Below are 60,948 nucleotides of genomic sequence, written 5' to 3'. Positions count from 1 at the left end.
AATCTTTAATTTTAATTTTATCTTAACCATAATTTTGTAAAATTTAATTGAATTATATATTTAAATTGTGTCACAACAAAAAATAGAATTCATTTTCAAAATAACTTCACATTTTAAATTCATTTATTCCAAACACATGTTGATATAAGTCAAGTAAAATCAAACAAAAATAATTAGTAACACAATGTGCTCTTTTAAAAGAGTTAATAACACTAGATAGATATGTTAAAAGTTCGATTCAAATTAAAAATTATAATTAAAATGGATCTAAAAACATGGTCCATTGTAAGATTAATTTAAATTTAGCTTTATTTTTGCACCAATGGCCAAATAATTACTACAAATACACAAAATTAAGAATGCTTGATTGATTTTACTTGATTAATCTAAAAAATTTATCTATATTGTGTATCTCTTATAAATTTTTCTATTAATACTTAAAAGTTCTATCTTGATTCAATTTTATTTAGATAAAAATAAATACCACTAAGGCAAAAAGCTCTTTGTGGCACAGAGGTCATTTACTAGCGCAGCGGCTTAAATAAAAAATCTAAAGATCCTTTGGTGCCATTAATTTTCTTTTTTAAAAGCTTATTTTGTCATTGGTAGTTTTTTTTTTTTATCTTAATTCACTCACATTTATATTATTAGCAAAACAAACACTTGGTAAGTTTTAGCAAGCAATATGTGTGTATAGTTTTAATCATCAAATAATGTGTTAATATTTGTGAAAATAAAACACAACCAAACTACGACAATGTTAAGATCTAAGAATATTCAAACAAAATAAAAAAAAAAAAAAATACACACAACGCAAACAAAAATAATGAATACAATGTTTACATGTTCAGATCAAAATGATCTTACTCACGATAGGACTTCACCCTAATTAATCCATTAATAATAGATAATGAATTTATAGAGATACACAATAATCTCACAAGAAATCTCACGACCACTCGCAAATCAAAAAACAAAACTAATGTAAAAGCAACAAAGTATAACTCAATAGCCAAGCAACCCAACACTCAATCTCACCAACCACTCTTACAAACAAACAAGTAATTCACACTTACAAAGAATAAAAATCGGATTTGCCTTGCGTTGATCTCCCGATTTGATCATCGAGTTCTTCTTCCATTCAAGAGTGTTTTGTTCTCTCTTATGTTCTTGTTTTTGGTCGTGTGCAAAATAATGTCAATTGAAATGTCGAAAAGGAGAGCTTATACACAAAGGGGGAAACGCAGACAGCCCTTGGATGGAGGGTTTTAGATGATGATCATCGACCCACATTTAACCAGCCACTTTACATATAAATAAACAGCCATTTTACGTATATATATAAATCCAAATGCCACATGAAATGCAAATGAAATGAAATCCAAATGAACAATTATCAAGTTATTTTGAATCACAAATCAACATAATGGATTGAAAGGGGGTTCTCATCATCCTACTTGCCGAAAACACTAATTTCCTAGGAAGATCAGGAGCCATCCTCTCTCACCTTACGCAATTAGAAATCATAGACTAAGTATCGACGCGAATAATCATACCTCCTAAAGCAACATACAGAGCTTAAACAAATTTCCAGTATAAAACACAGGCAAAAACCCAACAATGCTGACCAATTCTCAAGAAATCAGGAGCACCATTTGCACTGGAAGCAATAATATATCCTCACGGTTACTCATCCAGACTGGAATCCACAAGATTTGGCATTCTCCATGAGTCTCCATCATCTGCCAAATCCCTTTCTGAAACGATCTTCAAATTTTATAAACAATTAACCGTTGATTAGAACCAGTTTGAAACACTGAAATCTCTTAGCTTTCTCAGGTGCTTCTCCATGTCTTTTCTAGATTTCTCCCACTCTTCCCGTTCTATCACGGTGGTTGGATCATCTCTTTCACTCTATAAACCATAGGTCACAGAAAGGAATTAGCATATTTATAAGAGGCACAGATTAAAACAATTTTTTTTTGGGATTAGAAACAATTACTGTGGGGATTATTCTGAAGGAGGTGCCATTATCACGTATAACAAGCAAGTCTTTCTTTCTATCCCTATTCCGTCCTTCTGGTACTGTGACCTGTTTCAAGAATATATGACACAACAAGAATTAGAAAAAGCTCAGCAACTTGCATGAAGGCTGTGAAATATACAATAAATAGAAAAAAAAAAAAAAAAAAACTAGGGGGAAAAGGAGAACAAATAAAAAGCACCACTCTTTTGACACATCAAGCGGCTCACATGTCACAAAGTTATAAACATGTGCTCGCCATGGAATAAACAGGCCTCCAAGTTCCAATCTATCATGTACAATGATCTCCAATCATATTCTTCTGTCAGAATCTCTGCGTGTGTTCTTTTTGGGATTAAGATTGTATTAGCAAATCCACCGGATATGACCAAATAGCTCTGGTAACAGGCAAATCCCAAGGTTGCTTCCCTCTTGTCTACCAAGATGTCAATGATCTCTCCCGTCTACAAACATGGAATGGCAAATAGGATGCAGAAACTGACTAAAACCAGAGCTCATGTCCGTATAAGCACCTACTGCCAAAGGGTGGTAAATTGACTTGAATGCTTTTACCAACCTTTCAGCATACTTCAACACTGATTCATCTGGTTCGGTGGCCAAGAAGCTCCCCAAGCTAATAGAACATTAGCGGGAGGAACAGAAAGAACTTAGTTTTTTCTACTCAATAGCGTTAAGGCAACACTCCCTTAAAGGAAGGTAGCTTTGCTACTCTCAGAAGTCTGGGAGCAGTGTGAGGCTAAAAATGGGTAGGGAAAAAGTAGAAATCAGGGTGAAAGTAAGGTACATTGTACTACGACAATCAAACTTTAGTGTGATCCTAACACGATATTTGTGCTTGTTGAGGCATAAAAGCTTACATTCAGCTTCAAACTACTAAGATTAAAAGCCAAGAAGTTGGAAGCTTTAAGTGAACCTTTCTAGTTGACTGAAGGAAAGTGAGAGCATACAGCAATTGGTTTATCAGTTCCTTCACTGAGTCACTTTATGCTTGGATGTTTACTTTTTTTTTTTTTTTAAGGGTCCTAGGAATAGATGATTCTGTAAGCACAGTCCTTTCAACTGGTTGTTGAATGCTAGCCAATGCAACACCCCCACATCAGTTCACCACAGGTTGCACGAACTATTCCTCTAGAGAGAAATTTATGGATCAACCCTAACCCTGGTACATAAAAGATGCACCATTCATTTGATGAATAGTGGGCCATCTCTAGTCTAGGACCCTTTCGAGATTTGTAAAAGAAGCAGAGTTTTCCAAAAATGCAAGTGCATCCTTGGCATTATTTAAGGAGATGTATCTTTGGCATTCTTCAATGCGCTTGCATTAACCCTCTTATTCCAGGTCTCTCCCTACCTTTTCTTGCGTAGATCCTCCCTCGTAGTATCATATAAAGAAAAAAGAAAGTGTTTTATGTTTATTGTTCCAGTCTTTTCATGGAAGGGACTTTGCTTATGACAGCCTAATTTGCAAAGAAATTATGGCATCCACCAGAGAAGTTTGATGCCTCAGTGGATTATTAACCGCTCCGGTGAAACATGGAGCTGCCCTGGCAATAGAAGCAGCATTCCCTTACAGTACTTCCACAACCACAGGGACACTTCCTTGATTCCTTTAATTTGCTTAATTGACACTTGTTATAACAGGTATTTTAAGTGTGGAAACTGATATTGTTTAACACTTAATGATGAGCCTAGAATGCATATTATACGCCATCAGGAGCTCTAATCTCAAAACTTAGTCAAAAAAAATATGTACTTAATACAAATTCAGCCTTTCCTAAAAAATTAGATTAGAGCAAGGTGGCATTCCTCCCTAACAACAACAATAGCAATCAAACCTTAATCCCACTAGGTGAGATCAGCTACATGAATTCTAGATTGTAAAGCACGGACATAGTGAAGAGGTTGCATTGCCAATGTCACCAGCATGTCAGACACGACGACATGCTGGCGATGTGTCAAACACTCGTGGTGTGTCTGATACTGCTTTTGTCATCCTCAAAGGGCCACAAGGAGAAGGGGGGTGACGTGTGCCCCCTTATGGACATGGCAAAGACAAATGGACACTAAATATTTGACTGGTTTGACCCTGATTTATTGCTATTGCACGACCATTGGACTGGGTTCTTCATCTGAATCTTCAATCTCCTTATTGAAGCTTCCTTTAAGTTGTATTTAACATCATTCACCCACTTGTTGTCATGTTGGAACTGGAAGTCTGGAATGTGAACGAGAAAAACAAGCCCGTGCTTCATTTCTGTCGAGTATCTGGTAGACTGGTGTGATGTGATAATGCTTGCTAGATTAAAAATTTCATCACAAATCTATGAGATTGGAAATTTTTAATGAGTTTGTTCCTTTGAAGTTGTTATCTGTTGCAGATACATGGTTTACAATAACTATAGTCATGTTTAAAAGGCTCAAGCTTATCAAGCATGGTCTGCAATCAATGTTGATCAGAGACAAATGGCCATGCTATAGAGACAATGATATGATTAAGGCAAGGTTTGTGAGGGACAAGATTTTTGGATGAACTTTGGTGGGATGGTGTTGATTATATACTTGAGTTCACAATGCCTATATATGACATGCTTAGAGCTTGTGACACAAATAGAGATGTGGGATTCTATGATTGAAAATGTGAAGGCGGCAATATATAGGCATGAGGGGAAAAGGCTAACCAAATCATCTGTCTTTTATGAGGTGGTGTATGACATACTCATCGATTGTTGAATAACAAATAATACACCACTCCATTGTTTAGCTCATTCTTTGAATTCAAGGTAATTCTTTCTATTTGTTTTTTTTTTTTTATATTGTGTTTTTGTTTTTGTCATTTATATTCAAACAGAGTTTTATCTTTTTTCCTTTTTACTCTATGTTTTACTAAAGGTTTTACAGTGAAAAGTGGTTCCAAGAAGATCCAAATCAAAATGCTCAACATAAGGATTTGGAAGTAAACAAAGAATGGGGAAAGTGTATGAAAATAGATTTTTCTAATAATGAGGAACGTGTTAGAGGTGCTACTGAATTTACATATTTTTCATTGATTAGAGAAGAGTTTGCAAATAGTGACTCTCAAGCAGACAGATACTTTATGGATCCCATTACACGGGGGACAGCCTGCATGGTTCTTTAACTCCTTTACTTTAGGGGTTAGCATTTAGATTACTTATGCAACCATCATCCTCTTCATGTTATGAAAGAAATTGGAGTACTTACTCTTTTGTGCATTCCATGGAGAGGAACAAGATGAATCCAAAAGCGTGCCAAAGATATGGTTTTCATTCATAGTAACCTTTGTCTTTTGTCAAGAAAATCCCCATAATATATGCAAGGAGAGACTAAGATGTGGGATATAGCTGGGGAGTCGTTTGATTCATTTGGGGATATTGGGATGCTTGTAATTGCTAATCTTTCTCTAGATGAACCAGACTTGGAGGATGTGATTTTTGTGGATGAGATTGATGATGTAAATGAAGTTGAAGATGAAGCAGTTAAAGCTAGAAGTTTGAAGGAATGAAGGATTGATTTACATTTTGTGTTTATATATTTCCTAACTCTAGACTTTTTTTTTTTGAATCCTAGATACTTGTTTTAGGTATTTTGGTGTTTAAATTCAAAATGAGTAATGAGATTAGAGTTATTTACTTGGAACTTCATATTTTGAATTTCAAATGCATATTTATGAGTTTAGAATATAGTCTTGGTATGTTATTGTGTCACTAGAAATATAAAAATTTAGTTTATTAACTAACATATCTCAACCGTGTCGTGTCCTAATTTTTTGAAAACTGTTGTGTCCCCGTGTCTATGCTTCTTAGATTCTAGACCACTAGCTATCTCTATCTACAGGCATACTCTTCGTAATGCCATTATATCCTATGTCATGTCCAAGGGGTTTCCATCAAGTTTTCTTTGGCCTCCCCCCCCCAGCCCCACTCTCTCCCCCGGCTATAAATTTCTTCCATTTCATTCACTTGCCTCATATAATGTATGATATGGTTCATTAAGGTTGACCCTTTCACTTTTAGTGGTTTCCTAGAATAGCACCAGATGCAGGTATGAAAGAGAAGTAAAAACAATTTTTCCAGTCGCCACAATTCCTTACCAAAACTTTTGCTCTGGTAATCGACTTTGTTTTTGAATCAATAACATAAATCTCTTCAAAATCTAGCCCAAACTCGGGATCACCCAACCTCTGGTTCCTGTAGTGTTTTGTCAAAAAAACCTGCAACACCAAAGAATGTAGTTAGACTATTCTCAAAAGATGGCTGCATAATATATCTCCTAAATTTTCCATCTCATATTATTCCCAAAAGAATTTAAGCACCAATTGGCAAGCAAGCCAACCAGAGAGAGGAGGAGAATCTATGTTATACCAAGTTGGGTATAAGGATCAGATGTGGGCATGTGTACGTTTTTTTGGATCTTCTTAAATCCTTAAGACTTGGGATATTGAGATATATATACAAAAGTTGAACGTGGGTACAAAAACACAGTTAAAATTTAAATATACAACATATTGTATAATATTCTAGCATAAGATGATCCTTCAGAAATGTACTCCAAACAACAAAAAAAACAAAAAGAAACTGATGGTGCCCCCACCCCCACAAAAAAAAAAAAAAAAAAATCAGTAGTTGAGCTGCTAAACTAATTCTATTTTAATAACAGCTACGCTTTCATGCTGTATTCCTACATTCTAATGATCAAATGGCATGCCAAACCGTACAAGAGTGTACTTGTAAGCAAATCCTTTCCAGACACCACCCAAACCTTCTCCCTTAATCTCAGGGTGTAGGCTTGCCTTCTCTGATAGTGCAGTATTTCTGTCAACCATTGCCAGGGGAAGAATAAGAGCACTCTATGATTCAGAATGAGTGCTCTACAGAAGAAAACCACCAACTTGCTCTTCAGGGTTGCATCAAAATTTGACCATTTATTGCAAATAAAAATCAATTATTCTCCTTCCATCAGTGGAAATAGCAAGTGATCAACATATCCGTTATTAAATAGATCAGAAGTTATGGACAGAATTCTAAACAAGATATCCTAAAATAATTGTTAATCACTTTCAGCAGGCATAGTTTAATTAGCAAATAACGATGCCATCTTATTCATCCAACCAATTTCATACATGGAAAAAAAAAATAAAAAAAAGGTAGATATGGTTCAATTCAATGGTAATTTATTCCTACCTTCGATATCTCCCTCTCGGATTTGTATAATGGATCACGAGGTGCATCAATAGGTGGTTCCCTAATATTATAGCACCCATAGTCACTCTTCGCACATCGAATGTACTGTAATTTCAGAATTTCACCAAAAGTAATTCAATAGTAAATACAGTTCAGACAATATCTTCATAAGCATAAAGGCAGCACAGATGTTGTAACATATGTTTACAATCGGATGATGACAATTGGAAAATACCACAACCTAAATCCATCAATTTGAGCCAAATGAGGACTTACCTTCTGAGGCATTGGCGCAAGGACCTTAGGAATGGCATAAACATCAGTATCTGGAGGAGTAACATACATCTGAAAACCAATAAAGCCCAAATGATCAACATTTGCATAATAATTCTCCAGCAGCCCAGAATAAAGCCTAAAAGTATCAGCATTTGAATAATAATTCTTCAAAAGTCCAAGCAGTACTAATTTCTGTGAGTCTATATATCCAGGGATAAAGGGAAAGAATCTTAACAACAATCAATAACATATAAATCAACATAGAACTCCATCAGAATATTTGACAAGCCCAGAAATTTCATAAATAAAGTGCGTGTCAATCTTCACAGCTCGAGGTAGAAAATTCATAAATGACATGCATGCTAACTCTAAATGACAAGTCCTAGTAGATGTTTGAGTAATTACTTCTCCAAAAGGAGCAAAATTATAAAACAGTTCCATGAGTTTGCAAGCCTCAATCACAGTTAATCAGAGTCGATACAATCATTTTGTCATTTCTTCTGCTAAAGGGTCAAGAACTTGCATGTTTTACTTTACCATCTAACTCCAAGTTCATTGTTGGTTCATGTGTCCATGGGAGGAAATCTAAAGAACGCTCACTTAAATAGATGTGCATGTGTGTGAAAACACCAAATAGAGACATATTAGAAAATCTACATGCAGAGTGCATAAGTGAACATGGAGAGGGAAATTCTAAACCACAGGGCAAACCTTTCTAGCAGAAAACTAAAGCTATGTTACCATTTGATACGGTCACCAATCAAGACCCGGCCCAAAGCAGACCCGACCACGCTGGAACAATATTTTAATACTTCTTAAGTTTTAGAATTCTACTTGGTTTAGGATTCTACTTTATGTTATTTTAATACTTCTTAAGTTTTTAGAATTCTACTTGATTTAGGATTCAATTTCATGTTTCTACTTGATTTAGGATTCAATTTCATGTTTCTACTTGATTTAGGATTCTACTTCATGTTGGATTAGGATTTATTTCTATTAGGATTCTAGTTGGATTTTGTTTTCCAAATATTAGATGGATTTGGATTAGCCAAATACTATAAATATGCCTAGGATCTAGAGTTTGTAATTAAGTTTTTCTTAATCAAATTTCAGCAACCTATTTGGGTTTTCTTAGCAAAACAGTCTTGTTTTTGCGTCTTCTTGAAAGCCAAGCTTCGGCCATTGAAGTTTGCTCTTTCAAGGGTTTATTTTGGTGTGTTTTCTTCACACTCGCGCTACACGCTGCGTCACCATTCATCATGTTATTACATATTTATAAACCGATTCTTTTTGTTGATAAATATCAATTTATCTTCTTCTAATTTCTACCCGTAGGTAAAATAAATAATTACATCTAACTTCAACTATTTCATTTCCCCTCTTGTTTAGCTTTCTTTTCCATTCCTTCATTGGAACTAGTAGTGCCAAACATTGATCACATGTCAAACAGGACAATATAAACATAAAGTTCATTGTACAGTGAATGTTAACTTGGATATAGAAAGAGATCAAACGAGTTATTATTTGCATACTTTGTTCCCAAAAGGTCTAAAATTAACACTAGTCTCTGTGGATGCACTTGGGGGAGGAGGATGGAATGAAATTGGTTGGAAGAGGATTCCCCTAGTTTGAGAGACACATTTGTAATGGAATGGAATATAAATGGATGGTAAGTGTTTCCCTCTATTTCCATCCAAAGGCTAAAGGCCTACCTTTTGTTTCCCCCAAATTGGAGGAGAATGGATCGAAAATTTTCTTTTGTTTCTTGTCAACATTTACTTTACTAGTCTTTTAAAAGTTCAAATTTTACCTTGAATTTATCACATTATATCTTTTTAGTAAAAGGGTATAATAGTCATTTGATAATTAATATCCATCCACTCCCATGCCCCCTCGAACCACGGAAATGCTATTTGTACATGGAGTTCTTATACTTCATTGTTCACTGGGATGAAATTACTGACATTTCTTCACAAAATTATTAATTAATTTTTGAAAATTAGAAACACTTTTGGAAGAAATGTTACTGATGTCATTAGTGTACAATGGAGTGTTAAAACTCCATGTGCAAATAGCATTTCCACCCATGCAAGGCGAAATTATTTTACATTCTCTCCCAAACAAAGCCTAAAGTATTTGCCAATCTTTCAATAAACCACAATTTGGCACAGTTTCTTTCTAACAGGAAGTTCATTCCATTTTGCAAATTAACGCCAATCGAGATGAAAAGAAAAGGTCTCACCTCTTGAAAATCATAGACGTCGTTGTCAGGATCCGGAGGCTTCCTTATAAAGAAATCGCAATCAAACAAGCTAATCTTGTGAAACTCATCCTCGTTAATCCTATAATCCACGACGGTCTCCGAATGCCACCCCTGTGTCGACACTAAGCTCTTACTCTGCACAATCGCGATTTTGTCGTCGCCTTCCATCACCACCGCGCCGGCGCCGGTGAGGAGGGGCTTGTACTCGACGTCATAGTCCTTCTTGTTGTCGACCTCCTTGACCTTGTCCTCATCCATGTCATAGTCGTCGGGCCCCTCGCCGTCGGCATCTCCGTCCTCAGCACGGACCGAGAGGTCCGACCGACGAGCGGGGAGTCGCAAGGGCTTGCGCTTGAGCAACAGGAAGGTGATGGTTGGAATGAGGTTTATCGACGACGAGGCATAGAGAGTGGGGAGCTCCGAGTGGAACTGCGTAAGCTATGGAGAGAGAAGCCAGAAGGCTTTCATGGCTTCCCAGCTCCTGTTTGCAGCGAACAGAGGCGAATAAGAGGAATTTGGAAGTGGAAATAGAGTGGATTAGATTCTTGGGTTTGAATACCCTGGGCAACATAAAGCAGTAAATAGTACTATAATTTTAAAATGGCTTTAAAAAATATTATGCGTCTCTTGCTCTCAGAGAGAAATTGAAGTGGTTAACTAAAAAAATGATACAGTGATAAATTAAAATATTTAAATTCAAAATTCTTCATAAATATTAAGTTTTAAAAAAGCGATGGCTTACAATATTACTGAGAAAGATGATCCAATAACGATACTAAATAATTGATACAATTAGATTATTGATAAATCGCAGAATTCACTTTCATAATTTTCTATCAAAGAGCAATACTAAAAAAATTGATGTAATTAGATAAAAAAAAATTGACATTGATAAATCAAACAAAGTTTCAAAAATAAATCACTTACACACGAGAAAATTCAGAATCAGAATCCAACAAATATGTTATACGTATGCACCGCTTTATATATGAATATAATATAATATATATGTATAATGTGTTTTATATATGTGTGTGTATAATGTGTTTTATATATACACATGCGCTTTAATTTGTAGGTATCTAAATTACTTTAGGAGAGAGAGAGAAGAAGAAGAAGATGAATTTTGAGAGAGAAAGTATCGATGTGGTGTCAGCAAAACGATCGAGGTGATTGAATTACCGGCGAAAGAAATTGTCACTGATCGGCTGCGTCACGGCCTCGAATAGGTTTTAGGACAAGCCAGTGCCGGATTGATTTGTGGAAAAAGAGGGCTTTTTTGGGTAATTTGGGCTTGATTAATGGAGTGCAATTTTGTGCACCCCACTTAGCGGGGGGTGAAGTTACCCACCGTTAAATTAAACACACACACACACACACAGAGGCAAATGGGATTGCGCATGGCCCAAGATAAGTTGACCCATTTCTTCTCCTCTCACACGACATACACACACATTCTGTCTTCTCACTCTCCCTCCACTTCCAACGACCCTTCCTCCACCAGCAAATAGGGTGTGTAATGACGGGGATGGTGGCAGCTAACGGTGATTCAATATACGATAAGGGCTTGTTACAGCAATGACAAGCTCGAGGCGGAGGGGCTGAGGTTGATGGTGTCTTCCTCTTCAACAAGCTTCAGGGTTTCTAAGTCACAACTATTTATATGGAGATGTTTGGCTAAAGCTAAATTAAATTTTTCATTTTGTTATATATATTTACATTATATTATGTTAAATAATTAAATTAATATATATAATAATTTTATGTTAAATATTATATTTATCAAATTATAAATAAATTTATTAATGTGTTTATAAACGAGTATGTTTGCTAGTTATTTGTGAATTTTTAATCGACCATGTTCACAAGACTATAATCAAACATGTTCACAAACTTTAATAAGTTGAGTTTTACTAAGTTCAATCTTGACTCGTTAACAAATCAAGATTCAAAGTTAACTTCAAACTTACCTCGTTTATCAAAATGGGATTTATTCATTAATTATAGGTTTTATCGAGCCGAAGATCAAGCTATTTGTGAACAGTTCAGCTCATTTGCAATGAAGACAGAAGGGGGACAGATTTAAAACTTTCAGGGTCAATTATCAAAATGGGATTATTCATTAATTATAGGTTTTCTAATTAATTTCATGAGTTAATTTTTATTAGTTTTTACTCTATAATAAGAAATAAAAAAATAAAAACTTTAAAATCTGTTGCTTTCACTGATAAATTTAAAATTGTTAACTGAAACAAATCAAATCAAACCAAGTAGAGATCACATGCGAACAACAAATATATATATATATATATGCCAGAGGTGGAGGGCCGTTCTTTGACGATGGCAGGAGGCGGATGACACTCTAGAGGTGGAGAGACACCACTGGTGGAGGAAGGGTCGCCAGAGGTGGAGGGAGAGAGAGAGTGAGAAGACAGAATGTGTGTGTTGTGTGAGAGAGAGTGAGAGGAGAAGAAATGGGTCAACTTACATTGGGTCACGCGCAATTCCATTTGCCTCTCTCCCTCTCTCTGTGTTTAATTTAACGGTGGGTAAAGTTACCCACCGTTAAATGGGGTGCACAAAATTGCACTCTGATTAATGGGTGGGTTTGTTGATTTTGTATGATTGAGTCATGATTGTGGATTGTGCAAATCTCGAGACAGACCATTACTTGAAGACCAATCCATTATTAGCCAGTTAGAGAATTGGGTACGGCACCCATCTGTCATCACCCGAAGAATTAGGAGATAGCAGAAAGCAACAGTTGAAGTTCTATTTTATAGTTACAACTGTTAGCAAAATCTATTAACCAAATAATTGCTGTAAATACCAAAATTGTTATAAATAACTGCTGCAAATATCAAGTAACTGCTGTAAATAACTGTTGTGGATTGCTATATATAAAGCCATGCCACTTAGATCCAAGATTATCAAGAAATTAACTGAAGTTCTCTCATTTTCTCTCTATCTATTCTCTATTGGAAAATGCTATTGGTACATCTTTGTGTACTTTTTGGGCCACATAAAGGTGTACCAATGACAAAAAAGCCCCCCATGAGGCGCATGTGAGGCGCAGAGTATTTTAGTCATAATATCCCCTTATGTAGCCCAAGATGTACAAAATGGTTGTACATCTAGCATGATTCTTCTCTATTTCCCTCTGCTTTTCTCTCTGTTTTCTCTCTAAATTCTCTCTTTTCTCTCTGTTTCTTTCTTCTTTCTCGATTGTCAATTAGAAATCCTAGATTCAAAACCGAGGGTCATGACACCATCAAAGAGTGGAACTTTTATTGTGCGGGCCCTTTTATAATGTACTTAGTGATGGAAGGTTTAAAAGGTTTCTTCAGAAGGTTATCTGCTAGGTGAGAGCACCTGCCAAAATAGCTTTCTTTATTTGGATGATCTCCCACAGCTATATCCTTACCTTGTCATTGATAAATGTTGAAGGAATTAAGGCTTGTTGACGTCTTTGTTTGTGTTGTTGTTTCAATTTGTATTCTGTTAAGTGTTGGTTTCAGTTGTTCGGTCATAGCTTAGTTCATGTGTTGTAGCTATTGTGTTTTAAGTGTTATTAGGAGGTTAAGCATGTCATATAAATAGGCTAACCTCTCTGTTTTGTGTTTAATTTTGAACGAGGCATTATTCTGGAATTCACTTTCTCCTCTTATTGTTTCTTTCAAATCTTTAATCAACATTACATGGTATTCCGTGTTAAGTATAAATCTGATGGCTCCATTCTTAGACACAAGACTCGTTTGGTAGCTAAAGGTTTCTTACAAACACTGGGAATCGATTATGGAGAGACTTTTAGCCGGTTGTTAAGGCTCCCGCCATACGGGTTCTGTTTTCCTTTGGCTGTTAGTTTTGGATTGGATATACAGCAAGTCGACATAAATAATACCTTCTTAAATGGAGACTTGACCGAAGATGTGTACATGGCATAGCCAGAAGGTTTTACTGATTCACAGTTTCCTTCTTATGTTTGTAAACTTAGGAAGTCTCTTTATGGACTCAAGCAAGCTCTAAGAGTTTGGCATACTAAGCTGCGCTAGGCTTTACACGGTTGGGATTTTGTTCGATCTGTCTCAGATGCATCCTTGTTCATTAAGCGAACTGCTAAGGCTGTGTTATTTCTCTTGGTGTATGTAGATGATATCCTTGTCATTGGGTCCAATTCTTCAGCCCTCAAAGACTGCATATATGATTTGGATACCTATTTTGCTCTCAAAACTCTAGGGTCGGTTAACTATTTTCTTGGTTTTGAAGTCTTTCGGAATGAGACTGGACTTTATCTCACTTAGAGTGCAAGTATACATTGGACTTGTTGCATACAGCTAGCATGCAGGCTTGCAAGCCGTGTGAGACACCAGTGGTTTTGGGGGCGTCTTTTACTGATGAAGGTGATAGTCTCTTAGATCCATCTCTCTATAGAACCATCATTGGTTCTCTTCAATACTTGACCTATATCAAGCCAGATATCTCCTTTCTGGTAAAGAAGCTAAGTCAATTCTTGTTTGCTCCCAAAGAATAGCACTGGACAGCTTGTAAGCGATTGCTTCGATATTTGAAAGGTTCTATTGGTTTAGGGCTGCTATTTACACCTGCCACCTCTAATTTGGCCTCGACAATATTCACAGATGCAAACCATGCTGGCTGCAAGGTAACCAGAAAATCCACCAGTGTTTGTGTTTTTCTTGGTTCTAATTTACTAGTGTGGAGCTCAAGGAAACAATCAGTTGTTGCTTGCTCAGCTGGAGAAGCCGAGTATCGTGCCATGGCCCAAGGTGTGATAGAAGTTATGTGGTTGCAGTATTTGTTTACTGAGTTAGGATATTCCTTGTCTCAAGTTCCTGTTTTGTGGTGTGATAACCTACCAGCTAAGAGCATAGTCGAGAATCCAATGTTCCACTCTCGTACAAAGCATATTGAGATAGATGTTCATTTTGTTAGAGAGAAAGTTGAGAATGGTGAGATTGACATTAGGTATGTGCCTACTTTGTACCAGGTTGCAGATATTTTCACTAAAGGGTTGTCAAGGGACAGGTTTTCTTTTCTCTGCAACAAACTAGGGCTTCAGTGATCTCCTGTTCACTCTATCATACCTGATACGAATAAAGCTACTCAGTTGGGTTTTGCCACTACCAGAAGGTCTACATTGAGGGGGAATGTTGAAGGAATTAAGGCTTGTTGACGTCTTTGTTTGTGTTGTTGATTCAGTTTGTATTCTGTTAAGTGTTGGTTTCAGTTGTTCGGTTATAGCTTAGTTCATGTGTTGCAGCTATTGTGTTTTTAAGTGTTATTAGGAGGTTAAGCTTGTCATATAAATAGGCTAACCTCTTTGTTTTGTGTTTAATTTTGAACGAGGCATTATTTTGGAATTCACTTTCTTCTTGTATTGTTTCTTTCAAAACTTTAATCAACACTACAATAAATTCAGCACAAGGCAGCATGCCTTAGTCAAATGGTGCTACATACGCGATGAGGGAGAGTGTATGGCCCATCTTCTCCTGTGCCATTTGATGTCAAGATACTTGTGGTATTTTATTCTTGCTTTCTTCGGGGTCAGTAGGTTAATGACAATATGGTCTCAGAGTTAATTGCAATGCAAGCTAGGACCTATCCAAGAAGAGGATATAGAATATTATGATCCATTACTCCATCTTGTGTAATGTGGCGCACATGGAAAGAAATAAACAAAAGAGCCTATGAAAATATAGATCGTTCTTCAAAATCTTTGAAAGAAAATTTGCTTTCCTCCTTTTTATTGGTTAAAAGAGGATTCACCATTGTATAACCTCGTTCACTTCTTTTGTTGATCAGAGTCAATGCATGTGCTTTGTGGGTGTGTGGGCTATCATGTTAGGTGGTGAAAACATGACTGATGAAAGGAAAAATGTGAGCAATAGTTATATAATGCATTGAGAAGCAGAGAGAGAGAGAGAAAAAGAGAGAGAAGAAGAAGATAAAAAAATTTAAACAAAATAAAGCTGGATGTCCCCAATCAGTAATGCCCATAAAAGAGTGTGATAAATGAAGCAGGGTTCACTGAGCAAAAGAAGAGAAAGATATAAAAAAAGGCAAGAAAAAGAAAAATCACTCAAGAGGTTGTTGACTCAACTAAGATTTTATCTATTAAAAGTGACTTGGTTGTGCCTTGAGACCTCAAGCAAGCCCAGAAAAAGGGTTTATGGAGGAGATCAAGTATAAGAAGGTTTTGGATTTAACACTTCAGGTCACTTGTTTATCATTGCAGTTGGCTTCTTCTTTCTATATGTTGTCGTCCAGACAAGCAACACATGGTTAGGTCACGATGACTGCCACATGTCCCAAAATGTGATTCAAGATTGGGGCCTGGTAAAAATATAGGATCAGCATATTTCCAGACAATCCTGAGCAAGTAAGCATTCTCTATACAATAAACACAGCCAGATTTGTTTACCCTTTCATGCACTTTTTTTGTAACAGACAGATCCGTTCTTCATAAACCCGCTGGGAATCACATGATGTGCGGTCAAAAGTTGATTTGAATAATTTATAGGCACAAATGTGAAGGCATTTACCTCATCGATTGTTTGAGTTTTACAGCTGCAATGGAGAAACAAATTTGAGTTGATAAGCCTCCAAGAGGAATGTTGGTGAGCTGCAATCCATATCAAACTTAATTCAGACATCAAAACCAAGATGCCATATTTATAATCCAAAGTTCAAGGAAAACGAAGTCCATCTCAAAACTACATTAGCAGAATTCATATACCTGTTGAATGTTTTGCTTCCATTCTCTTGGAACACCAATGGTGATCGCTAGCATCTTCCTCACAAGAGGCATCTGATATTTCCAACTCAGCATTAATTTCAGAATTTGACTTCTCTTGAGGTCTTGAGCAGTCAGCAAAGCTTTTATCCATATTGTCCTTGCAGGTCCTTCAGTAATAAACCCATGTAACATAACATTAAAGACACTAGAAGACAACAACTTGCTTAACCAACCCAAAGTGAAATAATAATATCACAATTTAATATAATTTATCATAAAAATTATGATATGTGATTAATCTGTAAAAGCCTGAATTGTACTAAGTAATGCCTTTGAATCATTTTACCATCCAGGATATAACTACTAAACCAATAAATTCCTTAGTGCTGTGATATTTCTACAATTTGGTCTACAATTTAGACCTGGAAACTACAGAGAATTGAAGCCTACTAGCTATGATAGCATCAGCCTGGTCTGATAGCAGCCCAATCGATTCTCAATGATTGTCAGGGTTCACCAAGTTAAACAGATAGGCTGGAGATAAAGAACTAAATTTTATTTGATCTGTTACTAGATCAATCTGAATGCATTCATCACTACTCCATTTACTCCAAATCAGTATCTCATGAGAATATTAATAAATTCATTTTACCTGAAAAGAATAAACAGAAAGTCCAAGTTTCAAAATATGCGAAAAATGCAATTCAAATATATTACATTCAAGTACATATCTCTTCACCTCAACTTAGCAAAAGAAAAAAGAGTCTTTGTCAAACCTACTGCAATTTCAAGTTCCAAATGTTACATTATACAATCTATAACTTCATTATTTATTTACTCAGAGCTTGTGTCTGTTTCATAGTACATATTATTAATGAAGCCTCTTCTATTAAAAAGAGAGGAAAGAGGGGAGGGGTGTCAGACACAAATCAAACAGTTACCTGTGAACCTTTCACCAGTCAGAAGATGTATATGAAGGTATTCCAATCTAATTGATCTTAATTGGTTCTTTTCTTTTCTGAAGTTCATAGAACTCATCTCATGGGAGAACCTAAACAATTATCATCTTGAATATAATTAGGCTCTGCTTGTTTAGATTTTTAACTATTTTTAGGTGTTTTGGATGACAAAAAATATGGTAAAGATTTTTATAACAAAAACATTTTACCTCAAAAGGGGTAAATGACTTGCTGATTCAATTTCCATAAGTTATTTTGCATTCACACCAAAACTAATAAATTCTCTTTCCTTTCATTAAAATACCTTTACATATTACATATACATATATATGTAAATATATATAGTCATATACATGTATACATAGATTTATTATGCATACATGTATATATACACATATACATAGATGTACATACACATACATATATATAATATGTATACATATATACATATGTATAAATACTAATCTAAATATATACGCATATAGTTATTTTTTTAAACATATTTTCTTTATGCCAAATAATGGAAATATTTTTACATGCAAACCAAACATTGGAAAATAAAATGAAAAATCATTTTTTGTGTAAAATATTTTCACTTCTAATTTTTTTCAATGTAAAATATTTTACATTGTAAACAAGTAGAGCCTTAAACAAGAAACATGAAATGACTTTACTTTTGACGAAGAGCACTTGAACACAAATAAATTCCTAGAAAGATTATCTTCAAATTAACCAGCTAGCAGAGGAAGATGAATGAAATATACAGAATAGACAAGTTTGCAATTCTTTTAAAAAAAAAATTTAAATACAAAATGGCTTCCTAGGAGATAAAACTACAATAATATAATTTTGTTAACCAACAGGCCTTAAGCTTGTAACAAAAGAATTGAAAGAGAAGACACTACTAACAAGAATTGGCTTCAGAATAAGAGCAACTAATTCAAGATCTCTACATCATGCAACAAGCAAAAGAAGCATTGTACTCAAAACACACGCATACACTTCAAATACATTACCTAATCTGACTCTCTCCCACAGGGAACACTAAATTGTCAGCCAAAAGAAGATGGCAAATTAAAATTTTATTCCAGCTTGACTTTCAACACTTGCCTCAAAATCCACCTACAAACTGTCCTCTGATGGCATAGAGATCGTCCATAATTGGAAGTAACTTGGGCTTAAGGACTGAGAGTTAGTCAGATGCAATCATTCACTTCATTAAATTCCAAATCTTAGTTACATAACTGCTAATTAATTAAAAACTTTGCTAATTTTACCAGTAAGAGGGTACCATTCATAGCCAAACAGGTCATTAGAAGTCCCCCTACTCTCTTTGCCTACTATAACTGTAAAAGTTACGCCCTCTCTATACTGTTACAGAAACTTGATAAATCAGATGGTTAGACCAACCATTAGTTGCATATTTAGATAAGTGTTGAGCGAAGAAAACTCTTCTTGCTTAAAAAAAAAAAAAAACGTATCAAGCCTTAATCCTACTGTATGTGGTCGACAAAATGAGTTCTAGTTTGTCAGTCATTTCTATCTATGGCCTTATCTTTTTAATTAAAAAAAAAACAAAAAAACTTTTACAATTTCCTGACCTTAATTTAAGTACGGAGCTTGAGGGAGTGTTTTCCAAAAGATTAAATTTTCAATTCTATTTCGCCACAATCTTAGAGATCATACATGTCTAAGTTATCAAATGGCAAGCAAGATTACCTACTTTTATTTAAAGAAAAGTGGATTATATACTTATCCAAACAGTTCACAAGATCTCCTATGCCAATCAGTTACAATGCCAAAATATTTTAGTCAACAAGCAAATCTGATTTTTAGAATTGATTCGTTTGGCTTTGGTAGATGTTTTTTGTGAACTTTTCAATATTCACTGCTTCTGTTGATGACCTAGGATTACAATCCATGACCATGTATATGAAGACATTTCTCATGCAACTTTTGGCTTTTCTTCTTTGATTGCATCTTGTATCGTCAGTAAATGAGATACCACTTCTTTCGATACATTTTCCAGTGAGATTCATCTAGGACAAGAAATCATGCTTCATATTCAATGAAAAAGTAAGACCCACTGGAGATATCCTGAAGCTCATCCGAAGATCTCAGTAGCAGTAAGAAAAGTTTTTTTGTTGAACCTTTCTTTTAAATGTTATCCAACTAGAGAAATTTGCAGTAACCCTAAGTCCAGACAAATATGTATGCATTTATTCTTTTATCTGTTACTAACTCTAGAAAATATATAAGATGACTTCTATGTTGATAGCATGTTTGAAATGCAGAAATGGGTAACGATAGCAACACACCATCTGCAGTTTGTTTCTACAATGGAATCTGCAAGAGTAGCTGAAATACGCCTCCACTTGAAGCAATCATCACATCGAACCCAAGCATTCCCTGGAGATAGACATTGGTCCCCTGCACCTTTAGACATCATGTCCAACTCCAGCATATCCTTGTTAGAACTTCTATTTCCAGTTTTAGATTCCCAAGGATTATCTGATGATTGATCTCCTAAAAGACTTACTCAAAAAGAGATCGTAGAATCAAAAACAATGTCTGTTTATAATCAATAGGATGCAAATGCCATCATGCGATGAGAAAAGGGACGAGAAAAGATGGACAACAAACACAGAAAGAGTAAAGAGTAAATTTTAGCCAAGCAACCCAACACTTAATCTCACCAATCACTCTCACAAACAAACAAACAAGTGATTCACAGTTACAAAGGGTAGAAATTGGATTTGCCTTGCGTTGATCTCCCGATTTGATCATCGAGTTCTTCTTCTGTTCTCTCTTTCGTATGCAAAACAGTATCAATTGGAATGCTAAAAGCAGAGCCTTATAAACAAAGGGGGAAATGCTGGCAGCCCTTGGATGGAGGGTTTTAGATGATGATCAACGACCCACATTTAACCAGCCACTTTACATATATATAAACAGCCATTTTACATATATATAAAGCCAAATGCCACATGAAATGCAAACGAATTGAAATCCAAATGAACAATTATCAAGTTATTTTGAATCACAAATCAACATAACAGATTGAAAGGGGGTTCTCATCATCCTACTTGCCGAAAACACTAATTTCCTAGGAAGATCAGGAGCCATCCTCTCTCACCTTACGCAATTAGAAATCACAGACTAAGTATCGACGCGAATAATCATACCTCCTAAAGCAACATACAGAGCTTAAACAAATTTCCAGTATAAAACACAGGCAAAAACCCAACAATGCTGACCAATTCTCAAGAAATCAGGAGCACCATTTGCACTGGCAATAATATATCCTCACGGTTACTCATCCAGACTGGAATCCACAAGAGTTGGCATTCTCCATGAGTCTCCATCATCTGCCAAATCCCTTTCTGAAACGATCTTCAAATTTTATAAACAATTAACTGTTGATTAGAACCAGTTTGAAACACTGAAATCTCTTAGCTTTCTCAGGTGCTTCTCCATGTCTTTTCTAGATTTCTCCCACTCTTCCCGTTCTATCACGGTGGTTGGATCATCTCTTTCACTCTATAAACCATAGGTCACAGAAAGGAATTAGCATATTTATAAGAGGCACAGATTAAAACAAATAGTTTTTGGGATTAGAAACAATTACTGTGGGGATTATTCTGAAGGAGGCGCCATTATCACATATAACAAGCAAGTCTTTCTTTCTATCCCTATTCCGTCCTTCTGGGACTGTGACCTGTTTCAAGAATATATGACAGCACGAATTAGAAAAAGCTCAGCAACTTGCATGAAGGCCTGTGAAATATAAGATAAATAGAAAAAAACTAGGGGGGAAAGGGAGAACATATAAAAAGCAACACTCTTTTGACACATCAAGCGGCTCACATGTCACAAAGTTATAAACACATGCTCGCCATGGAAAAAAAAGGCCTCCAAGTTCCAATCTATCATGTACAATGATCTCCAATCATATTCTTCTGTCAGAATCTCTGGGCATGTTCTTTTTGGGATTAAGATTGTATTAGCAAATCCACCGGATATGACCAAATAGCTCTGGTAACAGGCAAATCCCAAGGTTGCTTCCCTCTTTTCTACCAAGATGTCAATGATCTCTCCCGTCTACAAACATGGAATGGCAAATAGGATGCAGAAACTGACTAAAATCAGAGCTCATGTTCGTATAAGCACCTACTACCAAAGGGTGGTACATTGACTTAAATGCTTTTACCAGCCTTTCAGCATACTTCAACACTGATTCATCTGGTTCTGTGGCTAAGAAGCTGTTAGGACACTGATAATCGAAGGAACTACAAGCTGGAAATTGAAAAAAAAAAAAAAAGAAAGCAGACTTTCGAGAGGTCCACGCTCTCCCTCTATACTCACCAGAAAATTTCCCCCTTCTACTCTATTTGCTTCTCTATTTAAAGGAATCCACTGCCCTCACATGCCTCCCCCTCTTTGCTCTTCCCATTCTACCCCTTAACTGAATTTGTTGGCTGCACATGCACCACTTGCCTTCTCCCATTTCAATATCTCTATTCTGCCCTTATTTCTTAGGTCTTAGGTAGGGAAATGTTATGGGCTGCCTATCAATACTCCCCCGACGGAACTTACCTTGTCCTCAAGGTGAAGAACAGGGAATTGTTGTAGGGTTCACAGGTGGTCCAGGACCAATTTGGGCTTGGAGTATGTGAATCTTCTCTTCAATTCGTTGGGTTGTCTCCATGATTTGCGTTAGACCCGATGCCTGTAACACCCTAACCTCTACCCTAATTTCTGGCTTCAACCCGTTAACAAAGAGGCCCTCTAGCTCTAGTATGGCCTCTGAAGCTTCATCCACCGGAGCCGCCAAAGTCTCAAAGAGGAGATGGTATTCCCGCACAGATTCATCCTGCCTAAGGGCCAACAGCCTCTCCTCCAATGATCCCTCATGCGAATGCCGGAATCGTCTACGTAGATGGATCATCAACTCTTCCCAACTCCTAACTCTATGTCGCCTTTGTTCCCATTGAAACCAGGTGAGTGCAAGCCTATCGAAACAGAGAGCTGTTGTATCCATCTTCTCAGCCTCCATCAACCCATTCATCGAGAAGTATCTCTCGGCCCTGAAAACCCACCCATCAGGGTCGCCCCCTTCTAAGATCAGCATCTCTAGTCGCCGACTTCTACCATCTTGCCTCCCGAAAGCTTCGTGCTCCGTTCTGACCTCATGGCTACGATCACCCTGTGCTGGCGATCCTCCCAGAGCAAAGGATGAGCCCGCCGGTATGTCCTCCTCACCCCCTTTCCCTTTTCGTCCCCTCTCCTGCTCTCCCCACTTCTCCGCCAGCAGGTAAATTGCTCCAGCACCGTTGCTAAACTCTTCTCTATTCCTTGCATCCTCTAGAACTCGTTCTTTAGCGAGTCCATTCCCGCTTGCAAACCATCCATCCTCCTTTCTATTTGCTGTTGGTAAGTCTCCAACCTCCGCTCTAGCTCACCCACCCTCTCCGATACAGACCCCCCCATGGATCACGCTCTAATACAAAATGTTAGGACATTGATAATCGAAGGAACTACAAGCTGGAAATTGAAAAAAATTAAAAGAAAGTGGACTTTCGAGAGGTCCACGCTCTCCCTCTATACTCACCAGAAAATTCCCCCCTTCTACTCTATTTGCTTCTCTATTTAAAGGAATCCATTGCCCTCACATGCCTCCCCCTCTTTGCTCTTCCCATTCTACCCCTTAACTAAATTTGTTGGTTGCACATGCACTACTTGCCTTCTCCCATTTCAATATCCCTATTCTGCCCTTATTTCTTAGGTCTTTGGTAGGGAAATGTTATGGGCTGCCTATCAGAAGCTCCCCAAGCTAATAGAACATTAGTGGGAGGAACAGAAAGAGCTTAGTTTCTTCTACTCAATAGCATTAAGGTAACACTCCCATTAAAGGAAGGTAGCTTTGCTACTCTCAGAAGTCTGGGAGCAATGCGAGGATAAAAATGGGTAGGGAACCAGGAGAAATTAGGGCGAAAGCAAGGTTCCTTGTACTACGGCAATCAAACTTTAGTGTGATCCTAACATGATATTTGTGCTTGTTGAGGCATAAAAGCTCACATTCAGCTTCAAACTACTAAGATTAAAAGCCAAGAAGTTGGAAGCTTTAAGTGAACCTTTCTCGTTGACTAAACGCAAGTGAGCGCATACAGCAATTGGTTGATTAGTTCCTTCACTGAGTCACTTTATGCTTGGATGTTTACTTTTTTTTTTTTTTTGAGAGTCCTAGATGTAGATGATTCTGTAAGCACAGTCCTTTCAACTGGGTGTTAAATGCTAGCCAATGCAACACCCCATATCAGTTCACCACAGGTTGCATGAGCTATTCCTCTGGAGAGAAATTTACGGATCAACCCTAACCCTTGTACATAAAAGATGCATGATTCATTTGATGAATAGTGGGCCATCTCTATTCTAGGACCCTTTCGAGATTTGTAAAAGAAGCAGGGCTTTCCAAAAATGCAAGTGCATCCTTGGCATTATTTTAGGAGATGTATCTTTGGCATTCTTCAATGCTTGCATTAACCCTCTTATTCCAAGTCTTTCCCTACCTTTTCTTGCATAGATCCTCCCTTTTAGTATACATAAAGAAAAAAGAAAATGTTTATGTTTATTGTTCCAATCTTTTCATGGTAGGGACTTTGCTTATGACAGCCTAATTTGTAAAGAAATTATGGCATCCACCAGAGAAGTTTGATGCCTCAGTGGACTATTAATTGCTCTGGTGAAACATGGAGCTGCCCTGGCAATAGAAGCAGCATTCCCTTACGGTACTTCCACAACCACAGGGACACTTCTTTGATTCCTTTAATTTGCTTAATTGTCACTTGTTATAACAATTATTTTGAGTGTGGAAACCGATATTGTTTTAACACTTAATGATGAGCCTAGAGTGCATAGTATATGCCACTAGGAGCTCTAATCTCAAAACTTAGTACAATAAAATATATGTACTTGATACAAATTCAGCCTTTCCCAAAAAATTAGATTAGAGCAAGGTTGCATTCCTCCCTAACAACAACAACAGCAATCAAACCTTAATCCCACTAGGTGGGATCGGCTACATGAATTCTAGACTGTAAAGCACAGACATAGTGAAGAGGTTGCATTGCCAATGTCACCAGCATGTCGGACACGGCAACATGCTGGTGATGTGTCGAACACTTGTGGTGTGTCTGATACTGCTTTTGTCATCCTCAAAGGGCAACACGGAGGGGGGGGGGGTGATGTGTGCCCCCTTATGGACATGGCAAAGACAAACGGACACTAAACATTCGATAGGTTTGATCCTCATTTATTGCCATCACACGACCGTTGGACTGGGTTCTTCATCTGAATCTTCAATCTCCTTATCGAAGCTTCCTTTAAGTTGTATTTAACATCATTCACCCACTTGTTGTCATGTTGGAACTGGAAGTCTGGAATGTGAATGAGAAAAGCAAGCCCGTGCTTCGTTTATGTTGAGTATCTAGTAGACTGGTGTGGTGTGATAATGCTTGCTAGATTAAAATTTTCATCACGAATCTATGAGATTGGAAATTTTTTATGAGTTTGTTCCTTTGAAGTTGTTAACTGTTGCAGATACATGGTTTTAAATAACTATGGTCATGTTTAAAAGGCTCAAGCTTTTCAAGCGTGGTCTGCAATCAATGGTCATGCTATAGAGATAATGATATGATTAAGGCAAGGTTTGTGAATTGTGAGGGACAAGATTTTTGGATGAACTTTGGTGGGATGGTGTTGATCACAATGCCTATATATGACATGCTTAGAGCTTGTGACACAAATAGACCTTTTCTCCATTTAGTTTATGAGATGTGGGATTATATGATTGAAAATGTGAAGGCGGCAATATATAGGCATGAGGGGAAAAGGCTAACCGAATCATCTGTCTTTTATGAGGTGGTGTAAGACATACTCATTGATTGTTGAATAACAAATAATACACCACTCCATTGTTTAGCTCATTCTTTGAATTCAAGGTAATTCTTTCTATCTTTTATTTATTTATTTTATATTGAGTTTTTGTTTTTGCCATTTATATTCAAACTGAGTTTTATCTTTTTTCCTTTTTACTCTATGTTTTATTAAAGGTTTTATAGTGAAAAGTGGTTCCAAGAAGATCCAAATCGAATTGCTCCACACAAGGATTTGGAAGTAAATAAAAAATGGGGAAAGTGTATGAAGAGAGATTTTTCTAATAATGAGGAACGTGTTAGAGTTGCTACTGAATTTACATATTTTTCATTGATGAGAGGAGAGTTTGCAAATAGTGACTCTATAGCAGACAGATACTTGATGGATCCCATTACATGGTGGAGAGCCTGCATAGTTCTTCAACTCCTTTACTTTAGGGGTTAGCATTTAGATTACTTATGCAACCATCATTCTCTTCATGTTGTGAAAGAAATTGGTGTACTTACTCTTTTGTGCATTCCATGGAAAGGAACAAGATGAATCCAAAAGCGTGCCAAAGATATGGTTTTCATTCATAGTAAGCTTTGTCTTTTGTCAAGAAAATCCCCATAATATATGCAAGGAGAGACTAAGATGTGGGATATAGCTGCGGATTTGTTTGATTCATTTGGGGATATTAGGATGCTTGTAATTGCTAATCTTTCTCTAGATGAACCAGACTTGGAGGATGTGATTTCCGTGGATGAGATTGATGATGTAAATGAAATTGAAGATGAAGCAGTTAAAGCTTGAAGTATGAAGGATTGATTTACATTTTGTGTTTATATATTTCCTAAGTCTAGACTATTTTTTTTGAATCCTAGATACTTGTTGTAGGTATTTTGGTGTTTAAATTCAAAATGAGTAATGAGATTAGAGTTACTTACTTGGAACTTCATATTTTGAATTTCAAATGCATATTTATGAGTTTAGAATATAGTCTTGGTATGTTATTGTGTCACTAGAAATATAAAAATTTAGTTTATTAGCTAACATATCCCAACCGTGTCGTGTCCTAATTTTTTTAAAACTATTGTGTCCTCGTGTCTATGCTTCTTAGATTCTAGACCACTAGCTATCTCTATCTATGGGCATACTCTTTGTAATGCCATTATATCCTACGTCATGTCCAAGGGTTTTCCATCAAGTTTTCTTTGGCCTCCTCCCCCACCCCGCACCCCCCTATCTCTCCCCCCGGCTATAAATTTCTTCCATTTCATCCACTTGCCTCATATAATGTATGATATGGTTCATTAAGCCATGGTTGAGAAGAGTTGACCCTTTCACTTTTAGTGATTTCCAAGAATAGCACCAGATGCAGGTATGAAAGAGAAGTAAAAGCAATTTTTCCAATCGCCACAATTGCTTACCAAAACTTTTGCTCTAGTAATCGACTTTGTTTTTGAATCAATAACATAAATCTCTTCAAAATCTAGCACAAACTCGGGATCACCCAACCTTCGGTTCCTATAGTGTTTTGTCAAGAAAACCTGCAACAGCAAAGAATGTAGTTAGACTATTCTCAAAAGATGATTGCATATAAATATCTCCTAAACTTTCGATCTCATATTATTTCCAAAAGAATTTAAGTACCAATTGGCAAGCAAGTCAACCAAAGAGAGGAGGAGAATCTATGTTATACCAAGCTGGGTATAAGGATCAGATGTGGCATGTGTACATTTTTTGGATCTTCTTAAATCCTTAAGACTTGGGATATTGAGATACATATACAAAAGTTAAACATGGGTACATAAACACAGTTAAAATTTAAATATACAACATATTGTATAATATTCTAGCATAAGATGATCCTTCAGAAATGTACTCCAAGCAACAAAAAATAGAAAAAGAAACTGATGGTGCCCCCACCCCCCCAAAAAAAATCAATAGTTGAGCTTGAGCTGCTAAACTAATTTTGTTTTAATAACAGCCACACTTTCACGCTGTATTCCAAAATTCTAATGATCAAATGGCATGCCAAACTGTAAAAGAGTGTACTTGTAAGCGAATCCTTTCCAGACACCACCAAAACCTCCTCCCTTAATCTCAAGGGTGTAGGCTTGCCTTCTCTGATAGTGTAGTGCAGTATTTCTGTCAACCATTGCCAGGGGAAGAATAAGAGTACTCTATGATTCAGAATGAGTGCTCCACAGAAGAAAACCACCAACTTGCTCTTCAGGGTTGCATCTAAATTTGACCATTTCTTGCAAGTTGCAAATAAAAATCAACTATTCTCCTTCCATCAGTGGAAATAGCAAGTGATCAACAGATCCATTATTTAATAGATCAGAAGTTATGGACAGAATTCTAAACAAGATATCCTAAAATAATTGTTAATCACTTTCAGCAGGCGTAGTTTAATACGCGGATAAAGATGCCATCTTATTCATCCAACCAATTTCAGACATGGAAAAAAAAATAAAAAAAGGTAGATATGGTGCAATTCAATGGTAATTTATTCTTACCTTCGATATCTCCCTCTCGGATTTGTATAATGGATCACGAGGTGCATCAATAGGTGGTTCCGTAACATTATAGCACCCATAGTCACTCTTCGCACATCGAATGTACTGTAATTTCAGAATTTCACCAAAAGTAATTCAATAGTAAATACAGTTCAGACAATATCTTCATAAGCATAAAGGCAGCACAGATGTTGTAACTTATGTTTATAATCGGATGAGGACAATTGGAAAATACCACAATCTAAATCCATCAATTTAAGCCAAATGAGGACTTACCTTCTGAGGCATTGGCGCAAGGACCTTAGGAATGGCATAAACATCAGTATCTGGAGGAGTAACATACATCTGAAAACCAATAAAGCCCAAATGATCAACATTTGCATAATAATTCTCCAGCAGCCCAGAATAAAGCCTAAAAGTTTCAGCATTTGAATAATAATTCTTCAAAAGTCCAAGCAATACTAATTTCTGTGAGTCTATATATCCAGGGATAAAGGGAAAGAATCTTAACAACAATCAATAACATATAAATCAACATAGAACTCCATCAGAATATTGGACAAGCCCAGAAATTTCATAAATAAAGTGCGTGTCAATCTTCACATCGAGGTAGAAAATTCATAAATGACATGCATGCTAACTCTAAATGACAAGTCCTAGTAGATGTTTGAGTAATCACTTCTCCAAAAGGAGCAAAATTATAAAACAGTTCCAAGAGTTTGCAAGCCTCAATCACAGTTAATCTGAGTCGATACAATCATTTTGTCATTTCTTCTACTAAAGGGTCAAGAACTTACATGTTTTACTTTACCATCTAACTCCAATTTCATTGTTGGTTCATGTGTCCATGGGAGGAAATCTAAAGAAGGCCCACTTAAATAGATGTGCATGTGTGTGAAAACACCAAATAGAGACATATTAGAAAATCTACATGCAGAGTGCATAAGTGAACATGGAGAGGGAAATTCTAAACCACAGGGCAAACCTTTCTAGCAGAAAACTGAAGCTATGTTACCATTCATCATGTTATTACATATTTATAAACCGATTCTTTTTGTTGATAAATATCAATTTATCTTCTTCTAATTTCTACCCGTAGGTAAAATAAATAATTACATCTAACTTCAATTATTTCATTTCCCCTCTTGTTTAGCTTTCTTTTCCATTCCTTCATTGTTCCTCAGAACTAGAAGTGCCAAACATTGATCACGTGTCAAACAGGACAATATACACATAAATTTCATTGTATAGTGAATGTTAACTTGGATATAGAAAGAGATCAAACCATTTATCATTTGCATACTTTGTTCCCAAAAGGTCTAAAATTAACACTAGTCTCTATGGGTGCATTTGGGGGAGGAGGATGGAATGAAATTGGTTGGAAGAGGATTCCCCTCGTTTGGGAGACACATTAGTAATGGAATGGAATATAAACGGATGGAAAGTGTTTCCATCTATTTCTATACAAAGGCTAAAGGCCTACCTTTTGTTTCCCCAAAATTGGAGGAGAATGGATCGAAATTTTTCTTTTGTTTCTTGACAACATTAACTTTAATAGTCTTTTAAAAGTTCAAATTTTACCTTTAATTTATCACATTATATCTTTTTATTAAAAGGGTATAATAGTCATTTGATAATTAATATCCATCCACTCCCATGCCCCCTCGAACCACGGAAATGCTATTTGTACATGGAGTTCTTACACTTTGTTAACCGAGATCTCACCCTTGTAGGATCACTCAAAACACTCAAATGAAATCTCTCCCTAACTCGCAAACGACCAGCAATCAGAAAACAAATCAAGAACCAATCAAGAACACAAGAATTTACCCTGGTTCGGTCTTAAAGAAGACCTACATCCAGCTTGGCTTTCTCCCCCACTTTTCCACTATCTTGAAAGTTAATACAAGATTACAAAGCACTCAAAATCAACCCTCACCTAGCTCATAAACCTGAAAGCTATATAGAATTGATACAAGAAAGATATTCCCTCTTCCTCACTGCTTAATCTTATCCCAAGACAGCTTGCTAACTCACAAAGAAAAGCATACCATAAAGTCTTCCCCACGGCCTCTATATATAAGCATAAAAGGCGGGAGACTTCAACCTGACCGACTGCCCAAAGGCAGTTACAACAACTTCGGCCAGCCCTAGGAAAAATATTAAAAAAACCTTCTAGAAACATAACAGCAAACATATTACATAAAATACCCCTCATATTACAAGCTCTAATCTAGAACAAACGCTTTAACACACTTCATTGTTCACTCGGATGAAATTATTGACATTTCTTCGCAAAATTATGAATTAATTTTTGAAAACTATAAACACTTTTGCGAAGAAATGTTACTAATGTCATTAGGGTACAATGGAGCGTAAAAACTCCATGTGTAAATAGCATTTCCACTCACGCAAGGCGAAATTATTTTACATTCTCTCCCAAACAAAGCATAGAGTATTTGCCAATCTTTCAGTAAACCACAATTTGGCACAGTTTCTTTCTAACAGGACACTATACAAACTCAGGAAGTTCATTCCATTTTGCAAATTAACGCCAGTCGGGATGAAAAGAAAAGGTCACACCTCTCGAAAATCATAAACGTCGTTGTCAGGATCCGGAGGCTTCCTTATAAAGAAATCGCAATCAAGCAAGCTAATCTTGTGAAACTCATCCTCGTTAATCCTATAATCCACGACGGTCTCCGAATGCCACCCTTGTGTCGACACGAAGCTCTTACTCTGCACGATCGCGATGTCGTCGTCGCCTTCCATCACCGCCGCGCCCGCGCCGGCGAGGAGGGGCTCGTACTCCACGTCGTAGTCCTTCTTGTTATCGACCTCCTCGACCTCGTCCTCATCCATGTCGTAGTCGTCGGGCCCCCCGCCGTCTGCATCTCCGTCCTCGGCACGGACCGAGAGGTCCGGCCGGCGAGCGGGGAGTCGCAAGGGCTTGCGCTTGAGCGACGGGAATGTGATGGTTGGAATGAAGTTTATCGACGGCGAGGCCGCGAGAATGGGGAGCTCCGGGCGGAACTGCGTAGGCTGTGGAGAGAGAAGCCAGAAGGCTTTCATGGCTTCCCGACTCCTGCTTGCAATGAACAGAGGCGAAGAAGAGGAATTTGGAAGTGGAAATGGAGTGGATTAGATTCTTGGGTTTAAATACCCTGGGCAACATAAAGCTGTAAATAGTCCTATAATTTTAAAATGAATCATGCTAGATATACATTCATTTATTATATTTTAAGTTATATAAAGTAGTATTATGACAAAAATACTCTGTGACTCACGTGTCTTTATGCATCTCATAAAGAGTTTTTCTATCATTAGTACACCTTTATATAGTCAAAAATGTACATAAAAATATATCAATAACATTTTCTTTTAAAATAAATTATGCATCTCTTGTTGTCAAAGATAAATTGAAGTGTGACTAACTAAAAAAATGATAGATACGGATAAATTATAATATTTAAATTCAAAATTTTTCATAAATATTAAGTTTTAAGAAGCGATGGCTTACAATATTTATGAGATGATAATTGATATAATTAGATTGTTAATAAATTATAAAATTTATTTTTATAATTTTTTATTTAAAAAATACTAAATAAATTGATGTAACTATATAGAGAAAAGTTACATTAATAAACCAAATAAAGTTTCAAAAATAGATCACCCGCACATGAGAAATAAAGAAATGCGTGGAGAAAAATATTAATTATATTATTTAATATTTGAATTCGTGTTTTTTGGTCCAAAAGGTGAAATCGTTCTTCCCGGGCGCCCCCACACTCGGCCCGACAGGACATCCGGGAAGGTTAATCATGGTGATCCAACCGGACGCAGTGACTAGATCCGGGCTCACCGCGCACAAGGAGCCCCCTCACTTTGGAGAGAGGTACCTCACACTGCCGCTTGCGAGACTCGATTATCGGTCTTGGTCCAAGATTCACCACGAAAGACACTTTGTGCCCCCTTCTTGACCAACTAGACTGTCCATGCGGGCTTGAATTCGTGTTTTTTAATTGCATTGAGTTTTACCATTATAATTGAGATTTGCAAATTAATTGCACGTGACAGCTGTATCTTTTTTTTATTGGTTCGTGAAATCAAATATGATTTCAAGTTTATTTTTAACTATATTTGTCTTTCTAATAATAATATTTTAATTCAATTATAATTCCACCAATCTATTCAATTTAAAAAATAAAAAATAAATTGGCGTTTCAAATTATTGCTTTCTAGCGTTGTTTTTATTGGCTGATACTCCCTTCAGAATTTTTGTAGTTTATATGGAACACCTCACTTGCTTTAAAAATTACCCCCCTTACTTCTTGTGATGTGCAATGTTTTGCTTATTGACCATTTTTGTCAATAACATGGTTGATTAAATTGTAGTTAAATTAAATTAGCCTAAATTTAATAAGGGGAAAATATTTAAAAAACAAAATTAATAATAAATCTATCAAAAATGGGTTGGAATCTATCCATGATAACGAACAACAACATAGAGATGTTGAAATGAAGAACAACAACAACAGAATGGGGGCGAAAATGTAGCATTGGCAGATATTATGGGGCATGGCAATGACAAACAATGGGAAAATAAATTGATACGGGTGAGATGGAAATAAATAAATAAAGAAAGAGAAATAGATAATGAAATGAAAACGATAATATTTAAGAGAACGAAGGTAATAAATAAGTCATGTTATTTGTACATAATATATGTTACAAAAACACTTATAGGGCAATCAAAATATCCATTTTGTCCCTACAATAAATGACTCAAATGCCCAATACCATATATCTCTTCCTCTGTCTCTCTCGCTTTCCCTCTCACACCGTCAGCTCCAATGATAAGGCAACGATAGTGACAAGGCGAGACGAGGTGGCAAATAGGCCTAAGTGACGCAATAAGGCGATGGGGCGAGGCAGTAGAAGTTGCAACAATGAGGTGAGGCGGAAGAGAAAAACGACGACAAGTGAGGTTGCAGTGGCGAGGATAAGGAAGAGAAGGAAATGGGGATGAATAAAATATATCGCGATATATCATCCTTATAAGCATTATGTAAAAATATTTCTACACAAATAGTATTTTTCGATAATAAATAGTCAACTAAAGATGATATGTCTGGTGTAAAATAAATAAAATAATACAATAGTATCTGTAATGGTGCAAGGTAGAGAAATGGCGATGAGTCACGACAAATCATGGCAATCTTAATTTATTTTTTCTATTATTTTTTGTTTCAATCTTACTCGATAATTATTTAATTAACTTAATTAAAGTTTAATTAGGCTAAGTTTATGTTAAATTGGGTTTTTTAAGTTATTATTTTATACTTTAATTGTTTATTGAGTCTCAAATTGAAAGGATTCGTTTGAAAGTAAGATGACTAATTTTACCATAAATTTTGAAAATATGAATAATTTATTTGATACTTTCAAAATGTAAGAATTAATTTCACTCGTAACACAAAGTATATAATTAATTCAACACTTCACCCATTGTAATATGTAATATTTGATATTTTAAAATGGATATAAATATAATTAAAATTGAATTTAAATTATAATGTGTAATATTTGACATTCTAAAAATTATATAAATGTAACTTATTATGGATATTTCCCGCATCACTTCTTATGAGCTGAACTTGACATAGCAGACTGGCCCAATTTCTTGAAATCCAATAGATCTAAGGCCGAACTCGTTAGAACAAGATCATACGTTGCTGAAACTCGAACTCAAATTGCAGAATTGAGCGAGCTCTCAGTAATGTTCCCAGCTCACTAATTTAATCGAGTGAGCTCTTAGCGATACTTCCAATTTGCTGACTTAATATTTCAGCTCACATAATAATAAATTCGTGGAACATCTAGAGATAAGGATCCACCTACTTTATTTGAGGTCAACCAGATCCCTGGTAATGCGGAATTTACTCCTGATTTTATGGGATTGATACTGATATATTGTTTCCATAATATTATCCTATTATTTTGGATTTTATGTAAGTTGTGAACACCCCACACTATAAATGGAGGTCAAAAACACCATCGTGGAGGAGGAACAATAATGATATACTGTTACTTTGCCGGAATAATCAAAGAACAGTTGTGACTTAGACATAATTTCGGCCGAACTACGTAAAACTTTATCTGCGTACTATTTGTAATTCGTTCCATCTGTTCATCCTCTTTGCTATTGTACTCATTTTTCTCATTGTGGTCCTATGAATCACGGTCGATTATCTCTGAACGTCGACATAACTTAAATTAAAATTTAAATTTAAAGGTGAAAGGCATTTTAAAAATAAAAAATACTTTCAAAATTTAAAAAACAAGTTGGATCTTAGTTCGATTTGTTATGGCCTTTTAAGCTCAACCCAGTTTACCTTATTCACCCCACTGACCTTTGGGCTCTGTCAAGCCCATTCTATGCACTCACCAAATGAGTTATGCTAAGTAAAGCCCACAAAATGTTTGGATCATCACAATATAGTCGCCCTTTTAATATTTATAGTTTTAATTTAAATGAATTTAATTAATTAGTTAATTAAAATTTTCAAAACATGATATATTTATTATCAATTAATAAAATTATTTAAAAAATAAAAATATGCTTATTACAAAATTATCCATTATAAATTTAAAATGGCATTGCAAAATGAGCGTTATTTTAGTAATTTACTGCTATAATTAAACGTTCTTTAAAATAAGACCTTCCCGAATCCCGAGTATGTTTCAAGATTTTACGGGGAAAAAGAGAAGAAAAGAAAATCGGTTAGGAATGGGAAAAGCCACCGAAGGGAAGCAGAGGCCGAGCGAAAAAGGATTCAAGGCATTTCGGTCCTTCAGAATCCCGCGCGTCTCATAGGGGATCCAGAGCCCCAAGCCACTACTCTCTTCCCCTGTCTGTCTCAGGGCCTGGCTGCCTCAATTTAGCTGAAATACCGATGCCGATAGAGGAAGATAAGGGGCGCGGCGGCGGCGGTAGCGGCAGCGAGGCGGCGAGGGCTTCGTCGTCTTTTGCCTCAGTCGGTGGCCGGCAGAGGTTCACTGTGGAGCTCAGGCCGGGGGAAACTACTATTGTCTCGTGGAAGAAGCTCGTGAAGGACCCTAGTAAGGTCAGTGGACCGGTCTCGGCCCCTGAACCGCCGGCCAATGCTCACCCTGCCCTTGAGTCTCGCTTAGCACCGGTAAGCACCGCTTCGATTGCATCAATATTGGATTCGTCTGGTGGCCTTTTTGTTATCGAGTTTTGTTTGCGAATTATTAGTTGTGGTCGAGTTGCATAAGCTAGGTATGTAAATTATGGAAGTTAGGGTTTAGTATGTGATAATTCGTCGTAATTGTGCTTTAACCACGATGTAACCACACAGAAAATTGGAATTACCTTTTTCCATGTGAGGAGACGTCGTTCATGTAGGGAGTAGAAGCTAAAAAATCTTCAAATCTGCGTGCAAAAAAGCTAGCATAGTGAATGCATACTGGCTCATTTATTGATGTGTTTTAATCTGCATCACTGTCTGCATGAATAAATTGGAAAGTTGGAAGTTGCTATCATACACTTTGAGCTCCAACATGCATGTAACATACTTGTGACAGTTTGTTGCTGGAGCTGCTGTGACAGCTGATGTTTTTAGTTGAAGTTCTCCTCTGTATAATACTTGATTAAGTCATATAGTTAGTTCTTGCTTTCCATCTGAGATGGGTTTGATTGCGTGACGGCATGCATAATCAAACTGTTGGATCTAATATTTTTTTCCCATTTCTTTATTTTGAGTTTAGCACATTTTGAAATACTTGTGGATCAAATTAAATTGAAATATCATTTGGAAGCTATTGACCAAAGCTGTTGAGGTATGTATTCTTCTATGTGTGTTTTCCTGTTTTTAGTACAAATTCTTGTGGATGAGTGGGTGATAGAAGGATCATCCTTTTCTACAGGCTGTTCTTGATCCTGGACATTGGATCTATCCTTGACGTAGGTTCAATGTGAAAAATGAACACTAGATTGTGGGTTAATTGTACAGCTTTATTCAATAGCCTAACCATTCCTTTGTAGGATAACAAAGAAACAAAATGATCTTTAAATGTATACTAGCTTTTAAAATCTGCATTTCATAATGGTTATTAGATTTATTAATGGGCAGATGTATGTGTAGCAATGGTTTAATTTTGTTAAATCTGTTTTGTTGTTAGATGATGAGCACTACACATGATAAAGATTTCTATTTCCCTTTTAGATTGGAGTAGGGTGCAATCTCAATGTTGATTATAGAATTTTTGTGTGACTTACATCATTTTGATACCAATAATTTACAGGAAAAAAGATATCTAATATTACAGAAAATGCACATTGTTTTTTGCGTGCTTTACCAAGATATGTTTGAATCAAATGTCTACTTGTCTTTGGGCTGTGTGTTGCTTTTCTAGGGACAACCTGTTCAAAATGACGCAGCTGATGCCCCTCCTGCAAGTCGTTTTAGTGCTGTTATTGAAAAAATAGAACGCTTGTACATGGTATGCAATGCTGTCTCTGAGACTTTTGAAAGGACTGTAAACTTAATCAATTGGATATGGTTAAGATAAACAATGTCTTAACTGTGTGTTGGATTATCTAAATCTGGCAGTTAATTGAGAAGTGAACATTTCAGGGTAAGCATAGTAGCGATGAGGAAGATCTTAATGATGTTCCTGATGATGATGAATATGACACAGAAGATTCTTTCATAGATGATGCAGAACTGGTTGGTATCCTTATCTGTTTACTCTGGACTCACCACATCTAATTTTTGTTTGCAATTCTTGTGATGGGTCTTTTGTAAAAATTATGCATTACTAACTATATTAGAATAACGTGTCTGTTTCAATATTATGCAGGATGAATACTTTCAGGTTGATAACTCAGCAATAAAACATGACGGGTTCTTTGTTAATCGTGGGAAATTGGAAAGGATGTGAGTTTCAACTAGCTGTATGTTTTAAAAAGAATTTTCAACCATATTCTGGTTCTTGATTGGTTTTCTTATATTTGTTACAGTTGGAAGATTTAAGTTTAAATCTGATGACTAGGACATCCAATCATATTTAACACCTGAAATAACTTGGAAGACACGTTTCTTTCTGAAAACTATAAGCTCAGAGAATATTGATATCTGCAATTGTTAATGAGATCTAGTGTTCCTAATTTTCCTATCATTTTGGCAGAAATGGATAGTTGGATACTTTGTCTATGTAATTCTCACATAGGTAGACTCTAAAAGACAACAAGAGGGACAGAATACAGTAGGATGAGTAAGTAAATTGTTTAAATTATTTATCTAGAGGATATCTATGTTTGAAAAATATCCTATTTGGGAGTATGCTAGCCTCCTAATTGACATTACAGTATGGGTGCTATCTCTGTTATATTTGAAACCACTAACTTGTTTGAAGTTGTGTACTTTGCATGTTGGAAGTAGAAATTATTAAAAAAATCAGCATGCTCAATAGTTACTTATCCCATGTCTTCATCCTGGTTCATATGTATTTTTTAGAAATGGATGCCTTTTGTTTTCTTCACAATTCTCACATAGGCAATGTTTTGTTTTTGGTTGTTGAAGTAATTGTTTGTTCTCTCTCTCTCTCTCTCTCTGCTTGTTTTTCTTTTGCCAGAGTTGAACCTACTTCATTAACTAACCAACAGCCGAAGAAAAGAAGAAGGAAAGATTTAGGAAAAGGCCAGGGTGAGGGTGATGATGGACATGTACCAAATAAACATGTAAAAGTGGCAAAAAAGGCTGCTGGAAATTTGTTGCCATTGGGTGGGAAGAATATCACTGGTTCTTCTCATGTTGTGGCACTACCTAGCATGCATCAAGAGGATGCAAAGTTTCAGAATCAAATGAATCCATCTGTAGTTTGTGCTAAAAGAAAATCTTCTGAAACTAAAACTTCATTGGATCCATCTCCTACTTCCAAAGTTTCAAGTGGTAATGCCTCTTTGTCTCTACCAGAGGAAACTGATATTGACAAGCAGAAGTCGGGAATATCCTCTTCTAATTACCAGGGTAACAAAACGAAGGATGGAGGTGAAGTGTTTGAAGCTTCTGTACAAAGTTCCCATGACAAAAGTTCTTACGCACTATGCAAATCTGAGTCTGGGAAGCTGGGACTTAATGTTAATGTGTTAGATCAATCAGTTCAGCATAGAGAAAAAGATGGCAATCCTGAAAGGCTTGACCTCAATATTTCCGATGGAAAGCATTCCATGCAAACTGTATGTAGTTCTCTGTGAATTCTCTTTCTTCTCACTTCACATGTTCCTTACATAAGTGGATTAATTTTATGTGTGCAATGTTTTGCTATATGAAGGATGGTCTTTGATGATTGAATATTAATATATGCAATTGATCATGCCCTCTTCTTATATGTTGAATATGTTGTAATCTCTGTGATCTCAATGTCAATTCCAATTTTTTTTTACCTTTTTTTTAAGTTGCATCTTGCATGGTGCTGTTCCTGTTAATGGTAAAATGAACATATTTTTTGAATTGAGTTGTGACAGTATTGAGAATGTCCACAACTGAACCAAAATTGCAATGCCACAATTGTGGTTGGCGATCCTGTTTGATTCAAATCAAGCTAATGCAAAAGCAATTTTATAGCAACGCTTTAAGTATTTTTACTTTTATTATTATGTAGATCAAATTGTTCAAATGGTTGATAAGATCTTATACCACATTCATGTAGACTTCAATTGACAGGCCTTATTGCTTTGAAGTTGGGGTGCTCTTAGTCTTAGTTTTAATTCAAATACTGTGAATTTACTAAATCTTATTTCTTCCCAAATGGAAGTTCATTAATTCTGTTTAATTGTCAAATATTTCTAAATTGCAAAATTTAGTATTTATTTCTTCTTGTGCATTGGTCCATGCTCAACTTATTGGATTGTACCATTCTGTGTAAAACATTATAATTATCCTCCACTTGTACATTGTCAGCTTGTTTGAGGAATATAACCGTCCATGCCTGCCATTATTAATTAAACCATCTTTCTTGAATTGATTATCGTCCTGACCTTTACAGATTAGAACCCATGGAAAGTGATCTTTATATGTATTCCGACTCTTGATAAAGCTTCCGAGGGAGGAAATCCAAGCCTAGATTGCAGTTAATGATTTTTTTTCCTGTTTTTTGGCTTAGCGATAAAGGAATTTTTATTTAAAATTTTGTGTTTGAAGTGTTTCCAGGATATTTTGTGAATCAAGATTGTCAACTTTGCTTAGAAATTTTATAGAAACCTGTTGTTATCACCTTCAATGATTAGGATAGATAAACAAAAACGATACAAGGAATAGAAAGGGAAATTTTTTAAGCCTATCTTGTTATTACTTTTTTGCTTAATTACATTTGGCACTCTCTTATCTATCACGTAGTATCACTAAATACCATTAAACAAAAATCCCTTGTTTTCTTGGGTTAAAAACCATGTGCAAAATATGAGCACAACATGTTATGATCATAGTTAAAAGCGCAAGGCAGATTGAGGGGCAAATTAGTGCTTGGGGCCTGGTGTAAGGCGAAGCACGAGCCTCTGGCAAATGAGGCGCACATTTATTCAAAATGCTTATAAAATATTTTTAGACTATTCTTTTTAATATGTACCTATAAGGAGGTAGATGTAAACTCATAAAATCATAATGAAAACTAACCAACCTTATAATAACAACTAATATTATTGCAAAAAATAATTAGTTTATTTTACTCTTAGTTTCTTCTAACTGCAAAAGAGATTAGAGGAAAGAAAAATTATAGCAGAACACACTGCAAAAACCAATTTTAGGAAAACAATTAGTTTCTACTAATTTCTTTTGCAATTAGAAGAAATAAAAAAAAATTACAGCAGAAGACACAGCACAAAAAGGTACATAAAAACAATTGTTTTTTTTTTAAATTGCAAGAGAAATTAGAAGAAAAAAAAAAATCAGTAGATTGCACAATGAAAACTTTTGTTTCCTAGCAATTAATGAAAGCATTTGTTTGTTAGCAATTCGTTTTTTCTAAACTGCAAGAAGAAAGAAAAAAATTGGAGTAGAACAACAAAAAACAATTACTGCATAGAATTAGTTTCTTCTAAATTACCAAAGAAATTAGAGGAAAGAAAAAAATGAAGCAGAACACAGACATGAGTAGTTTCCTAGTGAGTGAACATCACTGCCAAAGGATCCTAGTGAGTGGGAGATCCAACAGACCTTCGGCGTACACTACTAGGTTTGTCTCTCACCAATATACAATAATATGCAATCAAATCAACACAAAAATAAGATTTGAGATGACAGATAGACAAGAAATAGGGTTTTAATACATATATATACAAGGAATGTGCCTTACGCCTTGCACCTTGCATGAGGTGCACACCTTGTGTGCTTGGGTAGTGCCTCAAGCATGGTGCTGAGCCTCAGTGGTGATGAGGCACATGGAGCTGTGCCTCACACCTAGGTGCACCTCAGGCACGCCTTTGACAACTATGGTTATGATGGATGTGGGGCCATACATAAAAGGACATTCTAAAAATGAGGTTATTCATAATAAGGTTAGAATGGCTCATATTAAAGATATGATGTGTTAGAAACAATTGAGATGATTTGATCACTTGAAAAACGACAAGAGGTGCTCTTGTAAGGAGAGTTAGACTAAGAAAAATTTGGTTGAAAAATCTTAGGTTTTATGAATTATAAGTGCCTTGTGGAAGATATTGCCATAGGTAGAGATGATTGGTGAGCTAGAATTTATGTAGCCGACCCCACCTAATGGGATTAAGGCTTGATATATTGTTGTTTCTGACTAAGAAGACTTATTGGTCAACCATGCTTGGGGTATGGTCCTTGGAAGTGTTTTGGGAGGAATAATTGGGGCCTTATTGGTTGATTTGTCGAATTTACTAAATGGGCCTCTTATTGTGGGCTGGATAAGTGAGGATTGCAAAGCAAACCTCTTTTTTCTGTGTAAAGGGGCATCCCCTTTAGATGTTTTCTCAAACCCAGTTTTAAGCGCAGATTTGAGAAATTAGGTATGTAGTGCATGTGTTGCCTACCATTTGAGAAATTAGGTATGATTCTTTTTTTATTACTTGCTTTTGATCAAACTATTAAAGTAGGTAATATCATTTATGTATGGGCTAAGTCACAAAATTGTCCTGAGGAGTTTTACTTATCAAAAGAAGGGGAAAAAAAAAAAGAAATGTTAAAGGAGCCCGAGGTCTATTTTTGTAAAGCAGCGAGGAGTACATGTACATGCTCGCCACTGATTCATGTTTGCACTGGTTTGTTGATGGTTCACCTTGCAGCATTCCCTAATCACCTTGCTGTTGAGAGGTAAGAAACCTTGCAGCATCCCCTAATCACCTTGCTGTTGAGAGGTAAGAATTTTGTGTAATACAAGATCTAGAACAAGTGAAGCCTTTGTCTTTCTTTTATACAGAGTAGAAGTTTGTCCTTGAATATGTTGATCTTGATCCTTCTAGCTATAGTATTTGTTTTAAGTTAGCATATGCTGCTAGCAATTTTGGTAGTCTCTAGATTTCATGCTGAAACTACAGTTCCTTTGACAAGGTAGTATGTTGTGCTTCAGTATGTAAAATCCCTTCTATTATGGTCTGTGTGTGTTGGTTAGAGGACACGGCAAACTTTTGGTACTCTGTAGATTTTGTGCTGAAGCCACTGATCACGCAATTGTTTACATTTGATATTAATATCTGAATATTGCCTTTGTATCAGAAAATCACGCAGAAAGCTCCACTTGTACAGAGAAAGGAAGGTTCCAGTGTCAGGCCGAAAAGTACAATGCTTGAGAAGGCCATTAGGGAGTTAGAGAAGATGGTTGCAGAATGTATGCTTTGAACATTATTTGTGACCACTTTTATGTTTCTTGTTGTTGAGCCACTGAATCAAATTGTATGTTGTTAATTCCTCATGTCTTTGTAAAAATAACAGCAAGACCATCAACCATGGAAGTTCAGGAAGCTGATATATCATCTCAGGCAGTGAAGAGGAGGTTGCCACGTGAAGTGAAGCAGAAGCTTGCAAAAGTTGCTAGACTAGCGGTACTGGCGAACTTTCTAAATTGTCATCTGACCTGTAAATAGAAAAAATAACCTTCAATAATTGATCCTGATTTTGTGGTCTAATGGACTTAAATCTTTTATTTGCAATTTTGTTGTAACTTAATGGAAAAAAATTAGACGTATGTACTGTTTGGTGGTTGCAGCAGGCAAGCCATGGAAAAATATCCAAGGAGCTGGTTAATCGTCTTATGAGTATTGTTGGTCACTTGGTACAGCTGAGAACACTGAAGGTATGCCTTTGAAGGAGAATTATTGAATGATTCATTAAAAATGTTTCATGCAAGCTTTGCTTCATTTAAGTTGGGGAAATGCTTGGATGAAAGTAGTGATTTCTCTTTCCTTTTTTTTTAAAATTAGAAGAGGTGATAGCTAATAAGTCCATGTATATGCAAGTTTTGCAGAATGGACAAACAGATCCATAATCTTTTCGGATAATTAAAAAGGAAGAATTTTTTTCCTGAATCATTCAGGAATTATATGTTATTCTTATAGGTGTTGCCCCCCCCCCAAAAAAAAGAAATTAGACCCTAATGCCAACCGACCATGGGGCAAGCTAATGCCTAAACCCAAAAGGAGAAAACAGAGATCAAATTTTATATTTCAGTAGAAAAGGATTATTTGTCCAATCCATTCCTGTTAATGCATTTGTCCAATCCATTCCTGTTAATGCATTTGCTTGTCAAGTGACTAACTCATCAAGGAAGCACTTTTGATATGCTTCTCATGCGGGCATGGAAGCCACGTTCTGCACTAACCTGCCAACTTTAAGACTTGTTTGGTGATATCTAAGACTATAGGTTTACATTAACAAATTCAAGTTTTAAATTGTTCTTAAGGACCTAGTAGCGTAGTGATGTTTGCTCTGAAGTCATGCTAGAATATACCTAAAACTTGTGGAAATTGCAGTTCACAACAGGGGTGGACAAAATGGCAGTGTTTAAATTTCTTGGTGAATGGAATAATTGGTTTATTATAATTAACTGAAACTAATATTGTTTCCTTCGTGTTTGATGGTTGAAACAGTATAGCATATGGGTAAACTTAAAATAGGTCATTGTTCAATCTTTCGTACATATGCAAAAAGAATAAAAGCTCTTCAATCAATTAGTTGTCATTATTCTTTATAATAAATGAGATCTGCATACTCTACTGTTATTATGTGTCATTGATTAATGCAGCAAATTTTTCCAACAGAGAAATCTACAAGTCATGGTTAATATGGGCTTGTCAGCCAAAAAGGAAAAAGATGACAGATTTCAGCATATGAAAAAGGAAGTTGCTGAGCTGATTAGAATGCGTATACCCTATATAAAGTCCAAGGTACTATGAGAGTTCTCCCTACCCTTTCCTCTCTTTATAATACCCTTAAAAGAAGAAAGATAGGAGGAAAAATGTATACTTGTTGAGGTTTTTTTATGTCACAAAAAAGGGGGAAGGAATTGCTTCTATTTTAAAACTGTTTCTAATTATATAAAGTTTTCTTGAAGATATACTGATACTTGTCCAGCATGATAGTTTGTTTTTTACTTTGTTTAACCTATATTTGTGATATGTTATTCCTAGGCACTTGAACAACAAGCTGGATCATCTGATGATTTCCAGGAAATTGGCAATGGTGAGAAAGAAGTCATTAAAAGAAAATATAGCATGGATGACACATTGGAGGACAGGATTTGTGATCTTTATGACCTCTATATCGAAGTATTTACTTTTCTTTGGAACTGTCCCCTTTAGGTTTTTTTTTTTTTTTTTATCAATGTTTTCTTTTTAATTTTTTGAACCAATGGTTTATTCTATCACTCTAGGGGCTGGATGAAGATGCAGGTCCTCTGGTGAGAAAACTATATGCAGAGGTAATTAGGCTGTGCTTTCTCTTAATTATGTTGAGAGTAGGAAGCATTCTGTAATTATGTGCCTGCTTTGCTGGTGTTCTTTGTAACAATCCAGTAGGATGTTAGGTAACTGTCTAAGCTGAAAGATTTCTGGTTATAAACTTGGCCCGATGTGATTGATATGCATCTCAAATTGTAAATCTCAACCTTGAGATGACCAGTGATACCTGTCAATTGTTGGTCTCTGTTGTTTCTTGAACTGAAAGTGGTTTCCCATTTGCTTGAGTGATTGCAAATATCTTTTTGGTGCCACTCATACCTTTTTTTTTTCTTATTTATGTCTCTTCAATTTCTTTTAACTTCTTTTGCTGTTTTCTGCATTTCTTGATGCAGCTTGCACAACTGTGGCCGGATGGCTTTATGGACAACCATGGGATCAAACGTGCTATATGTAGGGCAAAAGATAGGAAGAGAGCATTATACAGCCGACATAAGGTATTGTTGTTTTCTCATGCTACATATATATATATATATATATGCATTCCATTATTGTCTAACTATGCATGTGCATGCTGTTGACATCTCTATGTATTAAGAATTGGGGGGGGGGGGGGGGCATTGCACTTATTCTTTAATGAAATTGTGTTGGCTGTGGGGTATGTTTTACTGGAATTCTTGCATATGGAATGGTTGTGTGCGCGTGTCCATGCTGGAAAGAATGGGAAAAATGTTGCAAACCCCATTGATTCCCAATTAGCAATAAATTACCATTACTGTTTTGATTCTTTTGGACAATTTAATGATGGAATTAAAACTCTGTTGACCTATTGTAACCTATTGTTAATCGCATCATATTCAGCTTATGTTTAGTTTTTGAAGTGAATCCCCCGCATACCTTGTTGATGTTCCTGAAGTCTTGATATGACCAAATTTGATTACAACTTATGTCACAATCACTACTAGTTCTTTTTAGAGTGTTGGAAAATCCCACACCAAGTTAAAGGAGGCAAAAGATGAAGGTGAAGGCATGTGCTATGTAGCCCATCTGAATTAGTTTTCCTGTGTGTATTCAAGTTTTCTCCAAAACAAAGCATGGGGCTTTCTGCAACGTGGAAAGAAACATATATTCCTCCTCCAGCCACCGAGCCATGAAACACTCTTTACCTGTATGGCAGCAGTTCAGAATAATGTTGCCAAAACAACCTCAAAATTTCCTAAACTGTAACCAGCAAGGACCGTGGACCCTCCCAAAAGCAACACCACCAATTCAACCCTCCAATCCTGCAAGTTTCTTCTAAACAAAGGTGACTAACCCTCCCTCCTCCTGTATGAGACAAAATTTGCAGCTGATGGTTGAACTAGGATTTTTTGGCTGGAGGCTATGAAGCATGGACATGGGACACAAGGACATGATATTTTTCAAAAAAGTAGGACACAACATGGTTGATACATTAATTAATAAAATAATTTTTTCATATTTTTAAAGCATAAAAAGAATCAAGAGATTTAGAACTATATTCCAAATGCACAAATAAGCATTTAAAATTCGTACGCCAAAATTCTAAATGAATAACTCTAATCTAATTATCAATCAACTCATAGTTCAGTTGTCTTTGCCCCTCACGACAATTACCAAGTCGTAAAACTAAAGAGTAAAAAGGAAAACCCTTACCTTTTGCTCTTGGAAGTGTTTGCATAGGAGACATGTAAATCCCCACCTGTATCCTTTTAAAAAATTTTAAGAAAGTGTAGGCATGTCCGTAAGTGTCGGAGGCATGTTGGACACTGCCAATGACACCAGGATAACAACCCCTAGGAAGTGTTCATGCTTTGTAGAGGTCTAAGGTTATTGACAGAAAAGATGCACATCTAAGCCATTTCATTTATTTTTTGTCCATGTCACTTTTTTTTTTTTTGTTGATGTCAAAGTTGCCTTTCTTTTTGTTCAGCTCACTCCCTTTCTCACATTCTTTCGCATTCTATTCCCAGCCTTTGTAAATCAGCCCCCCCATGAGTGAATCCATGGCACTTCTAAAGAGCAAGACTATTTTCAGATGTATTGGCAAGGAAAAAGTAATGTTTTTCTTTTCAGAGTGCCCCCTGGCAGATTCATTTCCCAGGCTTTCCCCTGTATGAATCAGGCTTCTTTTCTGGGCTGTTCTTGGCACCCTTTCTTTACAAGTCTGTTTTTGTCTGGTAATTTTCTGAATTAATGCTTTTCTGCCCCTCGTGTAAGAACATCTGATCCAATATAATGATTTTGCCATATCTAGACTGGTATCAATCTAAGACATTTCTGGGTCCAAACATCTATAATATGTGCTTATGGTTCATTTGTGGTCAAAGAAAATTGTGGAAAGGCTAATGTTGCTCTAAGTCTCCAACAAGATGAACCTGGTTAATAATCTTGGCCACCTACATGAGTTGTTGGGATGGATCTTCTTGACTGGGATCCAATCCATCCCGTTGGAGTTGCAATGATTGCATGCTTGATAGCTAGCTGTGTATTGCTCTTTTGTGTTTGTTCTATTGTTTATAAAAATGGTATAATTCATTGTGTCAAGGTCACAACAGATCAAAAGAAACATTCACACAGTCTGCATTGAGGGAATTTGCTCATGGTTTCAGTTCCAGTAGTAGTCATAGTGAAATACTCATACCTTATGGAATTATGTGTGACTGTGCATCTGGAATCAATTACTGTTGTTTTCTTCATCCGAGCAACCCCTGGAAACAACATATACACTTTCAGGATCCAGTTTGCTACAATTATATTGATTAGTGCATTTGTTGATTTCATATAATTGTTGCGATTGATGTAAAGCTAGGGTATAGCATAACTGTTGCTCTATTCCTTTCAATGTTGGTTTCTATATAAATATGTCGCATTTTATTATCATAACTGAAATAGTGAAATCATGAATAACACACTAACCTGGTGAAGTGTCCATCGTTAGCTGTAAAATGTGATATTGGTTCCCTCCCAAAAACTTTACAGTTAATATCACAATTGCAAGAGAGAGAAAGTGCATGACATAAATACTACCAATTATTTGTCTACTTGTAATGCTGTTCATCTGATGATGGACAGGCCTGAAAGCTTAATTCTACTGGCAAATGCTTGTATAATTGGATCAAAACTATGGTTTCGGATTGGCAGATTTCTTAAATTTTACTTTTTTTATTTCTAGGATCAGGAGAAACTCAAACGGAGGAAGTTGGTTCCAAGGACGGAGGAGACTGTTCGAGTTGAGACTAGCTCTGTTGCTCAGCCACAACACAAGCAAGAGAAAATGATTGTAGATTCTACTAATCATAGTTTAGCTTCCCTCAGCAGCCCAGCCTCAAATGCAGCAACAGCAAGCAGTCGGATGCCTGCTAATATAGTGAACGGGCCCAACCTGGACAGGCCAAAACAAGAAAAAGGTTCAAGCAATCCCATTGAGATGAGGACTGGTGACGGATTGACAAAGAAGAAGGTGAAGAAGAAGCCAGAATTGGAGTCGGGTGAAGCTCACATCCGTTCGGAGAAGTCAGCTTCCGGACTGGGGGAGGAAAGACACAAGTCCCATAAACTGGCTCCGGCTCTACTTCAAAAATCGAGCTTTCCCATGGCTTCTGCTGCTACTACTCCTTCTCGGAACTCTGAACAGCCTATCTGACACATGGCAATAGGTCGACTAGGAGGATCGCACATGACACACATCATTGTGGTGGGTCTGTTTCTTCTCTGCGACTCCATTCTTGTGGCTTTTTTTTGTTTTGTTTTTAGTCGGGTTATTAGATGATGATAATGATGTCAGGATCTTGGATTCATTAGGGTTGCACTGGTCTCTGTAATTTCTGTTTGCTATGTGTACTCCATTCTATCTCGCCCTCCAATATAATTAGGTTTCTGGGTATATTAGTTGTATGCTTATCTAGTGTTTATTCATTCTAGAGATGGAAATGGCCGTTAGCGGATGTGAAGTGAGTGAATCTGCCAGTCTTTCCCTTGAACAATTAGGAAATCCTTTGGACCCTAAGAATGTTTTAAGTTTATATTATATTTTGATGTTTCATGAAGTTGATTGTAGAATTGACTACTGCAAGTTTTAGAAAGGGTGATTTGAATGGTTAAGTCCGTTTATTATATTTTAAAATCTTTCAAATGTTTTATAAAAACAAAGTACCATAATAACTTTCTATAAGTTTTTCCTTGTAATTTTTTGTATAAAAATGTTTATACAGCTTGGTTAAAGGTCATATACAATATTCTGTAAAAGACTTTTTATGCAATTTTTCTCAAAGCTGCTTGGATAAAATTTTTCATGTAAAATTGTACAAAGTTGGAGTAAAATATTTGGTCGTGTAATTTTCTTTTGGTATAAAAGTTTTGCTTGCTTTCTCGAAAGTTTGATGATTTTTTATATAGATTTAGAGAGCAAACTATAAAAAAAAATTTAAGTTTTAATGTTTTTTTTTTTTTTTTTCAATTTTGAACCCAAATTTTAATTTTACCAATAGGAGTATTCAACTTTTATTTTAGTTTAGTTTTAAACTATTTAATAAAATCATTAAGTGTTAATGTGGCATTGCACACACCACACCACCTGAGTTTAACAAAAAAGTATAAATCACCTTTGTGTTTTTCAAAATAGCGATGAATTAACTTAACTATTTTCATCTCTTGATTTTTAAATCATGTCTCTTTCTTTCACATCTGCCACCTACTCTTTTTCTTGCACTAATGTTTGGTAACCTTTCCCCTGTCATCATCTTTCTCTCTCATCACACCAAATCTCATTGAATTTAAGAAAAAACCCCAAATATTAGTACTTCAAAAACCCCAATTGATAGTGATAGATGGGGTTTCTTCAAAAATCCATATTAATAGTCATTGGATTTAACAATTTGGCCGTGATAGGAGGTAAAAGATTGTCCAGGAAGGCCAAAATGATTGTTAAAGGATTCCATCAAAAGAGGTTTTAATGACATTTCTCAATCTATAGATCTAAATTTCACTATAGCTATTTACTTTATCTAAGATAAATATATAATAATTAAAATTCTAATCTAAAAATAAAAATTTAAAATCCATAACATATTTTGATGATAGTTAATATCCATGAATTCAACCAAGTAATGATATAATTATCATAACCACCTCGCGACGTCTACGACAGTGGTACAACAAAGAAAATACAAGGAATTTGACACACAGCATATGTTTATTGATGTAGCAACTTAAGTCAATAATTATCAACTACTTTTAAGATTGAATGAAACATAAGCACGTATTATGATCGAAAATTCTGATGAAATTAGGGCACAAAAAGGGGGAAAAGAACTAGTAAAAGAGGAAATCAACCCTACCTGAGATCGTCAACCGTAGGTGGCGATGGTGGTGACGGTGGCGGTGGCGTCGCAGTGGTGGCTGGAAATCAGGTGCGAGAGAAAAGGGAATAGGGATAGGGATGGTGGTCGGTGCTTCAAGGATTTTTGGCAGAAGAGGAAAGAGGGACTGGGCTATTTTGGTATAGGGACGAAGTTTCTCCTTAACAATGCTAAAACGACATCGTTGAGTGTGGGAGTATCGGATGGTAAAATCGACTTAGGTTACTTAATTACCGGTTCAACCACCTAATTCATAAAAAACACAATTAGTTTCTTATTGGTCTTTTCTACGCATTAGATCGAACGGTAGACTAACTGTTATTTTTATAATCGCCTAATTCATGAAAATCACGATTGGTTCTTTATTGGTCTACCGGTTACTATTTTTTTAACCGCCTAATTCATAAAAAAACACAATTGATTTCTTACTGGTCTTCTCTACGTACTAGACTAAGCGGTGGACCGATTTCTATTTTTGGACCGATTTCTATTTTTGTCGACTAGTCTAATCATTCTAATCCAATTTGTTCACAATATTGGCAGAAAAATAGTGCAATATCATCTCAAGGAACATTTCTGAAGGAGAACAGGAAAAAAAAAAATTAAAACCCTAAATGCTGCCCCTTAAAATAGGAAGGGCCAAGAAGGAAAAACCGAACCTCATACTGTACAATTATTTCTGTTCTTCTCTGAAATCCCTCAAAGCATGCTTCTTGTTATAACAAAGGCCTCTAGGATACTGTCATTTATCAGTATTTTCTAAGCATACTTCTCAACTGAAGGAAGCATCTGGTTCTTAACAGGGTCTTGTACCTCCTCCAGCCATTGAAGTACCTTCCAATTACCTTCTTATAACTGGGCCTCTGCTGCACCGTGTTCCAGTACTCGGCAACATTTGGCCGGCTATTGATGTACTCATCACGCAAGTTCAAGAGTTCCAATCGAGCCAGCACGGGGATGAGCACAACATCAGCCATGGTGAACTCTTCCCCTGCTAGATATGGTGTCTCGCTCAGTTGTGTCTCCACTTCATCAAGAAGGCTTACCAGATGTTCCTCGCTCCGTCTCAGGACTTCTGGGCTTCTCAACTTGTCTTCTGTGTCGTATTCATCTCTCAGCTTACGGTGGTAAGCGCTAGCTAGATCGGGAGATTCAGCCATCCGGGCAATTATCACTCTCCTTAGGAATTTAGAAACAAAGAGACGGTACTTCTCGGGGATGTGGGATAGCGTGAAAAACTTGGGGTTCCAGTCTTGTATCTTGTTCATCCATTCAACAACTTCTCCACTGCTGAAGGTTATTTCACTGCCCGATGAGACAGATGCAATTCTCTCTATATACCTGTGCAATAGTAAAATCACATGAAAGTTATCAGAAATCATTCCGACAGCCATCATATGTTGTTTTAGTTTGAAGTTGCTTCCAATCACAGAGATTAAGAATTCTAGAGAAATTAACTCAAAAAGCATGAAAGGGCAAAACATACTGGATAATCTCTATTGTGTCGAACATAATGTGTGCTCCATTCTGGAAAACAGGAAGTTTGGCGCTTGGATTCATCCGGAAAAATGAGGAATCCATGTTCTTGCCAGTGACAGGATTGACATGGTATGATGTATAATCAATGCCCCTCTCTTCCAAAGCAAGCCTCACCTTTTGGCTATCCAAGGAATAAGGATGATGATACAGTTGCATGGCTTCGTAAACATCAACCTTGGGATGCCACAGGAAAGAAAAGCTAAAAAACTTAGGATCAACGAATCAAACTAGATCACTCAGGTTTTAAGATAATCAACCATGCGGACTGCACCAAAGTAACAAAAGTGGCTCGTAAGCAGTTGGAATTATTGAACTTCCCCTTGCCCAATGGAAGAAAATAATTCAAACACAAATTCTACATAAAGTTTGTGAAGCCAAAAGCAACAGGAGAATAGTATGGCCGTGGAAAACACGGTATAAACAAAACTGGTAATTTCTATTCACATTAAAAATGGCTATAGTAAACTTTTCTACCTAGCTTAGTTCACTCCCCATACCCGCAACACTATAGTAGGAAAAACCTTAATGATACTCCAATTACATTACATAATAAGAAAACCAGTTAAATTTATATATCAGGAAAGGTTATGATTTTGCCAGCACCCACAACACTATAGTGGGAAATACATTAATGATACTCTACTATGTTACATAATAAGAAAATCACTTTAATCTATATACGAGGAAAGGTTATGATTCTGCCAGCCTAATCTTCAATGAGATTAAAAATCATTCGTAATGTTGATCATGATTTATTTGTATAGTTTGCTTGACACTGTTTGTCGAGGAAATGGATGAATTCAATCAGTTGCATGTCTAGGGTGGGCTACTAGGGGAAGTTTCTCCCATTAGACGTAGGGCAGGATTTACTACCTGTTGGTCCTGTTCTGAACCCACCCAATTGCATCTCTAACACTGTCTCATATTGGACAATGAGCACCACTTTTCAAGACATTAAGGTCAGTACAAAAAACTCCAATCATAACAAATTTGCAAAAGAGCTAACTGATTATAATTTGTATGCCATATAAAATTTCACTAACTCCCTCATCTTTTAACGGTGAGAATAATTATGTATTTAAAAGATAATCAATTATTTTCGGTTGAAGCAATTCACAAAGGAGATATAGGATGTTAATATGGATGTGCGGTCACAAAGGAGATATAGGATGTTAATATGGATGTGCAGCCATAAAACAAATGATGATAAATTAGAAAGGAGATTATTTGCAATAAGGTTGGAGTGGTTCTTATTAAAGATGAAATGCAAGAGATATGATTAAGATGGTTTGGTCAAGGGAGAAGAAAACAAATAGAGGCCCCCTATGAAGAGATTGAATGAAATGAAACAAAAATTTAGTAAAAAGTGTTGAAGAAAACCAAGAAAATTTTGGTGAGAGACTCATAGACATTACACAAATCAGTTAAAATTCATGTAGCCAACCCACATAGTGGGATGAAGACTTGATAAGCTGTCGGCTTTGTTGTTTGAAAGCAATTCACAAAACCAACAATTTTCCCTTCTTAGTAACATATATATCCTCCACAATCAACATAATAAAATACAAATTCACACATGAAAGGGGGCAGGTCTAAAGAGTGAAAGAGGAGAATAGACATGGTCAACATAGTGATGCCAGTTATCGACTTAGGTTGTGCCCCACCTTAATAGCTCAAGTAAAGAAGAGGCTCTAATTTCATGTGTGCTCCACAAAAAAAGTTTGTCGACTCAACACCCCAATGCTTTTGCCACATGGTTAATCAACAACATTCGGGGTTTCCTAATGATTATCAAACTTGCAGACACTGCACAAGGCACTCCCAATTCTGGTTTTAGTTTCAAAAAACAAGTAGTTAGCACAAAACGGTAAAATCTAATCGAAAGCCCTAGCCTCATAGAGAAGGAAATCAAGTTCATGAGCATCTTCAAAAAGAAAAATCAACAATCTCCAAACTGCTTACAAAAAGAAAAGTAATATGAATCACCGCTAACCAATAACCACTGCTGATAGCAATCATCCTTGTTCAGATCCAAATTAACTAAAGAGCCCCAAAAAGGGATCAATTAGACGTAAAACCTTCACAGGGTTTACAGTTTATGATGCTCCACAGTCAAATACAAGGAAACTTTCATCTAGAAAACCCAAATCCAAAGCAGAATTCAACTACTAGAACAATAAACACTAACTATCCCCGACGAATTCGAACCGTCCAAACTTGAAGCAAGAGACTTCAAATTTCAATTAGAAAGAGTGGAATATGTATTCATGATCAAGAGGAGAGTGGCAAAACAGACTCACCCAAGGATTCAGGGACTCGTGGCTTCTGGATATAGAGGAAGAAGAGAAGCAACAACTCAGAAAGCAACTCCAGAGAAAGATGGAAAGAAAGTCTTTCCCTTGGGCGAAAAAGGTTCGAGGCGATTGATGAGAGAGACAGCTCCCATTATGGAGCACGACAACGTTAAAATACAATACTTACAAAGACCCCATGATGGAATCCAGTTCCCCACTCGCTCGAGTATTGATTTTATTCCCCACTCGCCTACCCAAACATGGTTTGGATCCTTTGAGCGCATGCATCAGAGTTGGTGAATTTTGAAAGAATGACAGACCGCCACGATAGAAGAGAAAGATTAGGGATAAAAGATTCGTCCTACGGGACTCAATGGCTTATAGAGTGACTCACGTGGAGGAGATAAAAATACGATTTTATCCTCGCTCATTTTATAAATTTACAAAGCTAGTCACTGTTCCCTACTCTACTCTATGCATCTCCCTTGCCATGACTACCGCATCGCTTCGTCGCAGTGCCTCTCTGTCATCGCCACCTCGTCAAGGACAAGGTGGCGATGGTAGAGATGCGACAACAACGAGGCACGACGACGAGGCGATACGACAACCATGGCGGAGGAAACACATAGAACAAGGGGGAATTCATGAGAGAGGGAGGGAGAGAGTAGGGCGTGGGGACAAACTCGTCTTTTTGCCCCTATTCGGTAAATTTGTCGGGCTTTCTAGCATTTTTCAAGATAAAAATTGGTTATTGGGATTTTTGATTTATATTTTCTGTTGAAATTATGGGATCGACCAATAGGGGCGCTTGCAATGGTGTGTTAACCAAAAAATATATATATATATAATTGATGATTTAAAATTTAAAACACAATTTATCATCCCCATTATCATGTATATGTTATATTATAATATTAGAGCTCTAATTTATTGTTCACCTCACGTAATAATTATGTTATTCAATATTAATAAAAAAATAATTAAAAAATAATTTATTATCACATTAGTATCTAATAATAGAATTATTATTTGATACGAACAACAGATTAATTTTATATAATATTATATTAATACATTAATTAATTGTATTATTTTATTACATATAAAATAATATATCATTAGAGTATGAAGGAACATCTAGTGACAATACAATAATGTCGTATTAGGATCGACTCTTCTTGTTAAATATTTTTTATTAATTATTAAAAATTTAATAAAAATACATAATATTTTCTTATTGATTAGTGTGATGTCAAGTAAGATAAGAACGCAAAATGAAGTATGAAATCTTTGTCTTTTAAGATAGAAAGTCGGCTGACATGTTTGATTCCAAAAAGGTTATATTAACGGATAATATAAAAAATAATTTTTTTATATAAATTATTAAAGATACAATTAGAGATAGAGATAGAGATAGAGATGTGGGTGGAGGAAGGCAAAATCTAAATTTACAGTTGGGATGGCAAAAGAATAATGATTTAGAGGGGCCAGCTCTTAACAAGGCAATCAATCAATCAATTTGAACTTGAGTTTTTCTTCTCTACCTCAACTGTTTTCTTTCTCTTCTTTGAAAGAAAAGGAGGAGAAGAATTTACAAAAAAAAATATCAATTTCAATCCAAATATTCCGTTGATGGATTAGTCATGACCCACTTTGCGATTCTGAGAGTGGTCCCTCAAAATATCATTTTAATATATAAAAGATAAAAGATATTTGTTTTATTCTAGGAGAGTTAAAAAAGTAACTTAACTGTTTTGTACGTTACCTTTTATTGCAAATAAAAATTATTTTTTTTTGTCTCAAACATTGAAAGAGATAAAGATCCATTCAAAGGCATTTTTTTAATAATATTTTAAATCAACTTTTTTTGGTGAGAAAGAGATGGGGGAGAAATGGAGCATTATGATTATGGCCAAGCTGTAGCTTACACAATGGGCCACGATGAGGTCCAATAGATCTCATTCTCACCGAACGAACCGGACACTATTTTGGGCCCAAGCCCACTTGAAAATCAAATGGGCTTAGACATTTTGGGCCCAAGCCTGCTTTTTTTTTAAACTTGTGTTTGGATATATAAAAATATTTCATATCACGTCATTTAAAATTTGTAGTTGTAATTTGAAATGTTTATTTTAAAAATTCTATCATTTGAATGACAGTAACACCATTTCATTTATTTATTGAGTTTAAATTTAGGGTGAATTTTGACCATTTTTTAAATGCTTTAAATGCAAATGCTTCTTAATGAATTTAGAATTTCAAATTTCGAATAATACGGTCAAATAACCCTACTAAAAGCAATTAATTTTTGCTAATCAATTTTTTTATGAGATAAGATGACCAGAAATGGGAGCTCTATTGCTAATCCACAATTTATAGATGGGCCAAGACGATATCCAATACACACTTATTTTGATCATTTTATCTAGTTTTATTATGTTCATAAAGAATTGTCCCATTTTGATCATTTTATTGACACGACTAACTTTCTTCTTGAATCAAATCTATATAACATCTTGTTTGCAATTCAATTAATCTTGTTTTAATAACGATATTTTACAAACCATTAAACTATCACATTCAATACAATTTGAGAGAGTGTTGCCTCATTAAATCATAAAAAAAGGCATCATAGCAAATTATATATAATTACAAAAAGGTGGTAAAAAAAAATTGAAATATAATCCATCAAAATGGTACTGTAGAACATAATGTAGCTACCATTGTTCACTCCACCAAACTGCTTTCAATGTGATGGACCTAATTGAAGATTAAATATCTATACTTCACATGCATGATGATGGAGACACATGCATACAAGAGCTTATAATTTTCAAGTACTTTATGCTACAAATATATGTGGCCTTCAATTACTAATCTAAAAGCAATGTGTCACCTTCGTACCATAGCCTTTTTCATGGCTTGTTAAAAAAATGTGTAAACTCCCATCTGCCAATCCAACCCAACTAACCATCTTATGATTTTGGTGCAACTTCTCTTTCCAAGTGCTAGCTAATGGGTACCCCCCTCCCTCTCCCAAATGCCCATTTGTCTGTTAACTTCAAGCAGTTATTTCTTGTTAATCTGTCACTTCCCCCCACCCAGCCGAAAACCCTAATTTGAGTTGCCATTGTTTGGGATTTTAGAGCTCCAAGCAAGCATCATAACAGGGCAACTTCCAGAACAACTGCAGTTTGTTCGAACACTTTTCCTCCTTTTCAGCACCAAATATGACCTAACCACTGGTTATTAATTAATTAATTAATGTGATCATATACACATCATGTACAGTCCAACATCTTTTTGGGGAAATGGTTGTAGAACGAACTCAAAGTCTTTGTGCTTCCCAATATCTTTTAAGCCTTGCTCCAAGCCACCATGTTTTAAGGATAATGCCAGTCAAAATATACTTTTTACTTTTTTAAGCTTAAATTATACATAATATTTTTAAAATTTGATAAAAGGATATGAATACTTAAAATATTTAAAAAATGATGCCACATTCTCTTAATTTTACTACCCCAATTACACTATATATAAACTCAAAAGAGCCATTCACGTGTACAAAAATGTATTATATGAATTGAAGAAACAAATTAATTTGCACCCTTTAACATGTCCAAGATTTAACAATGGTAACATGGCCATGTCACATGCAGACTAATTTGACTGAGCTCTTTTGTTTTGTGCATGTTTCAGTGCACATGCAGTGCCTCTGGTCCACTGCAAATTGATTAGACAAAAGCCCCCACAAAGCATCAATCAATTAATTCTACATTACATATCATTATTCTTATATGTATAATAATGCTGGCCACTGCTTTAATTCATTGCCATATGCCATCAATATCTTTAAATATTTCAAAAAGGAATAGCATATATTATATATATATATATTCCCTCGCACTACATTCATTACTTTGCCAATGTGGTAGTTGTAATCTAAAGGCCCACAAAAATCCCACGCTTATAGATTGTCATGTTTGCCATATGAGAGGAGGGTTCCTAATATAGGACTTTTCCGTACAATTATATACATATGTATATACTATATCAATTAATAGTGAGTTTTTATTTATATATAAAAATTATATTAGGTGAGTTGTGTTTCCGTATTCAAAGGTTGATGTGACCCTCCATCATATTTTAACCATGATTATTATAGCTAATGTATTTATAGAAAATGGGTAAGCAAAAATAAAGGGGTTACTTGATTAGACATAATAATTATCATTTTTATTGATTTTTTGAATATTCTAAGCATTTATTTTGAGTTTTCTATACGTTTTATTATCATTAATAGCGTTTGTTAAAATGAATAATATAAAATTGTATTAATATAAAGTTAGAATATTTTTCTAATCAAAATATAGAATGATCAAAATAAGATTGGGAAGCATTCTAATATTTTTATGAAACTGCTTGTTAAATTTTTTTAAATATATTAAAAGATATATGAGTCATTTTTTTTATCTGTAAAGTTCAAAATATCTTTATCTTGAGGGTGAGGGAGAGATAATCATATTTGAAAAATATCATATAAGAAGTTGTGTGACTTCTTTTTCAAAGGTCGACAGATAAATTTAACAAATATATTAGAAATGATAAAAGTTTGGAATGCTTTTTATATCTTGTCTTTTCTAGTTTATATTTTGATTAAGAATTACTATTTAAATGTTAAAATTTTTCTTGTAAGTATAATCTATATGACTTTTATGATAATTTAAATAGTTTGACCATTTATCAACATCACCAATGTCTAATCTAACACTTTTCAAGTTTTATTTTTATTGACTCTTTGAATATTATAGGCATTTTTCTTAAATTTTCTATACCTTTTATCACAATTTAAGTATTAGAATTTTTCTTGTAAGTATACCCATGTGACTTTTGTGATGGTTTAAATAATTTGACCATGCGTTAACGTGACCAATTTTGTGATGGTTTAAATAATTTGACCATGCGTTAACATGACCAATTTTTACGTTGATCAGTCAAATGCAACACTTTTCAAATTTTATTAATATTGGGGTAAATTTTTGCATTTTTGTTTTGAGAAAATAAACGACGACACATTAGTATAAGTAAGAAAGTTAGCAACCCAAGGTGGAGATCAACTGACAAAGAAAGAATTGTTGGGTGTTACTCTTTGGATCCCAAGTTTTGTGTTTGAGCCTTGATTAGGAAATAGTTCAGCAGATAAAGAATGATCTTAAAAAGAAAAATACTTGTCGTCTTCATATTTACGATTTTGTCGGGGCTTAAAATTTACTTATTAAATTTTTTAATTTACCTCTTTTATTAAAATTGTAAAATCGAATAATAAGAGTGTTTGTGCGACAACAACCAAAAAAAAACCAGGCATGGCACGTGAAAGACGCGCAATTGAACCGACCAACAATCCAAGAGGGGCTGAATTAGTAAATTATAGGAAAAAGAAGGGCCGATATGGAAAGGTAACATGCAAGAACACGACGAAGCAGAGACAATAAGGGGATGTTTGGTGGACCCCAATTAAATACGCCTTGAACCCCATCCCGCACGTCTCGTTTTTGCGCCGATCCCTAGGATTTGGACTTGTCCCCAAACACCTGATCTCTTGTATTTTCAGGAACATTACATTGCATTTAATCAAATTCTCTGTACCTCAACTGATAACTATAGTACATAAAAGGCAAATTTACGTTACACATTGTTGTTACAAGGATAATTAATTCCACGCCAGTCCAAGTCAAAGTAAACTGTTATTTGTAAGTAAAAAGATTGTCAAAGTAAACTGTTATTTGTAAGTAAAAAGATTTTTCTATATCATTTTGATGCAAATTTTGTTGGGCAATTGCACCAACTGGAGTTAGGGTTAGCCAGCCAACTGCTTGTTTACATTTCCTTATCAATCTGTTAAAACTGCTTTGGGGGGGGGGGGGGGGGGGGTCCGGTTAGATTAATGCAATTTTAGCATTGCTGGTAAGATGTTTATATCTTTGGTTAATGGGTCAATTTAGGCACCCAAAGTTCACTATATTTCCTCAAACCCAAACCCTCCCACCAAATATGACCCGACCATAGAGAAGTACATTTACTCTTTAAAAAAACAAAAGTCTAAAATATAGCATTTGTTTGCAGCCGAACGTGGAATGGAGGGTCTTTGTTTACGTAATTACCAACATGGGCGTGGGAAGATATAATGGCAACCCCTTTGGGAGGACTAAATTTAAGGTCGGATTTGTCCACTTTGAATATAATATTGTACTATTTGATTGACGGACGAGAGGGACATGTCTGTCCATCTTTCAGTGCACATGCACTTGTAGCCTTTGATTCAGCCCCACAACCATATAGCACCACAACCATATACTTAGGGGGGTTGGCAATAGGGTTGGCGGATCATAATTATATTGTGTTAAGCACATATATAATACATATTAGACTAATTCAAATACGATTTGTTTAATAATTGTGTCAAATTTTTTAAACTCGATACGTAGGGACGGATCCAGAAATTTATGTAGGGAAGACTAATTTTTTTTTAAAATATAAAATTACACATCACAAATTTTGGATGGGTTAATTTTTTTTTGATTGAATTATTAGTAAAATTTATAATTTTTTATATTAAAAATAATTTTTTAATATTAAAAAAATATTTTTAATTGTAAGCTATAGGAAAATTCATGCATGGATCTGCCCCTACGAACACGACATATTTATTAAACGTGTAACACGACACGACCCGTTTAACTAAACGTGTCGTGTCGTGTCACATGTTAATCTATTTAACCTTGTGTCACCTGTTAACCTATTAACTCGCTTAACCCGTTTACCTATAACATGTAACAACTTATTGAATGTATAAAAAAGCCTATTCAATACACATACAAAATCTTATTCATACACATACAACTGGCAATTGCCTTGATCGAGCACCATCGAAACTGAGCCGTGAGCACCAGCAACAACGAGCACTGAGCCGAGCAACAGCACCGAGCAACAGCGAGCTCTATTGACACCGATCAACGAGGGAAAATGAGAACGGCATAGAAAGAGTGAGCATTGAGCACCGATCAATGATGGAGGAAGAGTAACCAATCAACGATCGAGCACCACCGACATTGAAAGACTAACCATCAAGCAACAACGAGAGCCGCGAGATGAGAGAGAAGGAGAACGGTGGTAGAAACACTGAAAGATTGACCACCGAGCAACAACGAGAGCCGTGAGACGAGAGAAAAGGAGAACGGTGGTAGAAGCACTGAAAGATTGACCACCGAGCAACAACGAGAGCCGCGAGACGAGAGAAAAGGAGAACGGCGATCGAAGAAAGAGGGAGAGTGGAGAGACAAAGAGAAATTGAAAGGGGCATCAGGCGTGCATAAAAACCCTAGGCGACGAACATTGTGAAGCTTAGTTAATATATATAATATAACATTAATATTATATATATAATATAATATATTAAATGAGTTTATTTCATGTTTAAATGGGTTAGGCAAGTTGGCTCATTTAAGATATATTTTTTTCATGTTATAAACGGGTTGACCTGTTTATGATGCAAACCCATTTAGGCTCAACCTAAACCCGCCTAACTTCATGTCCAACCGTATCATGTAATTGGGTTGTGTCGAAAATTGCCAGTCTTACATGTATTATATCTTTATTTGAAATTAATGTCTAATATTTTGATTGGTGGGCTTTGATCCATTTGGTAATTAATGTGAGTTAATGAGATTAAGTTAGTTTTATTCGTAAACTTAATTTACATTGAATAAGATATGATTTAGACTCTTGAAGTTCTAAATAATATAAAAGTTGAGCTTAAAATTCCAAATGTAACCATAATTCTTACCATAAGAGTTATAATAAT

General features: G+C 35.8%; 4 protein-coding genes across 6 annotated transcripts; 1 reads left to right on the top strand and 3 right to left on the bottom strand.

Annotated features, from left to right (window-relative positions):
• Positions 1 to 1,327: 1,327 nt before the first annotated feature.
• On the bottom strand, positions 1,328 to 20,917 carry LOC127808351 (PLASTID TRANSCRIPTIONALLY ACTIVE protein 6, chloroplastic-like). The gene is made up of 8 exons (XM_052346861.1): positions 19,813 to 20,917; positions 16,536 to 16,702; positions 16,342 to 16,421; positions 7,519 to 7,587; positions 7,243 to 7,347; positions 6,153 to 6,272; positions 2,003 to 2,092; positions 1,328 to 1,914 (listed from the first exon to the last, which is right to left on the bottom strand). Exons 1-8 carry the CDS (start codon positions 19,956 to 19,958, stop codon positions 1,798 to 1,800), a joined length of 894 nt encoding a protein of 297 aa, XP_052202821.1. The 5' UTR covers positions 19,959 to 20,917; the 3' UTR covers positions 1,328 to 1,797.
• On the bottom strand, positions 20,485 to 31,072 carry LOC127808350 (PLASTID TRANSCRIPTIONALLY ACTIVE protein 6, chloroplastic). The gene is made up of 6 exons (XM_052346860.1): positions 30,517 to 31,072; positions 28,210 to 28,278; positions 27,934 to 28,038; positions 26,839 to 26,958; positions 21,123 to 21,212; positions 20,485 to 21,034 (listed from the first exon to the last, which is right to left on the bottom strand). The coding sequence occupies exons 1-6, from the start codon at positions 31,003 to 31,005 to the stop codon at positions 20,918 to 20,920; spliced, it is 990 nt and encodes a 329-aa protein (XP_052202820.1). The 5' UTR covers positions 31,006 to 31,072; the 3' UTR covers positions 20,485 to 20,917.
• A 3,608-nt stretch (positions 31,073 to 34,680) lies between these two features.
• LOC127807877 (ubinuclein-1-like) lies at positions 34,681 to 47,780 on the top strand. Its single transcript, XM_052346066.1, has 13 exons — positions 34,681 to 35,135; positions 36,376 to 36,462; positions 36,597 to 36,689; positions 36,823 to 36,899; positions 37,597 to 38,200; positions 41,700 to 41,811; positions 41,916 to 42,025; positions 42,190 to 42,276; positions 43,241 to 43,366; positions 43,610 to 43,747; positions 43,852 to 43,899; positions 44,272 to 44,373; positions 47,070 to 47,780. The coding sequence occupies exons 1-13, from the start codon at positions 34,893 to 34,895 to the stop codon at positions 47,538 to 47,540; spliced, it is 2,298 nt and encodes a 765-aa protein (XP_052202026.1). The 5' UTR covers positions 34,681 to 34,892; the 3' UTR covers positions 47,541 to 47,780.
• A 1,975-nt stretch (positions 47,781 to 49,755) lies between these two features.
• On the bottom strand, positions 49,756 to 53,374 carry LOC127808888 (glutathione S-transferase TCHQD). Of its 3 annotated transcripts, none has more exons than XM_052347589.1 (3): positions 53,094 to 53,374; positions 50,741 to 51,112; positions 49,756 to 50,595 (listed from the first exon to the last, which is right to left on the bottom strand). In XM_052347589.1, exons 2-3 carry the CDS (start codon positions 50,947 to 50,949, stop codon positions 50,004 to 50,006), a joined length of 801 nt encoding a protein of 266 aa, XP_052203549.1. In that variant the 5' UTR covers positions 50,950 to 51,112; positions 53,094 to 53,374; the 3' UTR covers positions 49,756 to 50,003. The 3 variants fall into 3 exon arrangements, with proteins under 3 accessions (XP_052203549.1, XP_052203551.1, XP_052203550.1); XM_052347591.1 differs by having other exon boundaries at positions 50,741 to 51,058; XM_052347590.1 differs by having other exon boundaries at positions 50,741 to 50,967.
• Between the last annotated feature and the right edge of the window lie 7,574 nt (positions 53,375 to 60,948).

The sequence above is a fragment of the Diospyros lotus genome, chromosome 8, assembly GCF_014633365.1.
Source record: "Diospyros lotus cultivar Yz01 chromosome 8, ASM1463336v1, whole genome shotgun sequence".
NCBI lineage: Eukaryota > Viridiplantae > Streptophyta > Magnoliopsida > Ericales > Ebenaceae > Diospyros > Diospyros lotus.
Note: the sequence above shows the minus strand (reverse complement) of the source record. Positions and strands in the feature narration are given on the sequence as shown.

Bases quoted from the DNA above. Each gene is read 5' to 3' on its own strand.
- LOC127808351 (XM_052346861.1), bottom strand. From the start codon at position 19,958: ATGCTGGAGTTGGACATGATGTCTAAAGGTGCAGGGGACCAATGTCTA. The intron at 16,422-16,535 runs GTATATGAATTC...TATGGATTGCAG, and splicing joins GGAAGCAAAACATTCAACAG to CTCACCAACATTCCTCTTGG. The intron at 1,915-2,002 runs GTAATTGTTTCT...TATGGTTTATAG, and splicing joins CCTTCAGAATAATCCCCACA to AGTGAAAGAGATGATCCAAC.
- LOC127808888 (XM_052347589.1), bottom strand. From the start codon at position 50,949: ATGCAACTGTATCATCATCCTTATTCCTTGGATAGCCAAAAGGTGAGG. The intron at 50,596-50,740 runs GTATGTTTTGCC...ACTATTGCACAG, and splicing joins GACACAATAGAGATTATCCA to GTATATAGAGAGAATTGCAT.
- LOC127807877 (XM_052346066.1), top strand. From the start codon at position 34,893: ATGCCGATAGAGGAAGATAAGGGGCGCGGCGGCGGCGGTAGCGGCAGC. The intron at 36,900-37,596 runs GTGAGTTTCAAC...TTCTTTTGCCAG, and splicing joins CGTGGGAAATTGGAAAGGAT to AGTTGAACCTACTTCATTAA. The intron at 43,900-44,271 runs GTAATTAGGCTG...TTCTTGATGCAG, and splicing joins TGAGAAAACTATATGCAGAG to CTTGCACAACTGTGGCCGGA.
- LOC127808350 (XM_052346860.1), bottom strand. From the start codon at position 31,005: ATGAAAGCCTTCTGGCTTCTCTCTCCACAGCCTACGCAGTTCCGCCCG. The intron at 26,959-27,933 runs GTAAGAATAAAT...TTGCTGTTGCAG, and splicing joins CCGAGAGGGAGATATCGAAG to GTTTTCTTGACAAAACACTA. The intron at 21,035-21,122 runs GTAATTGTTTCT...TATGGTTTATAG, and splicing joins CCTTCAGAATAATCCCCACA to AGTGAAAGAGATGATCCAAC.